This window comes from Apium graveolens, unplaced genomic scaffold (assembly GCF_009905375.1).
Source record: "Apium graveolens cultivar Ventura unplaced genomic scaffold, ASM990537v1 ctg9241, whole genome shotgun sequence".
NCBI classification, from domain to species: domain Eukaryota; kingdom Viridiplantae; phylum Streptophyta; class Magnoliopsida; order Apiales; family Apiaceae; genus Apium; species Apium graveolens.
Window position 1 is genome coordinate 5,355 of NW_027421856.1, and position 72,089 is coordinate 77,443.

At 33.5% G+C, this 72,089-nt stretch overlaps 2 protein-coding genes across 2 annotated transcripts; one reads left to right on the top strand and one right to left on the bottom strand.

Annotated features, from left to right (window-relative positions):
* Positions 1–5,952: 5,952 nt before the first annotated feature.
* Positions 5,953–6,714, bottom strand: LOC141705699 (secreted RxLR effector protein 161-like). The gene has a single exon (XM_074508585.1). The coding sequence runs from the start codon at positions 6,712–6,714 to the stop codon at positions 5,953–5,955; it is 762 nt and encodes a 253-aa protein (XP_074364686.1).
* An 8,669-nt stretch (positions 6,715–15,383) lies between these two features.
* Positions 15,384–15,953, top strand: LOC141705700 (uncharacterized). Its single transcript, XM_074508586.1, has one exon. It carries the CDS (start codon positions 15,384–15,386, stop codon positions 15,951–15,953), a length of 570 nt encoding a protein of 189 aa, XP_074364687.1.
* The last annotated feature ends 56,136 nt before the right edge of the window (positions 15,954–72,089 follow it).

A 72,089-nucleotide genomic window follows, 5' to 3' on the forward strand; every position in this document is an offset into this window, starting at 1 on the left:
TGCCATCAATCAAGTAATTCATTTTTTTTGTGATAAAAAGATTAATGAACTCAAGTTTTAGGGAACTAATTTATTACAAATAGTAATATCCAATATCAATTAATTTCATATTTATAAAATATAAAATAATAGTATTGTACTATTATGTATAATATACATCACATTCACAAAAATATTTATAATATTAGAGTACCATTATTCAAATCATACATAATAAGTAAAACTTTCTAAACATATGCTTAAGTTTATCATTTTTGGGTAGAGCTTGAATGAAAGTGATGACTTCAAGCCCCTTAATAAATTTCTCCAACTCTTCACCACTCAAGACTTCTTCTTCTGTGGATGATCCTCTTCATCTGCTACATTCAAATCCATGCTCGTTAATCACCTTGCCAAAGCTAACAATATTTTACTCTAAGTTAAGAGTCCGTAATCTCGATCCAGTTTTTTCCTGTCGGCCTGCAAGTTGTGAGCTATTCCTCTAAACAAGGCCAATATAGATAGAGATGCCTCTATCCTGATGTTGGGGTGGAATTCTTGACAAGTCATCAGCTAAGTCATTATCTAGTCTTGATACTGGTCAAGCCGGGTACTGACAATTTGAAAACGAAAACAGAAGATAAATTGTAATATTTACAGAAATAAATCAAGGTATCAATCTTCACAGAAAGGTTACAGCACACAAGAAGTTGAATCTCAAGGGATTCAACAGGCGTAATGACCTTGTCACAAAAGAACCACCTTCTCAAAGTGAAGGTTCCCACACTACTACTGGAAGGACAATTCCCTGAACACTGCTCAAGGAGGTTCTGAAAAAAATGGAATTTATATTTGTATCTCCGCACACAAAGGATAAAGAAAGCTCATCAGGAGCATATAGCTGAGTTCGATGCAATATTGAATGATTCAATATTTGCGATAAGCCAACAAGAACTCCTCATCTTAAAGGGTTATATAAGCTTCAGCCCCACAAGAATGATCAGGTCAAAGGTCTTGATGAAGGCACCACTACGCTCCAGTGATCTGCATATGCTGACACTTTCACTATTTCTTGATCTTATAGGTTGAAGTGGTTGATGCAAAGAAGAATGCTAGTGTTATTCTTGTAACTCCTCTAATGCCATTCATATGGATTCTTCTTTTGAAGGTACATATTTAATTAGTACTATTATTTTATATTCTAGTATGGCTAAAAATAGACCCTTGTGTGAGGATACCCTTATTATATGACTGTAGACCACTCTTTCCGGCCCTCTCTAATTTTTTCATTTGGTAGTGATTGAGCCTTTCAAATGTGGGAATGTGGGAAACAATTAGTGAAAAATTAAGAAACTGAGAGGCCGTCTTTTATGCTGGAAAATGAGAGGTAGACTTGAGAGAGAAGTCAGGGACTTCTAGTGCCTAAATATTGCTTTTGAAAAGTGATATATGTGTGAGAAGTGATGAGATCGCTTTTAAAATAATAAAGAGAATTAAAGGTCTTTCTGTTTCAGCTACATATTAGGATAAAGAATTTCCAAATCTAAAGTTGACTAAAAATTTAAGGGTATAGTATAAACATTTCTCTCATGATGATGATCTTGACAAGCATGCCACATCCTAGTGATATTGTGATAATATTGATGATGCTAATGATATTGCAGGTAATATAGATGAGATTCTTATTAGAAATTGTCCACATCATTTATGGGAGTGGCAGATAACTAGAATATAAGCAGCAAATAAACTCCATTAGGTATGAGGCCTTTTGGGAGGTGCCCAAAACAAATCGGTGCAGGCTCGGCCCAGAGTGAGAAATATCATACTAATATGGAGTTAGACCCTGCTCAGTAAAAGCCCAACAAGTGGTATTAGATGCCTTTGAGGTTGGTAAACGGTCCAAAACAATCTCAGACGGAATCCCAGATAGGCCTAGGGAAAGGCAGATGGGCTAACCCATATGGGCTCAAGAAAAGGCAGGTGGAACTTCCAGTATGGGCCAAAGGGGGAGGCAGAAAGCTAAAAGAATTCCAGTATGGGTCAAGGGGGATCCAGATCACACAATCAGCAGGAAAAATCCGACAGGTGCTGGGCCGATATTTGAAGGGTGAGATTGTCAGGAGTTATCCCACATCATTTGTGGGAGGGGCAGATGACTACGAATATAAGCAGCCAGATAACTGCATTAGTATGAGGCCTTTTGGGAGGTGCCCAAAAACAAATCCGTGCGGGCTCGCCTAGAGTGGACAATATCATATTAATGTGGACTTAGGCCTTCTCAGCAAAAGCCCAACAATTCTAAAATCTATGATCAAAGCCTCTAAAGCTTATATATTTCGATTCTCTCATCTTGCCTTGATGTTGAATTGAAGATATTAAGATAACATGAATGTACCAATTCTTGGAGATTATCGACAAAAAATATCTCTTATCAAGTTGCACATGTTCATGTTGTTGCTCTTAAAGCTACTACCAATATGCCATAAGTGGGATACTATAATGTCAGTGTTACAAGCAACGTTACATTAGTTAAAAAATTGTTATTCTATTGTTACCGCTCTCAATTAGTGTTACAATAGCGATAAAGCTAATGTTGAAGAAAACTGTAACACCAATACCGTGTATCACATTAGTTACTTTTTAATTTTAAAAATATTGAAATGAATATTATCATAAAAATTGTATTACAATTATATTTTATATATATTAATTAATCATGCATGAAATGTATAAGATAATACATACGATAGTATAAAATCATCATCAAATTTTCTATCGGTGTTCCTCAATAGTATTTATGATAAATTATCTAACAATATCATTCATTAATTTAATATGACCAAACACATCAAAAATGTGTCCCACAAAAAGGTTTATGTTCATGTTCGTCGTAATTTCTTTATTATTATTCCGCACAACTTCTAAATATATTTTCAATAACTTCTCGTTGCCATCAAGTCAAAATAATTCATTATTGTGATAAAAAAGTAATGAACTCAAGTTTTAGTGTAACTAATTATTAGTAACATCTAAATCAATTAATTTTAAATTTATAAAATCATAAAATACTAGTATTGTACTATTATGTATAATATACATCAGTTCACAAAAATATTTATAATATTAGAGTACCATTAATTCAAATCATACATAATTCGTAAAACATTCTAGCATATGCTTAAGTTTAACAATCTTTGGTAGAGCTTGAATAAAGTGATGACTTCAAGCCCCTTAATAACTTTCTCGAAGTTTTTACCGCGCAGACTTTTTTCTTCTTTTGTTGATCCTCTGATCTGCGGACATTCCAAATCCATGCTCGTTAAACACCTTGCTAACTATTTAACCTCTAACTCAATGTCCGGTACGTCCCGATTCAGTTTTTTCCTTCCAGCCCTGCAAGTTGTGAGTTCCCCTTCCGATTCTCAATTGCGTATGTGAAACAAGGAACCACAGCATTTCCTGGAAATTTCGAGGCTTAATCTGAAAGATGCATATGCCGCAGGATAGCCCATCTAGGAACAGTGTGTGACTGATGTGATTTGATGATAACAGTCACATCTCAGGATTCTTAGTTCGATATCAGCTTCATCTACTCCTTGCATCGCCAGATATGGTTCTGCATTGTCTATAATTTAGCGAGACATGTATGAGATTTATCCATGAATGAAAATGGAGATGTTTTTTTAAGACCTTGACATGTTGAAACTAATACATATGCCTTATTATATGAAATTTAGGGGTATAATAAATTGGAATTGACAGGATATGCTAGATTACAAAGATTCAATTTGGATTTTTGACTTTGACTTAATTTAGTAAAATCCATGGACATCATGGAAATTAAAACGTCTTTTAGAATATTAAGATATTATGATATATTGGGTCAAAAAAGAAAGATCTTAATATTTGACTAAAATTCTATATTATCCTTTAAACGTATTAAACATGTATGAAACTAATACATAATTGTGTATTTATATGAAATTTAGGGGTATAATAAAATTGAGATTGTGAGCATATATGTTTCAAAGATCGATTTTGATTTTGAATTTATTCAATGAAATCCATGGATGTTTAAAAATTAAAATGTCTTCTAAGATAGTAAGATATTAGGAGATATTAGGATATATTTAGTCAAAAAAGAATATGTGGGATTTGACTAAGATTGTAAGATACTATCTTAGGAGATATTTAGTCACAAAAGAAAGATATCCTCGATTAAAACGTCTTCTAAGATTAAAACGTCTTATAAGATTCTAACATATTAGGATATATTTATTGAGAGATATTCATATTTCAATGAGAACACTTAATTAATAAATAATAAAATTTAATTCCAGCCAGTCATACATATCTATGTATATTAATCCAATATATGATTTATATTCATTTTCCACAACTCTTTAATTCTATCCAAATTTTCATAAACCACAATCATCTCTTTTCTACTTGAACAACGATTGCCCACAACCATCCACTACCACATACAACCATGAACTTTAGCCACCAATATCATTACGTAGATAATAAATTTATTTTAAAAAATAACTACATTCAAAGTTCAAATCATTGCATGACCACTTTTTCCATCCATTTCTTTCCACTCAATATCATGCCAATACCAAAAACTATATGTAAACCACCTGATTTAAGAATATTATCACAATCATACACACTTACTAAAATCAAACTGTCACAAATTCCAAATATTTAAATATCACAGGAACGACTACTTAGCGACCACTTTTCACCACGTATCCACCATCACAATAACCAGTGGCATCACTAACTACATACCATCACCATATCTAGATAATCAAATATAAGCCGGAATGACCATAAAAATCACAAAACTAGATAGAACTTGAAAGTAAATAATGTGTGCATAAAAGAAACCAAAGACATAAAAGCAACTTCAAAGAAATAAATAATTTATCGATGAAACATGCAGTGCTGAATAACATAACATAATATATCTAAAAAATTGGTCATGCAATATTAAATTCGAATTTCCTATTTATTTAATTAATTAAGTCACACTTAATTAATAACAAATAATTCGAAATACTTACATTTTATTTAAGTCCGAATTTAAATTAAATAATCCTTCAATCATTCTTTGTGCGACCCTTTAGGTTATTGTTACGTTGGCAACAATTTTAAATCTAATTTCAAATCATAAACAATGAGCGGCATCTAGTAATACATCATTGTTACCCAAGTATTAATTATTTAATCAGTGATCAATTAAACCTTTCGTGAATAATGTACAATGTAATATAATCCCTTTAGCCTTATATTATAGATCAAACTCGAGGCATGCATTGTGTCATCCTCCGTTAACGTTCAATCCTTCTTTCCTTGATCAATGAGTAAACTATTAAACAAATCAGTATTTGAGCACGACCATGCATTTTATAGTCTTACTCAATCAAGGGCCAATAATATCACTCCTTTAATACATGAGGGCTAAATCCCATCTAGATCATTCATATTTCTCATACGATTCATAATGTACCCAATCTCTACTTTTATTATTACCCGGTCAAGGATAACTTTCAATAGTATCAAAGTATATTAATTCTCGTATAGAAATATAATGATTTCAAGTCAAAAGACCAATACATCATTATTACTGTGAGATTAACTTATGACACTATAAACATGTAGTACCTCACAACGGGTCAATCCAGCACCATATATAATATGTGTACTAAAATTAATAATAATGATATTACAAAGGAAAAATGGGTAATTTTATATCTATATCTTATATTCTTATACTTTATATCATTAAGGAATTGTGCTATTAACTAGGATAATTGATCCTAATTTATCTCTCACTTATTTTGATCCTAAACTTGCGGGACACTACTATAACCAACTACAATAATCGAGACTTTTTATTCAATAACATAAACTCAAATAAATATGTGTAGATTAAGCCCAAGCCCAACATAACTCCCCTTTAATCTAAACATTCTCCAGCTTTCTGACACCAAGCAACTGACGCATCTTCTCAAACTTGGATATTGCCAATGCCTTCGTTAGGATGTCAGTTCGTTGTTCATTCGTGCGGACATGTCTTATAATTATCAATCCTTGTTCAACACAATCACGGATGAAGTGATAGCGCAAGTCAATATGCTTGCTTCGTCCATAGAAAACTGGATTACGTGCCAAGTCCACAGCTGACCTATTATCAATGTACAATGTGACAGGAGCAACCTTGATGCCCATGATATGACTCAGTACCCGCTGCAACCAAATCGCCTGGCAGGCAGCCGCCGTAGCCGCCATAAACTCAGCCTCACACGAAGAGAGTGCAACACACCGTTGTTTTTGTGACACCCAAGTAATTAAATTCTCATCAAGATAGAAAGCCATTCCTCCCGTACTCTTTCGGTCATCCATACTCCCTCCTAAGTCACTATCCGAAAAACCCGAAAGTATATAATTTCCTTGGCCTTTTGTGTAGATTAGTCCGTACTGTAGCGTTCCCTTCAGATATCGACAAATCCTTTTAACTGCGTTCATGTGCAGCTGTGTAGGCCTTTCCATAAACCTGCTAACAATCCCTATAGAATAAGCAATATCAGGTCTTGTATTCACTAGGTATCTGAGCCCGCCTATAATGCTTTTAAACTGCGTAGGATTTACAACTTCACCCGAGCTGTCAGCATGTAATTGTATCTTGTGCTCCATAGGATATCTCACACTATTACATTCTGCCATGCCTGCCTATTCGAGCACCTTCTGCGCATAAGTCGACTGCCTGAGTTCAATAAACTCCTTGTCTTGAGTAACTTCCAACCCCAAATAGTAAGACAGCAGCCCTAAGTCAGACATGTCAAATTCACGATTCATTTCCCCCTTGAATTTGGCAATGTGTGACAGAGATGAGCCAGTAACTAATAAGTCTTCGACATAGACACCAACAACTAGAGAATGAGCTCCATCCTTCTGAGTATATACAGCATGCTCATATGGGCATTTAACAAAATCGAGTGTGAGAAGGTACTGGTTGAGACGAGCATACCACGCTCGAGGGGCTTGACGAAGCCCATACAAAGCCTTGGGAAGCCTATAGACTTGATGTTCGGAGCCGTTTTTGACATAGCCTTTGGGTTGTGTTACATAAACCTCCTCTTGTAAAACACCATTCAAGAAAGCAGATTTAATGTCAAGATGGTGAATCTCCCAATCATTTTTAGCTGCCAATGAAGGAGTAAATGGACTGTTTCAAGTCGAGTAACCGGGGCAAAGCCTTCTTCATAATCGATTCCATGACGTTGAACATATCCTTTAGCCACAAGACGGGCTTTGTGTTTAGTGATAGCTCCATTTTGATCAGTCTTCAACTTGTAAACCCATTTAAGTGCTATAGGTTTATGCCCTTTTGGAAGATCCACTAGTTGCCAAGTATTGTTTTTTTCAATAGAGGCGATTTCATTATCCATTGCTGTCTTCCAGGCATCGTCCTCAACAGCCTGCTCAAAAGAAATGGGTTCATCAATACCCATTAACATAAGTTCATCTTCAGCTAATTCCACCTCAGTCGTGTGGTCATAAATATCTGCAAGTGAGCGGAGCCTTGGGGGCGGTGTTTCTGCAGTTTCATCAGAAGATGTCGTGTCTGGAGTGGTAGGTGTTGTACTGTCAGTTTTTCTTCTTCGCTAGAATTCTCAGGTTCGGTGGGATCATTTTCCAGATTAAAGTGTGCACCGCTGTAGGCGCAGATTTAAATAGAGTCATCCCAATTCCCAGGCTTTCTGTTCGTTGAAAAACAACATCTCGCTGATGTGAATACTGCCAGTATAGGATCAAACAGTCGAAATATCTGGTTCCAGCTTCTCTGCCAAAATGAACCATTAGTCAACTTCTATCATCGAGTTTTTTGTGTGTACAGCTGGATCTTGACATAAGCAGTACAACCAAATACTTTGGCATAATGCAAGTTTGGTTTTGTTCCAAACCAGGCTTCATGAGGAGTAAGATTCGACATTGCTCGTTGTTGGCAGCTTGTTTAAAATATAAATGGCATGAGTGACTGCCTCTCCCCAATAAGTAGCTGGCACCTGTCTTGTCCTTGAGCATGCTTCATGCCATGGCAACTACTGTACGATTCCGGCGCTCTACGACACCATTTTGTTGTGGTGTGTAGGATTCCGTGTAGTGCTTAAGTATGCCATGTTCCTCACAAAAAAGGGTTGAACTCTTTGAACAAATTCGCCTCCTCGATCGGTTTCTTAAAACTTGAATACCCTGTCATTTTCATTCTCAACAAGAACTTAACTTCTTGAAATAATTCAGTGCCTCATTCTTGTGTTTAAGGATAATAAACCCACATCATACGGCTGTAGTCATCAACAAGAAGCATAAAATAATTGTTCCCCCCCGGTGGTGGAAGGGGATATAGGACCGCAATAAATCCAATATGTATCAATTCTAGCAGCAGACCTTAGCAATAAATTAGATTTATTTGAAAAGGCTTACGTGTTTGTTTTGTCATAAGGCAACTCTCACAGATTTCTTTGGGGTGAACAATGTTTGTACACCATGAAGCCCATATGATTCTTTGATAACAGTTGCATTATCCTTGAAATTACGTGTCCGAGTCTCTTATGCCACAACCATGCTTCCTCGTCACCCTTTGTTAGTAGACATAATGTTTAGCTTCCTGAATGTGATCTTATAGAGGTCGATTTGCAGACCTTTAGACTTGCATAAGCATCCTTCCACAACTATCATAAACCCACAGCTTCTCTCCGTTCATGACAACTCTATTTCCTCCCCCGAGAGCTGTCCTAAGCTGATGATGTTGCTTCACCAAAGTAGGGTATGTAGCAGACTTCGCGTAAAAGTCTGGTCTCCCCATTCTTGCACAGGAATTGATTGAACCTCTGCCCTGAATTGGACTAATGAGCCATCACCAAATTTCACTTCCCTTTCCACAGTCCTGTCAAGCTTTTCAAATTTCTCACGACGGCCAGTCATGTGATTACTAGCTTCCATTTATTCAAGATTACCTAACGTTTTCATCTCTCTCCTTGATGTTTACTATAATCTTATTCCTCGGTAATGCCAATCACATCAGGTTTGATGTTTTCGCATAATTCATCAAGAGTGCAGGTTCTTCGTCGATTATAAATGACATATTTGCTTCCCCTCTTTGTGGCCTGTTCTTCTTAGGCTTCGACACTCATAAGCGAGTGTCCATATGCAGCACAATTGTAACATTTCACCTGGCTTCTATCTCGAGCCATACGGTTATCCCCTTGTGTGATAAGCACTACCACTGCTTTGCCCAGCCTTTCCTGACTTCTTCAACCACTCTTCTCGAGTGAGAAGAAGTTTCCTGTCGTTGCCTTCTCTCTTGAGCCACTCATCCTCAGTCAAGAGTAGTTCTGCCCCTCGTTGTTCTCCGTTTGTCCACCCAAGCGTTCCTCATGGGCTTTAAGAGAACCAATGACCTCCTCCACGGACATAGTGTCTAAGGTTACCAAATTGTTCGATTGCATACGCAATTGGAGGAACTTAGTTGGGACAACCCGTAGTAGCTTTTTAACGACATACTCTTCAGCAATTGTCTCTCCTAACGCCCTGATTTTCGAAACCAAGCCGTTTAATTTCATACAAAAGTCATCCAACATTTCAGTGTCTTTCATCTTTAGAGACTCAAACTCTGATTTTAGGGTCTGAGCTTAGCCTTCTTTACTTTATCCGCACCTAGGCACATTATTTTTATAGCCCCCCAAGCCTCCTTCGATGTTTTCTTTCTGCTATCGTTAACAGCATGTCATCTGCAATCCCTTGATAGATAATGGCTAGTGCTCGCTTGTCTGTTTTTTCTTCGACTGTACCCTTTGGATCCTTGGTTCTATTGCATCCCAAACACCGTGTGCCTGCATAAAGACTTTTATCTTGATGGCCCATGTGGTGTAGTTCGTCTTAGTTAGCATAGGATAACTCAGTCCAAATGACCCCTCCTTGTTCTTGCTAGCTTCCATTTCACTGTTTAACCACGATCGTGTTTCACAGGTGACTTGAGTGCTCTGATACCAGATGTTAGAGCAAATAAGAAAGAGATAACACAGCTAATATTTGATTGATTACTTGTATGAAATTCTTACAATTGATGAGATCTTACAGAATAAACCAGCACTGCTACTTAAACAACTTGTAACAGAATTGTGCTATAAACTAGGATAATTGATCCTAATTTATCTCTCACTTATTTTAATCCTAAACTTGCGGCACACTACTATAACCAACTACAATAATCGAGACTTTTTATTCAATAACATAAACTCAAATAAATATGTTTAGATTAAGCCCAAGCCCAACAATATTGGTTGCAAAAGGATATGCTCAAGAGCACAAGATAGACTACCATGAGATTTTTGCACTAGTGAGATGTTGGAAACTGTTCGTTTGTTATTGGCTGTGTCAACCAAAAATAATTGGCAAGTTCATCATTTAGACGTGAAAACAATGATTACTGAGTCGCTGGAGGTGTGCGACTCAGCCAAAGGGATATGTAAAGGAGGTTAAGAACATTTAGTTTATAAGTTGATTAAGGTAATTTCACAGCTTACTAAAATCTTTTTATCAAAACTAAAAATATAAACAAAATATGCTTAATTTTTATGAAATATTCAAATTTTACATTAATAAAACAATATTTATTCTGCTACTTAAACTTGAAAAGTGAATATACTATAGTACATATCAATTATACACCAAACTTATATATAACATACATTCATAAAATTTCAAATTAATGTGACTATTTCAAACAAGTACGTCTGTGCATTTTTAAGAATTAAAACTGAAATGTACTCTCTTTGTCCCCACCCTAACATCATCCCACCAATTTTAACATGTATGTAAGAGTAGTTTTTTAAAATTAAGTGTAAATGTACTTAGCATCTCACCCAATTGTTAATGTGTTTGTGGGAGAGTGTTACGAAAAATATTTTAAGATTAACGTAAAGTATAATTATATTATTTTAGAAAAAAAAATAAAAGTAGAATATTTTAAATATTTATTTAAAAAATAAAAAAAATAAAAATAAATTATAGAGATATATTTTATATTTATGTTAAAGTGTGTGTCAAACACAATATCATAAACATTAACAATTGGATGGGTGAGAGGTGGGGGTGGGGGGATGGTGGTTGGGCGGTGGGTGGGGCATTTAGAGAGTAAATATTTTGACACAATTAAATATTAGTGGCCTCTTCTGCGTTTGATAAGAAAAGATAATGCATTACTACCAAATATTAAGTTACATAATTTTTAAATATTTTAAATTACTCAAATAAAGACAAAAAGAAGTTGTTGATGGTAACCTTTTATCTCTATCTTTAATCATAATGACAAAATTGAATGCTTCTGCATGTAAATTTAAAAGTTTATGCAGATAATGTCGTCATAATTTGACTTATTATGATTTTATAATTTGACTTATATATTATGATTTTATTAAGATTGTTCACGAACATATTTTTATAAGTATTTAGTAGGCTAAAACATTTCATTGCTACAGAGGTGAGTATAGGCTCCAGCAGATCGTTTGAAAGAGGTATATAGCTTTAAAATTGTGTAGCTAGTTTTGTTGTTGTGAAATTATGCTTTTTTATATTTAATCTTAAGATTTTATTTTTGTGCTTCTATAATTCTCATTATTTGATAAAATTATTATCTATTGTTGTATTGAATTCTATGTTTTGTGATTTATATATGTGCATCTTAATTCTTGTGGATCATGTTGATGGTAAACTATTTATCTCTATCTTTGATTTATATATGTTTTTAATAGTTCTTACAAAGATTATTGAGAAGGATTTACATGTTAGATCCATTAATCTACCTCTTTTGTCAATGGACCTTTTGAAAGAAATGATACTTTTCATAAACCTTTTGTTTTTTTTGCAAAATTGTTACGATCTATATCATTTAACAAATTCAAAGAAGATTAGGTGAGGAAGTGTTCTTTGAATATAAATTTTAGCTTTGTAGTGTGTAAGTATATGTTTATATTTCATTCCGCCTCAAACGGAAAATGGTTGTTTAAGTTTGTTAATTAATAGGCACTTTTCGATTGTGTACGAAATTGAAATTCGATTTGTAGTTTTCTAAGTATAAGTTGCATAATACTGTTGTAGTCCCTCTCATTTTTTTACAGTTTTTACGTATTTGACACGCATTTAAGGCGATTATAATGTATAGTTTCATAATTTATTTTTGAAATTTTCCTTTTCTGTATAAAAATATGGCCATTATATTCTTATTTAGAAGATTTTTTTTTTAAATGTTGGCAACTATACTTTTATAAGAATCTTAAACTGTGTGTAGAGTTGAATATAAAAAATTGGATGGGACTTGAGGAGTAGTATAACGGAAATTGGATGGGACTGAGGGAGTAGTATAACGGGTATTTAGAATAATTTTGATAGTTTATCATGACACTCACATTGTTCTGTTTTTTTTAAGTCACAGCTCAAGCCATTATTTTTTCTTCAACTTCTGTTTTGTGCCACTTTGATGAGTTACTTAGATTTTTAGGAAATTAAACAAATGGATAAGGGCAAGGCTGTTATGGAAGAACAAATGGACACCCAGGTAAGCCTTTTGTTATATATATGGAGATATAGCAGTAAAAAATTACTAAGCTTATACTTGAATTACTAATTACAATTTTAATATAAACTTAGTCTACATATAATTTTAGTGTAAGCTATTTATACTTGAATTACTAATCACAATCTTAATGTTTAGTCTACATATAATCTTAGTGTAAACAAATTAGTCTAACTATCTTATTGTCTTATTTATTAAGAGGTTTTCTCAACTTTTTGGTTCTTCCCTTTCTACCTATTAAATAAGTTACTTGTTTATCGCACTCCTTGTACATTAAAAAAATAATTTTATTATAATATAAATTCGATCATCCAAACTCAAAAGTTACAATTTACAATGTTTAAACAAAACATATTACAAACCTGCTAATATCTTAACTTCTCCAATATACCATCCACACCTCTTTTCATTAACCTGTAGTTGGCGAATACATAGTAACCTGAAATTTTTAATTTAAAAAAATGGATCAACCTAAATAAGTCCAATAATTGTGGAGAGTGTAAAATAATATTGGGTACTAGTTTTGAAACAATAACAAAATTACAACTAAGTACATTACAAGCAAGTAAACACTTACTCTCCTAACAATCAACTATAGACTTGGGAAGCTCCATACTAAAAACGGACCTGACAACAAGTCCTCCGTGTCAATTTCTTGTATTTTAATTTTCATTCCATAAGTGCAAAATGTTTGTTTAAGTTTGCTAACTAATGGATATTCTTCTAGCTGTGTGTACAAAATTGAAAGACCAATATTTAGGTTTTCTATGTATAAGTTGCATAATGTAATGATGTTTTGATTAGTTTTACTAGTTTAATGGTACTCACATTGGTAATTTTTTTATTTAACAATGTTACTATTTAAGTTGTAGAAAGTCATTGTTTTTTGCTTTAAAACAGATGGAGAAGGGTAAAGCTGTCGTGAAAGAACAAATGGACATGCAAGTAAGCCTTTTCGTGCAAGTATGTAAATTTATATAATGATAATATGCCAGTACTCTTGTAAAGTTAACATCCTGCAATTGCTTTGAGAGTTTAAGTGTACCTAAAACTCGAACAGTACCGGAGCTGGTATGGGAGCTACAGACTCCATTAATATTTTTAGGCTTATCCAATGCCAATATTACTGACACTCAAGTTCAGAGCATTTCACAGTTTCTGCAGCATCGATTTTTATAAGCATTCTGAGTTCTGACATTGCATTGTCTAAAAAAAGATGTACATCTACATGCATATATAGTACTTTAGTAACAGAATTACAAAGCATAGATTCAGAAGTGCATTGCATTGTCGAACAAACAAAACATTCATCATGCACTATTCACGTTGCACATACTTGGGATTTGGCTTAGTTGCCCGTTGAGACAATCTAAGTTGCAATATTATAATTGCAGATAATATTTATAATTATAATTTTAATCTAAGTTGCAATTGCAGGATGTTTCCACTTTAGATGGAAATTTATATAATGATAATATGCAGTACTCTTGTAAAGCATACATTTATAATTGACAATTATTTACTAACTTTATGCTTGAACTAATTACTAATCAATTTTGGCAATTATGGTATCACTCCAGGTTTTCAATTACAAATTTATGTTTCAATTATTAGTTATCTAAGTTACAGCAGCTATGATATCACTCAAGATTTTCTCTCCTTTTCTCTCTCTTTTCTACCTATATATTAATTGATATGTATATCTCTTCCAATTACTTTTTTAGATATTAAAAGAAAAACAAAACAATGCTCTATCATATGAAGTTGTACTGTAACATTTTCATGCTTTTATATGTGGTAGGAGTGATTACCTACACTGTACTAAGATACCTATAGAGTTACAACCTTAAATAACTTAATATCTTTATTAGAGTTGAACATGTATTGTAATGTCAGGAGGGTGATATGTCGCGAGCCGCTCTTTCCACCAACATTGATCGTTCTCTCCTCGGATACCCAAAGGTTTGTTACCCTTAGGCCTTCATATGATTCCAAATTTTTATCTGAAGAAAAATGTAAGGGAATATCCAAATTAGTTCTGTCATTCTTTTTTATAATTAGTGTTACAAATTAGTTTGTAGGCCGAAAGAAATGACAATAGCAGAAGTGCTATTTTTTTGCTAAATTAAGAGATGTATTAGAAAAGAGAATATACAAGGGAGATCTCCCATGCTCTATAACCAATTCTCGAGATAGAAAGCAAAACTATAAGCTGATTACATCAAAATAAGATGAGGCCTATTATATACTACTCTAGAGAACCAAGTTGAGCTGTTAAGCCTGGTTTAACATCAACTAGAATACAATCTATAGGCTTCATTGGGCCAAAAATTCCTTTGTCATGGGCTCGGCATGTTAAAAATAAATAATATATTTTGACTATTAATATAATAGAATTGTGTGGAAGTCTCTGAAATAATCTTGATACATGTATTAGTATCTTGGTATATGTATTAGTATTTTTCTATGTTCAATGTATTGGTGTAGGTACATATAATCTCTGGATACATGTATCTTGGTCAGTGATGTCTATTGGAGTCTAAGAGTTATCTAGATCTTTCTATGGAGTCCTATATAAAGCCTTGTACCAAGTCATTTGTAATCAAGTAATTTTTCAAGTAATACATTTCTTCTCCTAAATTGTCTTGAGTGAGTTTGAGTGAGATCCTTTCTTCCAACAAAGTGGTATCAAGAGCCAAAAATTCTACTTCTACTTGTCTTCAAAGAATGCTTGTGTGGTGTAAAGAAGAAGAAGATCATGGAAAATGGAATGTCTCAATGGCAAATGCCAAAGTTCACCAAAGATAATTATGAGAATTGGTGCATTCGTATGAAGGCGATCATTGGAGCAAATGATGTGTGGGAAATTATGGAGAAAGGATTGGAGGTGCCCGAAAATGAAGCAAATTTGAATCAAGTTCAAAAAGATCAACTTCAAGCCCAAAGAAAGAATGATCAAAAGGCGATCATGATCATTCATCAATGTTTGGATGATTCAATGTTACAAAAAGTGACTTCCGCAATAACGTCAAAGAAAGTTTGGGATACTCTCAAATCTTCTTTTAGTGGCGATATTAAAGTAAAGAGAGTTCGGCTACAAACACTTCGTGGCGAGTTTGAGGCTTTGCGAATGAAGGAATCCGAATCAATCTCATATTATTTTTCAAGGGTCTTGACCGTTGTCAATCAAATGAAAAGCAATGGAGAAGAGGTAAGTGATGTTCGTGTTATTGAAAAAGTTCTTCGTTCACTTGACTCTAAATTTGATTACAAAGTTGTGGCAATTGAGGAGGCTAAAGATAACAAGCCCATGAAGAAAAAATGTTAAAGAAGGAGCCAATTGAACAAGCCTTACAATCAAAGTTATCTTTTAAAGATAATGATGGAAGGTATATGAGGAACCAAAGAGGTCTTGGACAAGGACGTGGAAGAGGATTTCTATATGGACAAAGAAGAGGTCGTGGCCAACAAAGGGAGGAAAGTCAAAAGTATGAAAGATTGTACGAGACAGAAATTCAAGAGGCCGTGGAAGAGGAAGAGTTACACCAAGGTATGGCAAGTCAAATGTTAAATGCTATAATTATCAAAAATTTGGTCACTATGCTTCCGAGTGTCACACTTCAAAAAATCAAGTGGAGGAGAAAGCTATTTTGTTGAAGATAAAGGCAATGTTGATGAACCCACTTTATTTCTAGCGCATAAAGGAGAAGTAAATTGTGAAGATAATTTGTGGTATCTTGATAGCGGCGCAAGTTATCATATGTGTGGCAGTAAAAATTTGTTCGTGGATCTTGATGAGAAAGTGAATGGAAAAGTTACTTTTGAGACTCTTCGGGAGTGCCCATCAAAGGCAAAGGTAACATCTTAATTCGCTTGAAAAATGGAGATCATAATTTATTTCAAGTATTTATTATGTGCCTAGCATGAAAAATAATATCTTGAGTTTGGGGCAACTAATGGAGAAAGGCTATACCATCACCATGAAAGATGGATTTCTCAATTTGAGAGATTCTAATGATAATTTAATTGCAAAGGTGCATATGACGAAGAATCGTATGTTTATTCTCAAAATTCAAAATGATGTTGCAAAATGTCTTAAGGCTTGTGTTGGAGATTCTTCTTGGCTTTGGCATCTTAGGTTTGGGAACTTGAACTTTGATGGACTAAATTCACTATCAAAGAAGCATATGGTGAATGGATTGCCTCACATCAACCATCCAAACCAAATTTGTGAAGGATGTCTTTCGGAAAACAATCAAGAAAGAGCTTTCCAAAGGAATCTATGTCAAGAGCAAAGGAGCCACTTGAACTCATTCACTCCGATGTATGTGGGCCTTTTAATCCTCCATCTTTTAGTAAGAATTGCTATTTCTTGTTATTCATTGATGATTTTAGCCGCAAGACATGGGTGTACTTTCTCAAAGAGAAGTCTCAAGTTTTTGAATGCTTCAAAAAGTTCAAAGCCCAAGTTGAAAAAGAGACCAAGTATCAAATAAAAGCCATTCGTTCGGATCGAGGAGGTGAATTCAATTCAAAGGAGTTCTTGCAATTTTGTGAAGCTCATGGTATTAGACGACCCGCAACGGTTCCAAGATCACCGCAACAAAATGGAGTCGCCGAAAGAAAAAATAGGAGCATTCTTAACATGGCTCGAAGCATGCTAAAGAGCAAGAATATGCCTAAGGAATTTTGGGCCGAAGCGGTAGATTGTGCCGTCTACTTGTCAAATAGATGTCCCACGAGAAGTGTTAAAGACATAACATCGCAACAAGCATGGAAAGGAAAGAGACCATCTATTGCTCACTTAAGAGTTTTTGGAAGCATAGCTTATGCACACGTCGATGATGAGCTAAGAACAAAGTTAGATTATAAGAGTGAAAAGTATGTGTTTGTTGGCTATGATGCAAGAGCAAAGGGGTAGAAACTTTACAACCCCATCAATGGAAAGATTGTTATTAGTCGAGATGTTGTATTTGACGAAGAGAGCTCATGGGATTAGAGCAACACATAAGAAGATTATAATTTCTTCCCATTTATTGATGAAGAAAGTGAAGAAAATATCACTCCTCCCACATCACCACGAGCAACAAGTAATGGACAAACTCCTTTATCTTTTTCAAGTGATGATGAGGAGACACCACCAAGACGTTATAGAAGTCTTGGAGAAATATACGATGAAACGGAAGAGGTTCCCGCTATTTCCAAATTAACACTTCTTTGTCTTCTAGCGGAAACCGAACCAACAAGCTTCAAAGAAGCCGTGCAAGATGAAAGGTGGAAGAAAGCAATGGACGACGAGATTGAGTCTATAAAGAAGAATGACACATGGGAGTTAGCAACACTTCCAAAAGGACAAAAAGCTATTGGTGTAAAGTGGATTTATAAGGTGAAGAAGAATGCCCAAGGTAAGGTGGAAAAATATAAGGCAAGATTGGTGGCCAAAGGCTACAATCAAAGACATGGAGTTGATTATGACGAAGTTTTTTCCCCGGTTGCAAGAATGGAGACTATAAGGCTAATCATCTCATTAGCGGCTCAAAAAGGATGGAAAATTCATCAAATGGATGTGAAGTCCGCTTTCTTGAATGGTGTTCTTGAAGAAACCGTGTATGTGGAGCAACCATTGGGATACATCGTAAAAGGACAAGAAGGAAAAGTCTTAAAGTTAAAGAAGGCCTTGTACGGATTGAAACAAGCGCCGAGGGCTTGGAATAATAGACTTGACAAATACTTTCAAGCTCAAGGATTTTACAAGTGTCCTCATGAACATGCTCTATATGCCAAGGTTGCTAAAAATGGAGAATTTCTTCTTGCGTGCTTGTATGTGGATGATTTAATATTCACGGAAAATAGTCCAAGTATGTTTGAGAAATTTAAGCAAGACATGACAAGAGAATTTGAGATGACCGATATTGGGCTTATGTCATATTATCTTGGCATTGAAGTAAAGCAAATGGATGATGGAATACTAATATCACAAGGAAGCTATACAAGGGAGATTTTGAAGAAATTCAAGATGGAAAATTGTCAAGCCGTAAGCACCCCCATTGAATGTGGAAACGAAGTTGTCGAAATTTGAAGAATGTGAGAAGGTTGATCCTACATATTCAAAAGTCTTGTGGGAAGTTTGAGATATTTGACATGCACGAGGCCCAACATACTCAATAGTGTTGGACTTATTAGTTGCTATATGGAGGCTCCAACAACAACACACATGAAGGCGGCCAAGAGAATTCTTCGTTATCTCAAGGCACAATGGATTATGGATTGTTGTATCATTACTCAAATGAGTTCAAACTTGTTGGTTATTGTGATAGTGATTGAGCCGGTGACATTGATGATCGAAAGAGTACCACCGGATATGTATTCTTTATTGGTGACACATCTTTTCATGGAGTTCAAAGAAATAACCCATTGTTACCCTGTCCACTTGTGAGGCGGAGTATGTGGCGGCGTGTTCTTTTGTTTGTCAAGCTATATGGCTAAGGAGAGTTTTGGAAGAGCTCCACATGCCACAAAATGAGTCCACGGAAGTATTGGTTGATAACAAGTCGACAATAGCTTCGGCCAAAAATCCGGTCTTTCATGAACGGTGCAAGCACATTGATACAAAATATCACTTTATTCGGGAATGTATCGAAATGCGTGAATTGGAGTTGAATTATGTGAAGTTCCAAGATCAAATTAGTAACATATTTACAAAGCCTCTCAAAAGTGACGCCTTCAACAAATTCCGAAGTCTACTTGGGATAGTCAAAATTAAGGAGGGGTGTTAAAAATAAATAATATATTTTTGACTATTAAAATAATAGAATTGTGTGGAAGTCTCTGGAATAATCTTGGTACATGTATTACTATCTTGGTACATGTATTAGTATTTTCTATGTTCAATGTATTGGTGTAGGTATATATAATCTCTACATACATGTATCTTGGTCAAGTGATGTCTATTGGAGTATAAGAGTTATCTAGATCTTTCTATGGAGTCCTATATAAAGCCTTGTACCAAGTCATTTGTAATCAAGTAATTTTTTTTTCAAGTAATACATTTCTTCTCCTAAATTGTCTTGAGTAGGTTTGAGTGAGATCCTTTCTTCCAACATTTCTTTCTTGCCATAGCTGGAAAAAAAAAACCTGGATGAAACCAAGAGCTACACTACTCTTGGCTCTGTCCTGAATATGCAGCATGTGGTTGAGAACTTCCAACCAGGTGTCGCCAACAATTGATAGATCTAACTTATACAACAAGTCAGGGGGAACAAAACGACTATAGTGGCAGAGCAGAAATAAGTGATTATCAGTCTCATTTACTGCATAAAACAATGATAATTTCATTACGTATCAAGATATGATAATCAAGCAGGAAGATATAATCATCAACTGCATCATGAAACTTCATTCACTTTATTTTACAACAATCAACTGAATCCAAATTTGACAACAACGAACCAAAGCCTCTACCAAAAAATCAAAAACCAACTTCACTAAAACCCAAAGTAACTAAAGAATATGCATCACAGCCTTTGTGCTGATATGGGCAGCTTGTAGTTGAAAAATTACGACCCCTTTATTTTTCTTATAATAAAGTTTCCATTTGTTTTATAGGCTCAACACTCTCTTCATGAAACTGTCTTTTATTATTGCTAAACTGATCTAATTGATTCTGCATAGCGAACAAGATCCAAAAGAGATGAAAAGAGAGAAAAGAAAAATCGCATCTCGTGAATACAGAAAAAAGAAAAAAGGTATGCCTAATACATGTTCTACTGTATGTTTTTAACGTCTACTACTATAAGATTCATAACCATATTTTATACCAGAACCATGTCGAGGAACTTAAAGAACGTTGTCATTCTCTTAATCTTGAAAACAAGTCTCTTACAATAGAGAATCAGCAACTAAAAGAAAAGCTCAACAAAATTGAAACTGATTTGGCTCTCGTCAAGGTATTTCTTTAGTTTGTTTATCTTCCTTCAGGTCACTTGCTTACATATAATATTAGGCCGTCTGAGAAAACTAACCATTATTGTTGTAGGAGGTGTAGAATTTTAACTGATTATTATATATAAGTATATATCTGTATACTTCTCACTAGTAAAACACAAATCACACACCACAGATTTGCACACCAAAAGATCTACTTTTCTTTAATCAATGATACAATATATATAGAAATGAACTAAGGTAGTGGTAGCTATAAATCAGGAAAACTAGTAATGGGCCTAACACTCCTACTAATCCCTTACCACTTATTATGAGTCCTACAATTTCTCCACTAACAGCATGACCAAGTCATCAACTCAACAAATCAAATAAGAAAACATTATTAATTTACTACAAATAAAAATAAGTTTAAGATAATTTTTCAACAATCTCCCCTGTAATCTTAAACTTACCTGAACAAAATTTATGAAGCACTTCTCTTCATTTTCTTCATTTTATGATGCACTTCTCACCACCATCTCTTCATTTTGTGATGTACTTCTCACCACTATCAAGTTTGATGCACTTCTCAACAAAATAATTTTTTTGTTGATGCACTTCTCATCAACGTCATTTTTGTTTGCTGAAGCACTTCTCTCCTGGTGCACATAATCACCCACACTTCTAAAACAAAATTTCTTTCATAACCACTTGTGCCATGTTATCTTTCTCATTATTTTCACTGCTAAATTTTCTCCTTAATTTTTTTATCATGCTTCTCTTTCTTCTGCCCATGCTTCTCTCGAGTAGACTTTTTTCTTGATACCTCATTAAATATAAATTGATAAATTTTTTGATGCCATTAAATATGATAAATAAATACTTAACATATGTATATATAGGTGTATATTTTAAAATATCTCACAAAGCCCTAGATCATGACGCTCGGATACTAAGTGTAGAATTTTAATGATTATTTATACATAAGTATATATCTGTATACTTCTCACTAGTAAAACACAAATCACACACACAGATTTGCACACCAAAAAATCTACTTTTCTTTAATCAATGATACAATATATATAGAAAGGAACTAAGGTACTGGTAGCTATAAATCAGGAAAACTAGTAATGGGCCTAACAACTCCTACTAATCCCCTGCCACTTATTATGAGTCCTACAATTTTTTCACTAACAGCATGACTAAGTCATCAACTGAACAAATCAAATAAGAAAACATTATTAATTTACTACAAATAAAATAAGTTTAAGATTATTTTTCAACAGGAGGACCATCATTACAATTCTAAAAATTTGAGATGAAAATGTTATTAACTTGTTACATGGTCTAGATCATGATGACTACAGATAATGTAATGATAACTATATATATATATATAGTATCACATTTGATTTTGTAAATGAGAAGATGACCTTTTATTAGTTGTTGTGGCACAACTTTGCCCATCCACACAACTTCATCCGTCCATGAGACCATGATTATATAAAGTTTGATGCCTTAAATGATTAGTGTCAAATTAGGGTACACTTCTGCAATATAAAATTTTATTTCTGCCCCAGCTAATATTATTACATAATTAAGATAAATTCATAGAACAAACATGCGTGTGCACGTTCTCCTGCTTGTCATACTGAATCTCACATGAATTACTAACAATGCATGGCAGGATAAGCAAATTCAGGCCATGAAGATTTTGACTAGTGGTTTGCGCAAGTTGGGGGACTAGTGCAGGATAAGCTAAATTTATTGTAGCTTTCAAGTGTTGCTTTATGTAATTGACCGTGTCTTACAATTAAATGTGTTTTAAGTTTTTGTTGGATCATTATGACATATACCCAGAGTTTGGTCTGGTGAAATACTCTTAACTAGAGAATTAATTGATTAAGAGAATTATTATTAGTCATTCAAAATTTTCTGCATTAGTAGGAGGGTGATTGTCAGTCCACACTTCCATTGTTTAATATCTTTTTATATATGCTTTGTTCAGAACCAAGCTTAGGAAATGCAGAATTTCTATTTTGACAGTATTATTAGATGCTTTGTCAGCAATGTATTTAACTTTGATACTCTTCTAGTTGTGTCTCTGCAAATTGGTTATTCATACCGTTGATGATGAATGGCTACTTATGTTCAAAATTACTAATAATGACATTCAAGATAATGAGAGTAGGGACGAGAAAAATAAATTACATGAAAGGTTGTGATTCTTGTGGAGGTCAAGCATTTTTTCCAAAGAAAACTTTACTCAGTATGTGGCAACAAATCTTGACGCTTCTCTTGTCACTTCTTTCCAACCATGTTCCTGACACAAGAAGCTTATTTTGTAAAATAGAAGAAAATAACGGCATTGAGAATGACTGTTAAGTCAGATTCTGATGAAGATGACACTACAACTCTAAATTCAAAGCTAAATATTAATAAAGTTGCAGATAATGACGCAAGTAAGGAGGTCACTGCATCTGGACTTTTGTCAAAGAGGAAAAGGATATTGCTCAAGGTGCAAATGACTATACATTACTCTCCTACACAGTCTACTTTTATATAGAACATGAATCATCAGGAGCTATTCCTCTAAAGGAGGCCAATACAGATAAAGATGCTTCTATTCCTGATGTTGGTGGAATTCTTGACAAGTCAATATCTAGTCTTGATGCTGGTCAACCTGGTACTGACAATTTGAAAAGGAAGACAAAAGATAAAGTTGTATATTACAGAAAGAAATCAAGATATCAATCTCCACAGAAAGGTTACAACACACAAGAAGTTGAATCTCAAAGGGATTCAACGGGTGCTAATGACCTTATCACATAAGACCCACCTTCTCAAAGTGAAGGTTCACACACTGCTATTGGAAGGACAATTCCATGACACTGCTGAAGGAGGTTCTGAATAAGTGGAATTTGATATTATACCACACACAAAGGATAAAGAAGCTCATCACGATCATAGAGCTGAGTTTGATACTTTATTGAATGATTCAATATTTACGATAACCCAAAAAGAACCCTTAGTTCAAAGGGTTGAAGAAGCTTCAAAGCGTCATGCCCTACAAGAACGATCAAGTCAAAGTCTTGATGAATGCACCACTACGACTCCCGATGATGCTGCATATGCTAACACTTCAATATTTCTTGATCCTAAGGTTGAAATGGTTGCTGCAAAGAAGAATACTATTGTTATTCTTGTAACTCCTCTAATATCCATTCATATGGATTCTTCTGTTGAAGGTACATATCTAATTAGTACTATTATTTTATCTGCTATTATGACTAAAAATAGACCCTTGTGTGAGGATACCCCTATTTATATAACTGTAGACCACTCTTTCTGGCCCTATCTTATTTCTTCATTTGGGAGTGATTTGAGCCTTTAAAGTGGGAGTTTGGGAAAATAATTAGTGAAAAATTAAGAAACTGAGAGATCGTCTTTTATGGTGGAAAAATGAGAGGTAGACTTGAGAGCGAAGTCTGGGACTTTTAGTGCCTTAAATATTGCTATTGAAAAGTGATATATGTGTGAGAAATGATGAGATTGTTTTAAAATAATAAATAGATTTAAGGGTCTTTCTATTTCATCTACACATCAGGATAAGAAAATTATCAAATCTAAAGTTGACCTAAAACTTAAGGGTGTAGTAGAACAGTTCTCTCATAATGATGATCCTGACATGCATGCCACATCCTAGTGATGTTGCTGATAATAATGGTGATGATAATGATGTTGCAGGTAATATAGATGAGATTCTTATTAGAAGTTGTCCCACATCATTTGTGGGAGGGGAAGATGACTAGAATATAAGCATCCAGATAACTCTATTATTATGAGATCTTTTGGGAGGTACCCAAAAACAAATAAGTGCGGGCGCGGCCTAGAGCAGACAATATCATACCAATATGGAGTTAGGCCTGCTCAGCAAAAGCCCAACAAGTGGTATCAGAGCTTCAAGTTGTAACGGTCCATAACAATCTCAGAAGGGCTCCCAAATAGGCCTAGGGAAAGACAGATGGGCTAACCCAATATAGGCTTAAGGAAAAGGCAGGTGGACCTTCCAGTATGGGCCAATTGGGAGGCAGAAGGCCAGAAGGCAGGTGTCGGGCCCGATATGTGAAGGGGGAGATTATTGGGAGTTGTACCATATTGTTTGTGGGAGGGGCAGATGACTAGAATATAAGTAGTTAGATAAATCTATTAGTATGAGCCCTTTTGGGAGGTGCCCAGATATGCAAACTATTCTAGATGCTACTACCACTATGCTATAAATGGGCTACTATAATGCAAGTGTTAAAAGCTTAACATTAGTTAACAAATTATTGTTCTATAGTAACACCTCTCAATTAGTGTTACAATAGCGATAAAGCTAATATTGCAGAAAAATGTAACACCAATACCGTGTATCACATTAGTTACTTTTAATTTTGAAAAATTGAAGTGAATATATTTTCATAAAACTTGTATTAAAATTATATTTTGTATAATTAATTAATCATGCATGAAAAGTATAATATAATACATATATATTATTAATTTATCATTCAAAATTTTCTATTTGTGTTCCTCAATATAGTATATATGATAAATTATCTAACAATATCATTCATTAATTTTATATGACCAAACACATCAAAAATGTGTCCCACAAAAAGTTTATGTTCATGTTCGCAATAATTTCTCATTTTTATTTACACAACTTCTAAATATATTTATCACTAACTTCTCGTTGCCATCAATCAAGTAATTCATTTTTTTTGTGATAAAAAGATTAATGAACTCAAGTTTTAGGGAAACTAATTATTACAAATAGTAATATCCAATATCAATTAATTTCATATTTATAAAATTATAAAATAATAGTATTGTACTATTATGTATAATATACATCACATTCACAGAAATATTTATAATATTAGAGTACCATTTATTCAAATCATACATAATAAGTAAAACTTTCTAGCATATGCTTAACTTTATGATTTTTGGTAGAGCTTGAATGAAGTGATGACTTCAAGCCCCTTAATAAATTTCTCCAACTCTTCACCACTCAAGACTTCTTCTTCTGTGGATGATCCTCTCATCTGCTACATTCAAATCCATGCTCGTTAATCACCTTGCCAAAGCTAACAATATTTTACTCTAAGTTAAGAGTCCGTACATCTCGATCCAGTTTTTCCTGTCGGCCTGCAAGTTCTGAGCTATTCCTCTAAACAAGGCCAATATAGATAGAGATGCCTCTATTCCTGATGTTGGTGGAATTCTTGACAAGTCATCAGCTAAGTCATTATCTAGTCTTGATACTGGTCAAGCTGGTACTGACAATTTGAAAACGAAAACAGAAGATAAAATTGTATATTACAGAAATAAATCAAGGTATCAATCTTCACAGAAAGGTTACAGCACACAAGAAGTTGAATCTCAAAGGGATTCAACAGGCGTTAATGACCTTGTCACAAAAGAACCACCTTCTCAAAGTGAAGGTTCACACACTACTACTGGAAGGACAATTCCCTGACACTGCACAAGGAGGTTCTGAAAAAATGAAATTTAATATTGTACCGCACACAAAGGATAAAGAAGCTCATCAGGAGCATATAGCTGAGTTCGATGCAATATTGAATGATTCAATATTTGCGATAAGCCAACAAGAACTCTCAGCTTAAAGGGTTATATAAGCTTCATTCCCCACAAGAACGATCAGGTCAAAGTCTTGATGAAGGCACCACTACGACTCCCGATGATGCTGCATATGCTGACACTTCAATATTTCTTGATCTGAAGGTTGAAGTGGTTGATGCAAAGAAGAATGCTAGTGTTATTCTTGTAACTCCTCTAATATCCATTCATATGGATTCTTCTTTTGAAGGTACATATTTATTTGTACTATTATTTTATATTCTAGTATGGCTAAAAATAGACCCTTGTGTGAGGATACCCTTATTTATATGACTGTAGACCACTCTTTCCGGCCCTCTCTAATTTTTTCATTTGGGAGTGATTTGAGCCTTTCAAGTGGGAATGTGGGAAACAATTAGTGAAAAATTAAGAAACTGAGAGGCCGTCTTTTATGCTGGAAAAATGAGAGGTAGATTTGAGAGAGAAGTCAGGGACTTCTAGTGCCTTAAATATTGCTTTTGAAAAGTGATATATGTGTGAGAAGTGATGAGATCGCTTTAAAATAATAAAGAGATTTAAGGGTCTTTCTGTTTCAGCTACACATTAGGATAAAGAATTTCCAAATCTAAAGTTGACTAAAAATTTAAGGGTGTAGTATAACATTTCTCTCATGATGATGATCCTGACAAGCATGCCACATCCTAGTGATATTGATGATAATATTGATGATGATAATGATATTGCAGGTAATATAGATGAGATTCTTATTAGAAATTGTCCCACATCATTTATGGGAGTGGCAGATAACAAGAATATAAGCAGCCAAATAACTCCATTAGTATGAGGCCTTTTGGGAGGTGCCCAAAAACAAATCCGTGCAGGCTCGGCCCAGAGTGGAAAATATCATACTAATGTGGAGTTAGGCCTGCTCAGTAAAAGCCCAACAAGTGGTATTAGAGCTTGAGATTGTAACGGTCCAAAACAATCTCAGACGGAATCCCAGATAGGCCTAGGGAAAGGCAGATGGGCTAACCCCATATGGGCTCAAGGAAAAGGCAGGTGGACCTTCCAGTATGGGCCAAGGGGGAGGCAGAAAGCTAAAAGAATTCCAGTATGGGTCAAGGGGGATCCAGATCACACAATCAGCAGGAAAAATCGACAGGTGCTGGGCTCGATATTTGAAGGGTGAGATTGTCAGGAGTTATCCCACATCATTTGTGGGAGGGGCAGATGACTAGAATATAAGCAGCCAGATAACTGCATTAGTATGAGGCCTTTTGGGAGGTGCCCAAAAACAAATCCGTGCGGGCTCGGCCTAGAGCGGACAATATCATATTAATGTGGAGTTAGGCCTTCTAAGAAAAAGCCCAACAATTCTAAAATCTATGATCAAAGCCTCTAAAGCTTATATATTTCGATTCTCTCATCTTGCCTTGATGTTGAATTGAAGATATTAAGACAACATGAATGTACCAATTCTTGAAGATTATTGAGAAAAAATATCTCTTATCAAGTTGCACATGTTCATGTTGTTGCTCTTAAAGCTACTACCAATATGCCATAAGTGGGATACTATAATGTCAGTGTTACAAGCAATGTTACATTAGTTAAAAAATTATTATTCTATTGTAACCCCTCTTAATTAGTGTTACAATAGCGATAAAGCTAATGTTGAAGAAAACTGTAACACCAATACCGTGTATCACATTAGTTACTTTTTAATTTTAAAAATATTGAAATGAATATATTATCATAAAAATTGTATTACAATTATATTTTGTATTATTAATTAATCATGCATGAAATGTATAATATAATATAATGTACTCTCTTTGTCCCCACCCTAACATCATCCCACCAATTTTTAACATGTATGTAAGAGTAGTTTTTTAAAAATTAAAGTGTAAATGTACTTAGCATCTCACCCAATTGTTAATGTGTTTGTGGGAGAGTGTTACGAAAAATATTTTAAGATTAACGTAAAGTATAATTATATTATTTTAGAAAAAAAATAAAAGTAGAATATTTTAAATATTTATTTAAAAAATAAAAAAATAAAAATAAATTATAGAGATATATTTTATATTTATGTTAAAGTGTGTGTCAAACACAATATCATAAACATTAACAATTGGATGGGTGAGAGGTGGGGGTGGGGGGATGGTGGTTGGGCGGTGGGTGGGGCATTTAGAGAGTAAATATTTTGACACAATTAAATATTAGTGGCCTCTTCTGCGTTTGATAAGAAAAGATAAATGCATTACTACCAAATATTAAGTTACATAATTTTTAAATATTTTAAATTACTCAAATAAAGACAAAAAGAAGTTGTTGATGGTAACCTTTTTATCTCTATCTTTAATCATAATGACAAAATTGAATGCTTCTGCATGTAAATTTAAAAGTTTATGCAGATAATGTCGTCATAATTTGACTTATTATGATTTTATAATTTGACTTATATATTATGATTTTATTAAAGATTGTTCACGAACATATTTTTATAAGTATTTAGTAGGCTAAAACATTTCATTGCTACAGAGGTGAGTATAGGCTCCAGCAGATCGTTTGAAAGAGGTATATAGCTTTTAAAATTGTGTAGCTAGTTTGTTGTTGTGAAATTATGCTTTTTTATATTTAATCTTAAGATTTTATTTTTGTGCTTCTATAATTCTCATTATTTGATAAAATTATTATCTATTGTTGTATTGAATTCTATGTTTTGTGATTTATATATGTGCATCTTAATTCTTGTGGATCATGTTGATGGTAAACTATTTATCTCTATCTTTGATTTATATATGTTTTTTAATAGTTCTTACAAAGATTATTGAGAAGGATTTACATGTTAGATCCATTAATCTACCTCTTTTGTCAATGGACCTTTTGAAAGAAATGATACTTTTCATAAACCTTTTGTTTTTTTTGCAAAATTGTTACGATCTATATCATTTAACAAATTCAAAGAAGATTAGGTGAGGAAGTGTTCTTTGAATATAAATTTTAGCTTTGTAGTGTGTAAGTATATGTTTATATTTCATTCCGCCTCAAACGGAAAATGGTTGTTTAAGTTTGTTAATTAATAGGCACTTTTCGATTGTGTACGAAATTGAAATTCGATTTGTAGTTTTCTAAGTATAAGTTGCATAATACTGTTGTAGTCCCTCTCATTTTTTTACAGTTTTTACGTATTTGACACGCATTTTAAGGCGATTATAATGTATAGTTTCATAATTTATTTTTGAAATTTTCCTTTTCTGTATAAAAATATGGCCATTATATTCTTATTTAGAAGATTTTTTTTTTTAAATGTTGGCAACTATACTTTTATAAGAATCTTAAACTGTGTGTAGAGTTGAATATAAAAAATTGGATGGGACTTGAGGAGTAGTATAACGGAAATTGGATGGGACTGAGGGAGTAGTATAACGGTATTTAGAATAATTTTGATAGTTTATCATGACACTCACATTGTTCTGTTTTTTTAAGTCACAGCTCAAGCCATTATTTTTTCTTCAACTTCTGTTTTGTGCCACTTTGATGAGTTACTTAGATTTTTAGGAAATTAAACAAATGGATAAGGGCAAGGCTGTTATGGAAGAACAAATGGACACCCAGGTAAGCCTTTTGTTATATATATGGAGATATAGCAGTAAAAAATTACTAAGCTTATACTTGAATTACTAATTACAATTTTAATATAAACTTAGTCTACATATAATTTTAGTGTAAGCTATTTATACTTGAATTACTAATCACAATCTTAATGTTTAGTCTACATATAATCTTAGTGTAAACAAATTAGTCTAACTATCTTATTGTCTTATTTATTAAGAGGTTTTCTCAACTTTTTGGTTCTTCCCTTTCTACCTATTAAATAAGTTACTTGTTTATCGCACTCCTTGTACATTAAAAAATAATTTTATTATAATATAAATTCGATCATCCAAACTCAAAAGTTACAATTTACAATGTTTAAACAAAACATATTACAAACCTGCTAATATCTTAACTTCTCCAATATACCATCCACACCTCTTTTCATTAACCTGTAGTTGGCGAATACATAGTAACCTGAAATTTTTAATTTAAAAAAATGGATCAACCTAAATAAGTCCAATAATTGTGGAGAGTGTAAAATAATATTGGGTACTAGTTTTGAAACAATAACAAAATTACAACTAAGTACATTACAAGCAAGTAAACACTTACTCTCCTAACAATCAACTATAGACTTGGGAAGCTCCATACTAAAAACGGACCTGACAACAAGTCCTCCGTGTCAATTTCTTGTATTTTAATTTTCATTCCATAAGTGCAAAATGTTTGTTTAAGTTTGCTAACTAATGGATATTCTTCTAGCTGTGTGTACAAAATTGAAAGACCAATATTTAGGTTTTCTATGTATAAGTTGCATAATGTAATGATGTTTTGATTAGTTTTACTAGTTTAATGGTACTCACATTGGTAATTTTTTTATTTAACAATGTTACTATTTAAGTTGTAGAAAGTCATTGTTTTTGCTTTAAACAGATGGAGAAGGGTAAAGCTGTCGTGAAAGAACAAATGGACATGCAAGTAAGCCTTTTCGTGCAAGTATGTAAATTTATATAATGATAATATGCAGTACTCTTGTAAAGTTAACATCCTGCAATTGCTTTGAGAGTTTAAGTGTACCTAAAACTCGAACAGTACCGGAGCTGGTATGGGAGCTACAGACTCCATTAATATTTTTAGGCTTATCCAATGCCAATATTACTGACACTCAAGTTCAGAGCATTTCACAGTTTCTGCAGCATCGATTTTTATAAGCATTCTGAGTTCTGACATTGCATTGTCTAAAAAAAGATGTACATCTACATGCATATATAGTACTTTAGTAACAGAATTACAAAGCATAGATTCAGAAGTGCATTGCATTGTCGAACAAACAAAACATTCATCATGCACTATTCACGTTGCACATACTTGGGATTTGGCTTAGTTGCCCGTTGAGACAATCTAAGTTGCAATATTATAATTGCAGATAATATTTATAATTATAATTTTAATCTAAGTTGCAATTGCAGGATGTTTCCACTTTAGATGGAAATTTATATAATGATAATATGCAGTACTCTTGTAAAGCATACATTTATAATTGACAATTATTTACTAACTTTATGCTTGAACTAATTACTAATCAATTTTGGCAATTATGGTATCACTCCAGGTTTTCAAATTACAAATTTATGTTTCAATTATTAGTTATCTAAGTTACAGCAGCTATGATATCACTCAAGATTTTCTCTCCTTTTTCTCTCTCTTTTCTACCTATATATTAATTGATATGTATATCTCTTCCAATTACTTTTTTAGATATTAAAAGAAAAACAAAACAATGCTCTATCATATGAAGTTGTACTGTAACATTTTCATGCTTTTATATGTGGTAGGAGTGATTACCTACACTGTACTAAGATACCTATAGAGTTACAACCTTAAATAACTTAATATCTTTATTAGAGTTGAACATGTATTGTAATGTCAGGAGGGTGATATGTCGCGAGCCTCTCTTCCACCAACATTGATCGTTCTCTCCTCGGATACCCAAAGGTTTGTTACCCTTAGGCCTTCATATGATTCCAAATTTTTATCTGAAGAAAAATGTAAGGGAATATCCAAATTAGTTCTGTCATTCTTTTTTATAATTAGTGTTACAAATTAGTTGTAGGCCGAAAGAAATGACAATAGCAGAAGTGCTATTTTTTTGCTAAATTAAGAGATGTATTAGAAAAGAGAATATACAAGGGAGATCTCCCATGCTCTATAACCAATTCTCGAGATAGAAAGCAAAACTATAAGCTGATTACATCAAAATAAGATGAGGCCTATTATATACTACTCTAGAGAACCAAGTTGAGCTGTTAAGCCTGGTTTAACATCAACTAGAATACAATCTATAGGCTTCATTGGGCCAAAAATTCCTTTGTCATGGGCTCGGCATGTTAAAAATAAATAATATATTTTTGACTATTAATATAATAGAATTGTGTGGAAGTCTCTGAAATAATCTTGATACATGTATTAGTATCTTGGTATATGTATTAGTATTTTTCTATGTTCAATGTATTGGTGTAGGTACATATAATCTCTGGATACATGTATCTTGGTCAAGTGATGTCTATTGGAGTCTAAGAGTTATCTAGATCTTTCTATGGAGTCCTATATAAAGCCTTGTACCAAGTCATTTGTAATCAAGTAATTTTTCAAGTAATACATTTCTTCTCCTAAATTGTCTTGAGTGAGTTTGAGTGAGATCCTTTCTTCCAACAAAGTGGTATCAAGAGCCAAAAATTCTACTTCTACTTGTCTTCAAAGAATGCTTGTGTGGTGTAAAGAAGAAGAAGATCATGGAAAATGGAATGTCTCAATGGCAAATGCCAAAGTTCACCAAAGATAATTATGAGAATTGGTGCATTCGTATGAAGGCGATCATTGGAGCAAATGATGTGTGGGAAATTATGGAGAAAGGATTGGAGGTGCCCGAAAATGAAGCAAATTTGAATCAAGTTCAAAAAGATCAACTTCAAGCCCAAAGAAAGAATGATCAAAAGGCGATCATGATCATTCATCAATGTTTGGATGATTCAATGTTACAAAAAGTGACTTCCGCAATAACGTCAAAGAAAGTTTGGGATACTCTCAAATCTTCTTTTAGTGGCGATATTAAAGTAAAGAGAGTTCGGCTACAAACACTTCGTGGCGAGTTTGAGGCTTTGCGAATGAAGGAATCCGAATCAATCTCATATTATTTTTCAAGGGTCTTGACCGTTGTCAATCAAATGAAAAGCAATGGAGAAGAGGTAAGTGATGTTCGTGTTATTGAAAAAGTTCTTCGTTCACTTGACTCTAAATTTGATTACAAAGTTGTGGCAATTGAGGAGGCTAAAGATAACAAGCCCATGAAGAAAAAATGTTAAAGAAGGAGCCAATTGAACAAGCCTTACAATCAAAGTTATCTTTTAAAGATAATGATGGAAGGTATATGAGGAACCAAAGAGGTCTTGGACAAGGACGTGGAAGAGGATTTCTATATGGACAAAGAAGAGGTCGTGGCCAACAAAGGGAGGAAAGTCAAAAGTATGAAAGATTGTACGAGACAAGAAATTCAAGAGGCCGTGGAAGAGGAAGAGTTACACCAAGGTATGGCAAGTCAAATGTTAAATGCTATAATTATCAAAAATTTGGTCACTATGCTTCCGAGTGTCACACTTCAAAAAATCAAGTGGAGGAGAAAGCTAATTTTGTTGAAGATAAAGGCAATGTTGATGAACCCACTTTATTTCTAGCGCATAAAGGAGAAGTAAATTGTGAAGATAATTTGTGGTATCTTGATAGCGGCGCAAGTTATCATATGTGTGGCAGTAAAAATTTGTTCGTGGATCTTGATGAGAAAGTGAATGGAAAAGTTACTTTTGGAGACTCTTCGGGAGTGCCCATCAAAGGCAAAGGTAACATCTTAATTCGCTTGAAAAATGGAGATCATAATTTTATTTCAAGTATTTATTATGTGCCTAGCATGAAAAATAATATCTTGAGTTTGGGGCAACTAATGGAGAAAGGCTATACCATCACCATGAAAGATGGATTTCTCAATTTGAGAGATTCTAATGATAATTTAATTGCAAAGGTGCATATGACGAAGAATCGTATGTTTATTCTCAAAATTCAAAATGATGTTGCAAAATGTCTTAAGGCTTGTGTTGGAGATTCTTCTTGGCTTTGGCATCTTAGGTTTGGGAACTTGAACTTTGATGGACTAAATTCACTATCAAAGAAGCATATGGTGAATGGATTGCCTCACATCAACCATCCAAACCAAATTTGTGAAGGATGTCTTTTCGGAAAACAATCAAGAAAGAGCTTTCCAAAGGAATCTATGTCAAGAGCAAAGGAGCCACTTGAACTCATTCACTCCGATGTATGTGGGCCTTTTAATCCTCCATCTTTTAGTAAGAATTGCTATTTCTTGTTATTCATTGATGATTTTAGCCGCAAGACATGGGTGTACTTTCTCAAAGAGAAGTCTCAAGTTTTTGAATGCTTCAAAAAGTTCAAAGCCCAAGTTGAAAAAGAGACCAAGTATCAAATAAAAGCCATTCGTTCGGATCGAGGAGGTGAATTCAATTCAAAGGAGTTCTTGCAATTTTGTGAAGCTCATGGTATTAGACGACCCGCAACGGTTCCAAGATCACCGCAACAAAATGGAGTCGCCGAAAGAAAAAATAGGAGCATTCTTAACATGGCTCAAAGCATGCTAAAGAGCAAGAATATGCCTAAGGAATTTTGGGCCGAAGCGGTAGATTGTGCCGTCTACTTGTCAAATAGATGTCCCACGAGAAGTGTTAAAGACATAACATCGCAACAAGCATGGAAAGGAAAGAGACCATCTATTGCTCACTTAAGAGTTTTTGGAAGCATAGCTTATGCACACGTCGATGATGAGCTAAGAACAAAGTTAGATTATAAGAGTGAAAAGTATGTGTTTGTTGGCTATGATGCAAGAGCAAAGGGGTAGAAACTTTACAACCCCATCAATGGAAAGATTGTTATTAGTCGAGATGTTGTATTTGACGAAGAGAGCTCATGGGATTAGAGCAACACATAAGAAGATTATAATTTCTTCCCATTTATTGATGAAGAAAGTGAAGAAAATATCACTCCTCCCACATCACCACGAGCAACAAGTAATGGACAAACTCCTTTATCTTTTTCAAGTGATGATGAGGAGACACCACCAAGACGTTATAGAAGTCTTGGAGAAATATACGATGAAACGGAAGAGGTTCCCGCTATTTCCAAATTAACACTTCTTTGTCTTCTAGCGGAAACCGAACCAACAAGCTTCAAAGAAGCCGTGCAAGATGAAAGGTGGAAGAAAGCAATGGACGACGAGATTGAGTCTATAAAGAAGAATGACACATGGGAGTTAGCAACACTTCCAAAAGGACAAAAAGCTATTGGTGTAAAGTGGATTTATAAGGTGAAGAAGAATGCCCAAGGTAAGGTGGAAAAATATAAGGCAAGATTGGTGGCCAAAGGCTACAATCAAAGACATGGAGTTGATTATGACGAAGTTTTTTCCCCGGTTGCAAGAATGGAGACTATAAGGCTAATCATCTCATTAGCGGCTCAAAATGGATGGAAAATTCATCAAATGGATGTGAAGTCCGCTTTCTTGAATGGTGTTCTTGAAGAAACCGTGTATGTGGAGCAACCATTGGGATACATCGTAAAAGGACAAGAAGGAAAAGTCTTAAAGTTAAAGAAGGCCTTGTACGGATTGAAACAAGCGCCGAGGGCTTGGAATAATAGACTTGACAAATACTTTCAAGCTCAAGGATTTTACAAGTGTCCTCATGAACATGCTCTATATGCCAAGGTTGCTAAAAATGGAGAATTTCTTCTTGCGTGCTTGTATGTGGATGATTTAATATTCACGGAAAATAGTCCAAGTATGTTTGAGAAATTTAAGCAAGACATGACAAGAGAATTTGAGATGACCGATATTGGGCTTATGTCATATTATCTTGGCATTGAAGTAAAGCAAATGGATGATGGAATACTAATATCACAAGGAAGCTATACAAGGGAGATTTTGAAGAAATTCAAGATGGAAAATTGTCAAGCCGTAAGCACCCCCATTGAATGTGGAACGAAGTTGTCGAAATTTGAAGAATGTGAGAAGGTTGATCCTACATATTTCAAAAGTCTTGTGGGAAGTTTGAGATATTTGACATGCACGAGGCCCAACATACTCAATAGTGTTGGACTTATTAGTTGCTATATGGAGGCTCCAACAACAACACACATGAAGGCGGCCAAGAGAATTCTTCGTTATCTCAAAGGCACAATGGATTATGGATTGTTGTATCATTACTCAAATGAGTTCAAACTTGTTGGTTATTGTGATAGTGATTGAGCCGGTGACATTGATGATCGAAAGAGTACCACCGGATATGTATTCTTTATTGGTGACACATCTTTTTCATGGAGTTCAAAGAAATAACCCATTGTTACCCTGTCCACTTGTGAGGCGGAGTATGTGGCGGCGTGTTCTTTTGTTTGTCAAGCTATATGGCTAAGGAGAGTTTTGGAAGAGCTCCACATGCCACAAAATGAGTCCACGGAAGTATTGGTTGATAACAAGTCGACAATAGCTTCGGCCAAAAATCCGGTCTTTCATGAACGGTGCAAGCACATTGATACAAAATATCACTTTATTCGGGAATGTATCGAAATGCGTGAATTGGAGTTGAATTATGTGAAGTTCCAAGATCAAATTAGTAACATATTTACAAAGCCTCTCAAAAGTGACGCCTTCAACAAATTCCGAAGTCTACTTGGGATAGTCAAAATTAAGGAGGGGTGTTAAAAATAAATAATATATTTTTGACTATTAAAATAATAGAATTGTGTGGAAGTCTCTGGAATAATCTTGGTACATGTATTACTATCTTGGTACATGTATTAGTATTTTTCTATGTTCAATGTATTGGTGTAGGTATATATAATCTCTACATACATGTATCTTGGTCAAGTGATGTCTATTGGAGTATAAGAGTTATCTAGATCTTTCTATGGAGTCCTATATAAAGCCTTGTACCAAGTCATTTGTAATCAAGTAATTTTTTTTTCAAGTAATACATTTCTTCTCCTAAATTGTCTTGAGTAGGTTTGAGTGAGATCCTTTCTTCCAACATTTCTTTCTTGCCATAGCTGGCAAAAAAAAAACCTGGATGAAACCAAGAGCTACACTACTCTTGGCTCTGTCCTGAATATGCAGCATGTGGTTGAGAACTTCCAACCAGGTGTCGCCAACAATTGATAGATCTAACTTATACAACAAGTCAGGGGGAACAAAACGACTATAGTGGCAGAGCAGAAATAAGTGATTATCAGTCTCATTTACTGCATAAAACAATGATAATTTCATTACGTATCAAGATATGATAATCAAGCAGGAAGATATAATCATCAACTGCATCATGAAACTTCATTCACTTTATTTTACAACAATCAACTGAATCCAAATTTGACAACAACGAACCAAAGCCTCTACCAAAAAATCAAAAACCAACTTCACTAAAACCCAAAGTAACTAAAGAATATGCATCACAGCCTTTGTGCTGATATGGGCAGCTTGTAGTTGAAAAATTACGACCCCTTTATTTTTCTTATAATAAAGTTTCCATTTGTTTTATAGGCTCAACACTCTCTTCATGAAACTGTCTTTTATTATTGCTAAACTGATCTAATTGATTCTGCATAGCGAACAAGATCCAGAAGAGATGAAAAGAGAGAAAAGAAAAATCGCATCTCGTGAATACAGAAAAAGAAAAAAGGTATGCCTAATACATGTTCTACTGTATGTTTTTAACGTCTACTACTATAAGATTCATAACCATATTTTATACCAGAACCATGTCGAGGAACTTAAAGAACGTTGTCATTCTCTTAATCTTGAAAACAAGTCTCTTACAATAGAGAATCAGCAACTAAAAGAAAAGCTCAACAAAATTGAAACTGATTTGGCTCTCGTCAAGGTATTTCTTTAGTTTGTTTATCTTCCTTCAGGTCACTTGCTTACATATAATATTTAGGCCGTCTGAGAAAACTAACCATTATTGTTGTAGGAGGTGTAGAATTTTAACTGATTATTTATATATAAGTATATATCTGTATACTTCTCACTAGTAAAACACAAATCACACACACAGATTTGCACACCAAAAGATCTACTTTTCTTTAATCAATGATACAATATATATAGAAATGAACTAAGGTAGTGGTAGCTATAAATCAGGAAAACTAGTAATGGGCCTAACAACTCCTACTAATCCCTTACCACTTATTATGAGTCCTACAATTTCTCCACTAACAGCATGACCAAGTCATCAACTCAACAAATCAAATAAGAAAACATTATTAATTTACTACAAATAAAAATAAGTTTAAGATAATTTTTCAACAATCTCCCCTGTAATCTTAAACTTACCTGAACAAAATTTATGAAGCACTTCTCTTCATTTTCTTCATTTTATGATGCACTTCTCACCACCATCTCTTCATTTTGTGATGTACTTCTCACCACTATCAAGTTTGATGCACTTCTCAACAAAAATAATTTTTTTGTTGATGCACTTCTCATCAACGTCATTTTTGTTTGCTGAAGCACTTCTCTCCTGGTGCACATAATCACCCACACTTCTAAAACAAAATTTCTTTCATAACCACTTGTGCCATGTAATCTTTCTCATTATTTTCACTGCTAAATTTTCTCCTTAATTTTTTTATCATGCTTCTCTTTCTTCTGCCCATGCTTCTCTCGAGTAGACTTTTTTCTTGATACCTCATTAAATATAAATTGATAAATTTTTTGATGCCATTAAATATGATAAATAAATACTTAACATATGTATATATAGGTGTATATTTTAAAATATCTCACAAAGCCCTAGATCATGACGCTCGGATACTAAGTGTAGAATTTTAATGATTATTTATACATAAGTATATATCTGTATACTTCTCACTAGTAAAACACAAATCACACACACAGATTTGCACACCAAAAAATCTACTTTTCTTTAATCAATGATACAATATATATAGAAAGGAACTAAGGTACTGGTAGCTATAAATCAGGAAAACTAGTAATGGGCCTAACAACTCCTACTAATCCCCTGCCACTTATTATGAGTCCTACAATTTTTTCACTAACAGCATGACTAAGTCATCAACTGAACAAATCAAATAAGAAAACATTATTAATTTACTACAAATAAAATAAGTTTAAGATTATTTTTCAACAGGAGGACCATCATTACAATTCTAAAAATTTGAGATGAAAATGTTATTAACTTGTTACATGGTCTAGATCATGATGACTACAGATAATGTAATGATAACTATATATATATATATAGTATCACATTTGATTTTGTAAATGAGAAGATGACCTTTTATTAGTTGTTGTGGCACAACTTTGCCCATCCACACAACTTCATCCGTCCATGAGACCATGATTATATAAAGTTTGATGCCTTAAATGATTAGTGTCAAAATTAGGGTACACTTCTGCAATATAAAATTTTATTTCTGCCCCAGCTAATATTATTACATAATTAAGATAAATTCATAGAACAAACATGCGTGTGCACGTTCTCCTGCTTGTCATACTGAATCTCACATGAATTACTAACAATGCATGGCAGGATAAGCAAATTCAGGCCATGAAGATTTTGACTAGTGGTTTGCGCAAGTTGGGGGACTAGTGCAGGATAAGCTAAATTTATTGTAGCTTTCAAGTGTTGCTTTATGTAATTGACCGTGTCTTACAATTAAATGTGTTTTAAGTTTTTGTTGGATCATTATGACATATACCCAGAGTTTGGTCTGGTGAAATACTCTTAACTAGAGAATTAATTGATTAAGAGAATTATTATTAGTCATTCAAAATTTTCTGCATTAGTAGGAGGGTGATTGTCAGTCCACACTTCCATTGTTTAATATCTTTTTATATATGCTTTGTTCAGAACCAAGCTTAGGAAATGCAGAATTTCTATTTTGACAGTATTATTAGATGCTTTGTCAGCAATGTATTTAACTTTGATACTCTTCTAGTTGTGTCTCTGCAAATTGGTTATTCATACCGTTGATGATGAATGGCTACTTATGTTCAAAATTACTAATAATGACATTCAAGATAATGAGAGTAGGGACGAGAAAAATAAATTACATGAAAGGTTGTGATTCTTGTGGAGGTCAAGCATTTTTTCCAAAGAAAACTTTACTCAGTATGTGGCAACAAATCTTGACGCTTCTCTTGTCACTTCTTTCCAACCATGTTCCTGACACAAGAAGCTTATTTTGTAAAATAGAAGAAAATAACGGCATTGAGAATGACTGTTAAGTCAGATTCTGATGAAGATGACACTACAACTCTAAATTCAAAGCTAAATATTAATAAAGTTGCAGATAATGACGCAAGTAAGGAGGTCACTGCATCTGGACTTTTGTCAAAGAGGAAAAGGATATTGCTCAAGGTGCAAATGACTATACATTACTCTCCTACACAGTCTACTTTTATATAGAACATGAATCATCAGGAGCTATTCCTCTAAAGGAGGCCAATACAGATAAAGATGCTTCTATTCCTGATGTTGGTGGAATTCTTGACAAGTCAATATCTAGTCTTGATGCTGGTCAACCTGGTACTGACAATTTGAAAAGGAAGACAAAAGATAAAGTTGTATATTACAGAAAGAAATCAAGATATCAATCTCCACAGAAAGGTTACAACACACAAGAAGTTGAATCTCAAAGGGATTCAACGGGTGCTAATGACCTTATCACATAAGACCCACCTTCTCAAAGTGAAGGTTCACACACTGCTATTGGAAGGACAATTCCATGACACTGCTGAAGGAGGTTCTGAATAAGTGGAATTTGATATTATACCACACACAAAGGATAAAGAAGCTCATCACGATCATAGAGCTGAGTTTGATACTTTATTGAATGATTCAATATTTACGATAACCCAAAAAGAACCCTTAGTTCAAAGGGTTGAAGAAGCTTCAAAGCGTCATGCCCTACAAGAACGATCAAGTCAAAGTCTTGATGAATGCACCACTACGACTCCCGATGATGCTGCATATGCTAACACTTCAATATTTCTTGATCCTAAGGTTGAAATGGTTGCTGCAAAGAAGAATACTATTGTTATTCTTGTAACTCCTCTAATATCCATTCATATGGATTCTTCTGTTGAAGGTACATATCTAATTAGTACTATTATTTTATCTGCTATTATGACTAAAAATAGACCCTTGTGTGAGGATACCCCTATTTATATAACTGTAGACCACTCTTTCTGGCCCTATCTTATTTCTTCATTTGGGAGTGATTTGAGCCTTTAAAGTGGGAGTTTGGGAAAATAATTAGTGAAAAATTAAGAAACTGAGAGATCGTCTTTTATGGTGGAAAAATGAGAGGTAGACTTGAGAGCGAAGTCTGGGACTTTTAGTGCCTTAAATATTGCTATTGAAAAGTGATATATGTGTGAGAAATGATGAGATTGTTTTAAAATAATAAATAGATTTAAGGGTCTTTCTATTTCATCTACACATCAGGATAAGAAAATTATCAAATCTAAAGTTGACCTAAAACTTAAGGGTGTAGTAGAACAGTTCTCTCATAATGATGATCCTGACATGCATGCCACATCCTAGTGATGTTGCTGATAATAATGGTGATGATAATGATGTTGCAGGTAATATAGATGAGATTCTTATTAGAAGTTGTCCCACATCATTTGTGGGAGGGGAAGATGACTAGAATATAAGCATCCAGATAACTCTATTATTATGAGATCTTTTGGGAGGTACCCAAAAACAAATAAGTGCGGGCGCGGCCTAGAGCAGACAATATCATACCAATATGGAGTTAGGCCTGCTCAGCAAAAGCCCAACAAGTGGTATCAGAGCTTCAAGTTGTAACGGTCCATAACAATCTCAGAAGGGCTCCCAAATAGGCCTAGGGAAAGACAGATGGGCTAACCCAATATAGGCTTAAGGAAAAGGCAGGTGGACCTTCCAGTATGGGCCAATTGGGAGGCAGAAGGCCAGAAGGCAGGTGTCGGGCCCGATATGTGAAGGGGGAGATTATTGGGAGTTGTACCATATTGTTTGTGGGAGGGGCAGATGACTAGAATATAAGTAGTTAGATAAATCTATTAGTATGAGCCCTTTTGGGAGGTGCCCAGATATGCAAACTATTCTAGATGCTACTACCACTATGCTATAAATGGGCTACTATAATGCAAGTGTTAAAAGCTTAACATTAGTTAACAAATTATTGTTCTATAGTAACACCTCTCAATTAGTGTTACAATAGCGATAAAGCTAATATTGCAGAAAAATGTAACACCAATACCGTGTATCACATTAGTTACTTTTTAATTTTGAAAAATTGAAGTGAATATATTTTCATAAAACTTGTATTAAAATTATATTTTGTATAATTAATTAATCATGCATGAAAAGTATAATATAATACATATATATTATTAATTTATCATTCAAAATTTTCTATTTGTGTTCCTCAATATAGTATATATGATAAATTATCTAACAATATCATTCATTAATTTTATATGACCAAACACATCAAAAATGTGTCCCACAAAAAGTTTATGTTCATGTTCGCAATAATTTCTCATTTTTATTTACACAACTTCTAAATATATTTATCACTAACTTCTCGTTGCCATCAATCAAGTAATTCATTTTTTTTGTGATAAAAAGATTAATGAACTCAAGTTTTAGGGAAACTAATTATTACAAATAGTAATATCCAATATCAATTAATTTCATATTTATAAAATTATAAAATAATAGTATTGTACTATTATGTATAATATACATCACATTCACAGAAATATTTATAATATTAGAGTACCATTTATTCAAATCATACATAATAAGTAAAACTTTCTAGCATATGCTTAACTTTATGATTTTTGGTAGAGCTTGAATGAAGTGATGACTTCAAGCCCCTTAATAAATTTCTCCAACTCTTCACCACTCAAGACTTCTTCTTCTGTGGATGATCCTCTCATCTGCTACATTCAAATCCATGCTCGTTAATCACCTTGCCAAAGCTAACAATATTTTACTCTAAGTTAAGAGTCCGTACATCTCGATCCAGTTTTTCCTGTCGGCCTGCAAGTTCTGAGCTATTCCTCTAAACAAGGCCAATATAGATAGAGATGCCTCTATTCCTGATGTTGGTGGAATTCTTGACAAGTCATCAGCTAAGTCATTATCTAGTCTTGATACTGGTCAAGCTGGTACTGACAATTTGAAAACGAAAACAGAAGATAAAATTGTATATTACAGAAATAAATCAAGGTATCAATCTTCACAGAAAGGTTACAGCACACAAGAAGTTGAATCTCAAAGGGATTCAACAGGCGTTAATGACCTTGTCACAAAAGAACCACCTTCTCAAAGTGAAGGTTCACACACTACTACTGGAAGGACAATTCCCTGACACTGCACAAGGAGGTTCTGAAAAAATGAAATTTAATATTGTACCGCACACAAAGGATAAAGAAGCTCATCAGGAGCATATAGCTGAGTTCGATGCAATATTGAATGATTCAATATTTGCGATAAGCCAACAAGAACTCTCAGCTTAAAGGGTTATATAAGCTTCATTCCCCACAAGAACGATCAGGTCAAAGTCTTGATGAAGGCACCACTACGACTCCCGATGATGCTGCATATGCTGACACTTCAATATTTCTTGATCTGAAGGTTGAAGTGGTTGATGCAAAGAAGAATGCTAGTGTTATTCTTGTAACTCCTCTAATATCCATTCATATGGATTCTTCTTTTGAAGGTACATATTTATTTGTACTATTATTTTATATTCTAGTATGGCTAAAAATAGACCCTTGTGTGAGGATACCCTTATTTATATGACTGTAGACCACTCTTTCCGGCCCTCTCTAATTTTTTCATTTGGGAGTGATTTGAGCCTTTCAAGTGGGAATGTGGGAAACAATTAGTGAAAAATTAAGAAACTGAGAGGCCGTCTTTTATGCTGGAAAAATGAGAGGTAGATTTGAGAGAGAAGTCAGGGACTTCTAGTGCCTTAAATATTGCTTTTGAAAAGTGATATATGTGTGAGAAGTGATGAGATCGCTTTAAAATAATAAAGAGATTTAAGGGTCTTTCTGTTTCAGCTACACATTAGGATAAAGAATTTCCAAATCTAAAGTTGACTAAAAATTTAAGGGTGTAGTATAACATTTCTCTCATGATGATGATCCTGACAAGCATGCCACATCCTAGTGATATTGATGATAATATTGATGATGATAATGATATTGCAGGTAATATAGATGAGATTCTTATTAGAAATTGTCCCACATCATTTATGGGAGTGGCAGATAACAAGAATATAAGCAGCCAAATAACTCCATTAGTATGAGGCCTTTTGGGAGGTGCCCAAAAACAAATCCGTGCAGGCTCGGCCCAGAGTGGAAAATATCATACTAATGTGGAGTTAGGCCTGCTCAGTAAAAGCCCAACAAGTGGTATTAGAGCTTGAGATTGTAACGGTCCAAAACAATCTCAGACGGAATCCCAGATAGGCCTAGGGAAAGGCAGATGGGCTAACCCCATATGGGCTCAAGGAAAAGGCAGGTGGACCTTCCAGTATGGGCCAAGGGGGAGGCAGAAAGCTAAAAGAATTCCAGTATGGGTCAAGGGGGATCCAGATCACACAATCAGCAGGAAAAATCGACAGGTGCTGGGCTCGATATTTGAAGGGTGAGATTGTCAGGAGTTATCCCACATCATTTGTGGGAGGGGCAGATGACTAGAATATAAGCAGCCAGATAACTGCATTAGTATGAGGCCTTTTGGGAGGTGCCCAAAAACAAATCCGTGCGGGCTCGGCCTAGAGCGGACAATATCATATTAATGTGGAGTTAGGCCTTCTAAGAAAAAGCCCAACAATTCTAAAATCTATGATCAAAGCCTCTAAAGCTTATATATTTCGATTCTCTCATCTTGCCTTGATGTTGAATTGAAGATATTAAGACAACATGAATGTACCAATTCTTGAAGATTATTGAGAAAAAATATCTCTTATCAAGTTGCACATGTTCATGTTGTTGCTCTTAAAGCTACTACCAATATGCCATAAGTGGGATACTATAATGTCAGTGTTACAAGCAATGTTACATTAGTTAAAAAATTATTATTCTATTGTAACCCCTCTTAATTAGTGTTACAATAGCGATAAAGCTAATGTTGAAGAAAACTGTAACACCAATACCGTGTATCACATTAGTTACTTTTTAATTTTAAAAATATTGAAATGAATATATTATCATAAAAATTGTATTACAATTATATTTTGTATTATTAATTAATCATGCATGAAATGTATAATATAATATAATGTACTCTCTTTGTCCCCACCCTAACATCATCCCACCAATTTTTAACATGTATGTAAGAGTAGTTTTTTAAAAATTAAAGTGTAAATGTACTTAGCATCTCACCCAATTGTTAATGTGTTTGTGGGAGAGTGTTACGAAAAATATTTTAAGATTAACGTAAAGTATAATTATATTATTTTAGAAAAAAAATAAAAGTAGAATATTTTAAATATTTATTTAAAAATAAAAAAATAAAAATAAATTATAGAGATATATTTTATATTTATGTTAAAGTGTGTGTCAAACACAATATCATAAACATTAACAATTGGATGGGTGAGAGGTGGGGGTGGGGGGATGGTGGTTGGGCGGTGGGTGGGGCATTTAGAGAGTAAATATTTTGACACAATTAAATATTAGTGGCCTCTTCTGCGTTTGATAAGAAAAGATAAATGCATTACTACCAAATATTAAGTTACATAATTTTTAAATATTTTAAATTACTCAAATAAAGACAAAAAGAAGTTGTTGATGGTAACCTTTTTATCTCTATCTTTAATCATAATGACAAAATTGAATGCTTCTGCATGTAAATTTAAAAGTTTATGCAGATAATGTCGTCATAATTTGACTTATTATGATTTTATAATTTGACTTATATATTATGATTTTATTAAAGATTGTTCACGAACATATTTTTATAAGTATTTAGTAGGCTAAAACATTTCATTGCTACAGAGGTGAGTATAGGCTCCAGCAGATCGTTTGAAAGAGGTATATAGCTTTTAAAATTGTGTAGCTAGTTTTGTTGTTGTGAAATTATGCTTTTTTATATTTAATCTTAAGATTTTATTTTTGTGCTTCTATAATTCTCATTATTTGATAAAATTATTATCTATTGTTGTATTGAATTCTATGTTTTGTGATTTATATATGTGCATCTTAATTCTTGTGGATCATGTTGATGGTAAACTATTTATCTCTATCTTTGATTTATATATGTTTTTTAATAGTTCTTACAAAGATTATTGAGAAGGATTTACATGTTAGATCCATTAATCTACCTCTTTTGTCAATGGACCTTTTGAAAGAAATGATACTTTTCATAAACCATTTGTTTTTTTTTGCAAAATTGTTACGATCTATATCATTTAACAAATTCAAAGAAGATTAGGTGAGGAAGTGTTCTTTGAATATAAATTTTAGCTTTGTAGTGTGTAAGTATATGTTTATATTTCATTCCGCCTCAAACGGAAAATGGTTGTTTAAGTTTGTTAATTAATAGGCACTTTTCGATTGTGTACGAAATTGAAATTCGATTTGTAGTTTTCTAAGTATAAGTTGCATAATACTGTTGTAGTCCCTCTCATTTTTTTACAGTTTTTACGTATTTGACACGCATTTTAAGGCGATTATAATGTATAGTTTCATAATTTATTTTTGAAATTTTCCTTTTCTGTATAAAAATATGGCCATTATATTCTTATTTAGAAGATTTTTTTTTTTTTAAATGTTGGCAACTATACTTTTATAAGAATCTTAAACTGTGTGTAGAGTTGAATATAAAAAATTGGATGGGACTTGAGGAGTAGTATAACGGAAATTGGATGGGACTGAGGGAGTAGTATAACGGTATTTAGAATAATTTTGATAGTTTATCATGACACTCACATTGTTCTGTTTTTTTTAAGTCACAGCTCAAGCCATTATTTTTTCTTCAACTTCTGTTTTGTGCCACTTTGATGAGTTACTTAGATTTTTAGGAAATTAAACAAATGGATAAGGGCAAGGCTGTTATGGAAGAACAAATGGACACCCAGGTAAGCCTTTTGTTATATATATGGAGATATAGCAGTAAAAAATTACTAAGCTTATACTTGAATTACTAATTACAATTTTAATATAAACTTAGTCTACATATAATTTTAGTGTAAGCTATTTATACTTGAATTACTAATCACAATCTTAATGTTTAGTCTACATATAATCTTAGTGTAAACAAATTAGTCTAACTATCTTATTGTCTTATTTATTAAGAGGTTTTCTCAACTTTTTGGTTCTTCCCTTTCTACCTATTAAATAAGTTACTTGTTTATCGCACTCCTTGTACATTAAAAAATAATTTTATTATAATATAAATTCGATCATCCAAACTCAAAAGTTACAATTTACAATGTTTAAACAAAACATATTACAAACCTGCTAATATCTTAACTTCTCCAATATACCATCCACACCTCTTTTCATTAACCTGTAGTTGGCGAATACATAGTAACCTGAAATTTTTAATTTAAAAAAATGGATCAACCTAAATAAGTCCAATAATTGTGGAGAGTGTAAAATAATATTGGGTACTAGTTTTGAAACAATAACAAAATTACAACTAAGTACATTACAAGCAAGTAAACACTTACTCTCCTAACAATCAACTATAGACTTGGGAAGCTCCATACTAAAAACGGACCTGACAACAAGTCCTCCGTGTCAATTTCTTGTATTTTAATTTTCATTCCATAAGTGCAAAATGTTTGTTTAAGTTTGCTAACTAATGGATATTCTTCTAGCTGTGTGTACAAAATTGAAAGACCAATATTTAGGTTTTCTATGTATAAGTTGCATAATGTAATGATGTTTTGATTAGTTTTACTAGTTTAATGGTACTCACATTGGTAATTTTTTTATTTAACAATGTTACTATTTAAGTTGTAGAAAGTCATTGTTTTTGCTTTAAACAGATGGAGAAGGGTAAAGCTGTCGTGAAAGAACAAATGGACATGCAAGTAAGCCTTTTCGTGCAAGTATGTAAATTTATATAATGATAATATGCAGTACTCTTGTAAAGTTAACATCCTGCAATTGCTTTGAGAGTTTAAGTGTACCTAAAACTCGAACAGTACCGGAGCTGGTATGGGAGCTACAGACTCCATTAATATTTTTAGGCTTATCCAATGCCAATATTACTGACACTCAAGTTCAGAGCATTTCACAGTTTCTGCAGCATCGATTTTTATAAGCATTCTGAGTTCTGACATTGCATTGTCTAAAAAAAGATGTACATCTACATGCATATATAGTACTTTAGTAACAGAATTACAAAGCATAGATTCAGAAGTGCATTGCATTGTCGAACAAACAAAACATTCATCATGCACTATTCACGTTGCACATACTTGGGATTTGGCTTAGTTGCCCGTTGAGACAATCTAAGTTGCAATATTATAATTGCAGATAATATTTATAATTATAATTTTAATCTAAGTTGCAATTGCAGGATGTTTCCACTTTAGATGGAAATTTATATAATGATAATATGCAGTACTCTTGTAAAGCATACATTTATAATTGACAATTATTTACTAACTTTATGCTTGAACTAATTACTAATCAATTTTGGCAATTATGGTATCACTCCAGGTTTTCAAATTACAAATTTATGTTTCAATTATTAGTTATCTAAGTTACAGCAGCTATGATATCACTCAAGATTTTCTCTCCTTTTTCTCTCTCTTTTCTACCTATATATTAATTGATATGTATATCTCTTCCAATTACTTTTTTAGATATTAAAAGAAAAACAAAACAATGCTCTATCATATGAAGTTGTACTGTAACATTTTCATGCTTTTATATGTGGTAGGAGTGATTACCTACACTGTACTAAGATACCTATAGAGTTACAACCTTAAATAACTTAATATCTTTATTAGAGTTGAACATGTATTGTAATGTCAGGAGGGTGATATGTCGCGAGCCTCTCTTCCACCAACATTGATCGTTCTCTCCTCGGATACCCAAAGGTTTGTTACCCTTAGGCCTTCATATGATTCCAAATTTTTATCTGAAGAAAAATGTAAGGGAATATCCAAATTAGTTCTGTCATTCTTTTTTATAATTAGTGTTACAAATTAGTTGTAGGCCGAAAGAAATGACAATAGCAGAAGTGCTATTTTTTTGCTAAATTAAGAGATGTATTAGAAAAGAGAATATACAAGGGAGATCTCCCATGCTCTATAACCAATTCTCGAGATAGAAAGCAAAACTATAAGCTGATTACATCAAAATAAGATGAGGCCTATTATATACTACTCTAGAGAACCAAGTTGAGCTGTTAAGCCTGGTTTAACATCAACTAGAATACAATCTATAGGCTTCATTGGGCCAAAAATTCCTTTGTCATGGGCTCGGCATGTTAAAAATAAATAATATATTTTTGACTATTAATATAATAGAATTGTGTGGAAGTCTCTGAAATAATCTTGATACATGTATTAGTATCTTGGTATATGTATTAGTATTTTTCTATGTTCAATGTATTGGTGTAGGTACATATAATCTCTGGATACATGTATCTTGGTCAAGTGATGTCTATTGGAGTCTAAGAGTTATCTAGATCTTTCTATGGAGTCCTATATAAAGCCTTGTACCAAGTCATTTGTAATCAAGTAATTTTTCAAGTAATACATTTCTTCTCCTAAATTGTCTTGAGTGAGTTTGAGTGAGATCCTTTCTTCCAACAAAGTGGTATCAAGAGCCAAAAATTCTACTTCTACTTGTCTTCAAAGAATGCTTGTGTGGTGTAAAGAAGAAGAAGATCATGGAAAATGGAATGTCTCAATGGCAAATGCCAAAGTTCACCAAAGATAATTATGAGAATTGGTGCATTCGTATGAAGGCGATCATTGGAGCAAATGATGTGTGGGAAATTATGGAGAAAGGATTGGAGGTGCCCGAAAATGAAGCAAATTTGAATCAAGTTCAAAAAGATCAACTTCAAGCCCAAAGAAAGAATGATCAAAAGGCGATCATGATCATTCATCAATGTTTGGATGATTCAATGTTACAAAAAGTGACTTCCGCAATAACGTCAAAGAAAGTTTGGGATACTCTCAAATCTTCTTTTAGTGGCGATATTAAAGTAAAGAGAGTTCGGCTACAAACACTTCGTGGCGAGTTTGAGGCTTTGCGAATGAAGGAATCCGAATCAATCTCATATTATTTTTCAAGGGTCTTGACCGTTGTCAATCAAATGAAAAGCAATGGAGAAGAGGTAAGTGATGTTCGTGTTATTGAAAAAGTTCTTCGTTCACTTGACTCTAAATTTGATTACAAAGTTGTGGCAATTGAGGAGGCTAAAGATAACAAGCCCATGAAGAAAAAATGTTAAAGAAGGAGCCAATTGAACAAGCCTTACAATCAAAGTTATCTTTTAAAGATAATGATGGAAGGTATATGAGGAACCAAAGAGGTCTTGGACAAGGACGTGGAAGAGGATTTCTATATGGACAAAGAAGAGGTCGTGGCCAACAAAGGGAGGAAAGTCAAAAGTATGAAAGATTGTACGAGACAAGAAATTCAAGAGGCCGTGGAAGAGGAAGAGTTACACCAAGGTATGGCAAGTCAAATGTTAAATGCTATAATTATCAAAAATTTGGTCACTATGCTTCCGAGTGTCACACTTCAAAAAATCAAGTGGAGGAGAAAGCTAATTTTGTTGAAGATAAAGGCAATGTTGATGAACCCACTTTATTTCTAGCGCATAAAGGAGAAGTAAATTGTGAAGATAATTTGTGGTATCTTGATAGCGGCGCAAGTTATCATATGTGTGGCAGTAAAAATTTGTTCGTGGATCTTGATGAGAAAGTGAATGGAAAAGTTACTTTTGGAGACTCTTCGGGAGTGCCCATCAAAGGCAAAGGTAACATCTTAATTCGCTTGAAAAATGGAGATCATAATTTTATTTCAAGTATTTATTATGTGCCTAGCATGAAAAATAATATCTTGAGTTTGGGGCAACTAATGGAGAAAGGCTATACCATCACCATGAAAGATGGATTTCTCAATTTGAGAGATTCTAATGATAATTTAATTGCAAAGGTGCATATGACGAAGAATCGTATGTTTATTCTCAAAATTCAAAATGATGTTGCAAAATGTCTTAAGGCTTGTGTTGGAGATTCTTCTTGGCTTTGGCATCTTAGGTTTGGGAACTTGAACTTTGATGGACTAAATTCACTATCAAAGAAGCATATGGTGAATGGATTGCCTCACATCAACCATCCAAACCAAATTTGTGAAGGATGTCTTTTCGGAAAACAATCAAGAAAGAGCTTTCCAAAGGAATCTATGTCAAGAGCAAAGGAGCCACTTGAACTCATTCACTCCGATGTATGTGGGCCTTTTAATCCTCCATCTTTTAGTAAGAATTGCTATTTCTTGTTATTCATTGATGATTTTAGCCGCAAGACATGGGTGTACTTTCTCAAAGAGAAGTCTCAAGTTTTTGAATGCTTCAAAAAGTTCAAAGCCCAAGTTGAAAAAGAGACCAAGTATCAAATAAAAGCCATTCGTTCGGATCGAGGAGGTGAATTCAATTCAAAGGAGTTCTTGCAATTTTGTGAAGCTCATGGTATTAGACGACCCGCAACGGTTCCAAGATCACCGCAACAAAATGGAGTCGCCGAAAGAAAAAATAGGAGCATTCTTAACATGGCTCAAAGCATGCTAAAGAGCAAGAATATGCCTAAGGAATTTTGGGCCGAAGCGGTAGATTGTGCCGTCTACTTGTCAAATAGATGTCCCACGAGAAGTGTTAAAGACATAACATCGCAACAAGCATGGAAAGGAAAGAGACCATCTATTGCTCACTTAAGAGTTTTTGGAAGCATAGCTTATGCACACGTCGATGATGAGCTAAGAACAAAGTTAGATTATAAGAGTGAAAAGTATGTGTTTGTTGGCTATGATGCAAGAGCAAAGGGGTAGAAACTTTACAACCCCATCAATGGAAAGATTGTTATTAGTCGAGATGTTGTATTTGACGAAGAGAGCTCATGGGATTAGAGCAACACATAAGAAGATTATAATTTCTTCCCATTTATTGATGAAGAAAGTGAAGAAAATATCACTCCTCCCACATCACCACGAGCAACAAGTAATGGACAAACTCCTTTATCTTTTTCAAGTGATGATGAGGAGACACCACCAAGACGTTATAGAAGTCTTGGAGAAATATACGATGAAACGGAAGAGGTTCCCGCTATTTCCAAATTAACACTTCTTTGTCTTCTAGCGGAAACCGAACCAACAAGCTTCAAAGAAGCCGTGCAAGATGAAAGGTGGAAGAAAGCAATGGACGACGAGATTGAGTCTATAAAGAAGAATGACACATGGGAGTTAGCAACACTTCCAAAAGGACAAAAAGCTATTGGTGTAAAGTGGATTTATAAGGTGAAGAAGAATGCCCAAGGTAAGGTGGAAAAATATAAGGCAAGATTGGTGGCCAAAGGCTACAATCAAAGACATGGAGTTGATTATGACGAAGTTTTTTCCCCGGTTGCAAGAATGGAGACTATAAGGCTAATCATCTCATTAGCGGCTCAAAATGGATGGAAAATTCATCAAATGGATGTGAAGTCCGCTTTCTTGAATGGTGTTCTTGAAGAAACCGTGTATGTGGAGCAACCATTGGGATACATCGTAAAAGGACAAGAAGGAAAAGTCTTAAAGTTAAAGAAGGCCTTGTACGGATTGAAACAAGCGCCGAGGGCTTGGAATAATAGACTTGACAAATACTTTCAAGCTCAAGGATTTTACAAGTGTCCTCATGAACATGCTCTATATGCCAAGGTTGCTAAAAATGGAGAATTTCTTCTTGCGTGCTTGTATGTGGATGATTTAATATTCACGGAAAATAGTCCAAGTATGTTTGAGAAATTTAAGCAAGACATGACAAGAGAATTTGAGATGACCGATATTGGGCTTATGTCATATTATCTTGGCATTGAAGTAAAGCAAATGGATGATGGAATACTAATATCACAAGGAAGCTATACAAGGGAGATTTTGAAGAAATTCAAGATGGAAAATTGTCAAGCCGTAAGCACCCCCATTGAATGTGGAACGAAGTTGTCGAAATTTGAAGAATGTGAGAAGGTTGATCCTACATATTTCAAAAGTCTTGTGGGAAGTTTGAGATATTTGACATGCACGAGGCCCAACATACTCAATAGTGTTGGACTTATTAGTTGCTATATGGAGGCTCCAACAACAACACACATGAAGGCGGCCAAGAGAATTCTTCGTTATCTCAAAGGCACAATGGATTATGGATTGTTGTATCATTACTCAAATGAGTTCAAACTTGTTGGTTATTGTGATAGTGATTGAGCCGGTGACATTGATGATCGAAAGAGTACCACCGGATATGTATTCTTTATTGGTGACACATCTTTTTCATGGAGTTCAAAGAAATAACCCATTGTTACCCTGTCCACTTGTGAGGCGGAGTATGTGGCGGCGTGTTCTTTTGTTTGTCAAGCTATATGGCTAAGGAGAGTTTTGGAAGAGCTCCACATGCCACAAAATGAGTCCACGGAAGTATTGGTTGATAACAAGTCGACAATAGCTTCGGCCAAAAATCCGGTCTTTCATGAACGGTGCAAGCACATTGATACAAAATATCACTTTATTCGGGAATGTATCGAAATGCGTGAATTGGAGTTGAATTATGTGAAGTTCCAAGATCAAATTAGTAACATATTTACAAAGCCTCTCAAAAGTGACGCCTTCAACAAATTCCGAAGTCTACTTGGGATAGTCAAAATTAAGGAGGGGTGTTAAAAATAAATAATATATTTTGACTATTAAAATAATAGAATTGTGTGGAAGTCTCTGGAATAATCTTGGTACATGTATTACTATCTTGGTACATGTATTAGTATTTTTCTATGTTCAATGTATTGGTGTAGGTATATATAATCTCTACATACATGTATCTTGGTCAAGTGATGTCTATTGGAGTATAAGAGTTATCTAGATCTTTCTATGGAGTCCTATATAAAGCCTTGTACCAAGTCATTTGTAATCAAGTAATTTTTTTTTCAAGTAATACATTTCTTCTCCTAAATTGTCTTGAGTAGGTTTGAGTGAGATCCTTTCTTCCAACATTTCTTTCTTGCCATAGCTGGCAAAAAAAAACCTGGATGAAACCAAGAGCTACACTACTCTTGGCTCTGTCCTGAATATGCAGCATGTGGTTGAGAACTTCCAACCAGGTGTCGCCAACAATTGATAGATCTAACTTATACAACAAGTCAGGGGGAACAAAACGACTATAGTGGCAGAGCAGAAATAAGTGATTATCAGTCTCATTTACTGCATAAAACAATGATAATTTCATTACGTATCAAGATATGATAATCAAGCAGGAAGATATAATCATCAACTGCATCATGAAACTTCATTCACTTTATTTTACAACAATCAACTGAATCCAAATTTGACAACAACGAACCAAAGCCTCTACCAAAAAATCAAAAACCAACTTCAATAAAACCCAAAGTAACTAAAGAATATGCATCACAGCCTTTGTGCTGATATGGGCAGCTTGTAGTTGAAAAATTACGACCCCTTTATTTTTCTTATAATAAAGTTTCCATTTGTTTTATAGGCTCAACACTCTCTTCATGAAACTGTCTTTTATTATTGCTAAACTGATCTAATTGATTCTGCATAGCGAACAAGATCCAGAAGAGATGAAAAGAGAGAAAAGAAAAATCGCATCTCGTGAATACAGAAAAAGAAAAAAGGTATGCCTAATACATGTTCTACTGTATGTTTTTAACGTCTACTACTATAAGATTCATAACCATATTTTATACCAGAACCATGTCGAGGAACTTAAAGAACGTTGTCATTCTCTTAATCTTGAAAACAAGTCTCTTACAATAGAGAATCAGCAACTAAAAGAAAAGCTCAACAAAATTGAAACTGATTTGGCTCTCGTCAAGGTATTTCTTTAGTTTGTTTATCTTCCTTCAGGTCACTTGCTTACATATAATATTTAGGCCGTCTGAGAAAACTAACCATTATTGTTGTAGGAGGTGTAGAATTTTAACTGATTATTTATATATAAGTATATATCTGTATACTTCTCACTAGTAAAACACAAATCACACACACAGATTTGCACACCAAAAGATCTACTTTTCTTTAATCAATGATACAATATATATAGAAATGAACTAAGGTAGTGGTAGCTATAAATCAGGAAAACTAGTAATGGGCCTAACAACTCCTACTAATCCCTTACCACTTATTATGAGTCCTACAATTTCTCCACTAACAGCATGACCAAGTCATCAACTCAACAAATCAAATAAGAAAACATTATTAATTTACTACAAATAAAAATAAGTTTAAGATAATTTTTCAACAATCTCCCCTGTAATCTTAAACTTACCTGAACAAAATTTATGAAGCACTTCTCTTCATTTCTTCATTTTATGATGCACTTCTCACCACCATCTCTTCATTTTGTGATGTACTTCTCACCACTATCAAGTTTGATGCACTTCTCAACAAAAATAATTTTTTTGTTGATGCACTTCTCATCAACGTCATTTTTGTTTGCTGAAGCACTTCTCTCCTGGTGCACATAATCACCCACACTTCTAAAACAAAATTTCTTTCATAACCACTTGTGCCATGTAATCTTTCTCATTATTTTCACTGCTAAATTTTCTCCTTAATTTTTTTATCATGCTTCTCTTTCTTCTGCCCATGCTTCTCTCGAGTAGACTTTTTTCTTGATACCTCATTAAATATAAATTGATAAATTTTTTGATGCCATTAAATATGATAAATAAATACTTAACATATGTATATATAGGTGTATATTTTAAAATATCTCACAAAGCCCTAGATCATGACGCTCGGATACTAAGTGTAGAATTTTAATGATTATTTATACATAAGTATATATCTGTATACTTCTCACTAGTAAAACACAAATCACACACACAGATTTGCACACCAAAAAATCTACTTTTCTTTAATCAATGATACAATATATATAGAAAGGAACTAAGGTACTGGTAGCTATAAATCAGGAAAACTAGTAATGGGCCTAACAACTCCTACTAATCCCCTGCCACTTATTATGAGTCCTACAATTTTTTCACTAACAGCATGACTAAGTCATCAACTGAACAAATCAAATAAGAAAACATTATTAATTTACTACAAATAAAATAAGTTTAAGATTATTTTTCAACAGGAGGACCATCATTACAATTCTAAAAATTTGAGATGAAAATGTTATTAACTTGTTACATGGTCTAGATCATGATGACTACAGATAATGTAATGATAACTATATATATATATATAGTATCACATTTGATTTTGTAAATGAGAAGATGACCTTTTATTAGTTGTTGTGGCACAACTTTGCCCATCCACACAACTTCATCCGTCCATGAGACCATGATTATATAAAGTTTGATGCCTTAAATGATTAGTGTCAAAATTAGGGTACACTTCTGCAATATAAAATTTTATTTCTGCCCCAGCTAATATTATTACATAATTAAGATAAATTCATAGAACAAACATGCGTGTGCACGTTCTCCTGCTTGTCATACTGAATCTCACATGAATTACTAACAATGCATGGCAGGATAAGCAAATTCAGGCCATGAAGATTTTGACTAGTGGTTTGCGCAAGTTGGGGGACTAGTGCAGGATAAGCTAAATTTATTGTAGCTTTCAAGTGTTGCTTTATGTAATTGACCGTGTCTTACAATTAAATGTGTTTTAAGTTTTTGTTGGATCATTATGACATATACCCAGAGTTTGGTCTGGTGAAATACTCTTAACTAGAGAATTAATTGATTAAGAGAATTATTATTAGTCATTCAAAATTTTCTGCATTAGTAGGAGGGTGATTGTCAGTCCACACTTCCATTGTTTAATATCTTTTTATATATGCTTTGTTCAGAACCAAGCTTAGGAAATGCAGAATTTCTATTTTGACAGTATTATTAGATGCTTTGTCAGCAATGTATTTAACTTTGATACTCTTCTAGTTGTGTCTCTGCAAATTGGTTATTCATACCGTTGATGATGAATGGCTACTTATGTTCAAAATTACTAATAATGACATTCAAGATAATGAGAGTAGGGACGAGAAAAATAAATTACATGAAAGGTTGTGATTCTTGTGGAGGTCAAGCATTTTTTCCAAAGAAAACTTTACTCAGTATGTGGCAACAAATCTTGACGCTTCTCTTGTCACTTCTTTCCAACCATGTTCCTGACACAAGAAGCTTATTTTGTAAAATAGAAGAAAATAACGGCATTGAGAATGACTGTTAAGTCAGATTCTGATGAAGATGACACTACAACTCTAAATTCAAAGCTAAATATTAATAAAGTTGCAGATAATGACGCAAGTAAGGAGGTCACTGCATCTGGACTTTTGTCAAAGAGGAAAAGGATATTGCTCAAGGTGCAAATGACTATACATTACTCTCCTACACAGTCTACTTTTATATAGAACATGAATCATCAGGAGCTATTCCTCTAAAGGAGGCCAATACAGATAAAGATGCTTCTATTCCTGATGTTGGTGGAATTCTTGACAAGTCAATATCTAGTCTTGATGCTGGTCAACCTGGTACTGACAATTTGAAAAGGAAGACAAAAGATAAAGTTGTATATTACAGAAAGAAATCAAGATATCAATCTCCACAGAAAGGTTACAACACACAAGAAGTTGAATCTCAAAGGGATTCAACGGGTGCTAATGACCTTATCACATAAGACCCACCTTCTCAAAGTGAAGGTTCACACACTGCTATTGGAAGGACAATTCCATGACACTGCTGAAGGAGGTTCTGAATAAGTGGAATTTGATATTATACCACACACAAAGGATAAAGAAGCTCATCACGATCATAGAGCTGAGTTTGATACTTTATTGAATGATTCAATATTTACGATAACCCAAAAAGAACCCTTAGTTCAAAGGGTTGAAGAAGCTTCAAAGCGTCATGCCCTACAAGAACGATCAAGTCAAAGTCTTGATGAATGCACCACTACGACTCCCGATGATGCTGCATATGCTAACACTTCAATATTTCTTGATCCTAAGGTTGAAATGGTTGCTGCAAAGAAGAATACTATTGTTATTCTTGTAACTCCTCTAATATCCATTCATATGGATTCTTCTGTTGAAGGTACATATCTAATTAGTACTATTATTTTATCTGCTATTATGACTAAAATAGACCCTTGTGTGAGGATACCCCTATTTATATAACTGTAGACCACTCTTTCTGGCCCTATCTTATTTCTTCATTTGGGAGTGATTTGAGCCTTTAAAGTGGGAGTTTGGGAAAATAATTAGTGAAAAATTAAGAAACTGAGAGATCGTCTTTTATGGTGGAAAAATGAGAGGTAGACTTGAGAGCGAAGTCTGGGACTTTTAGTGCCTTAAATATTGCTATTGAAAAGTGATATATGTGTGAGAAATGATGAGATTGTTTTAAAATAATAAATAGATTTAAGGGTCTTTCTATTTCATCTACACATCAGGATAAGAAAATTATCAAATCTAAAGTTGACCTAAAACTTAAGGGTGTAGTAGAACAGTTCTCTCATAATGATGATCCTGACATGCATGCCACATCCTAGTGATGTTGCTGATAATAATGGTGATGATAATGATGTTGCAGGTAATATAGATGAGATTCTTATTAGAAGTTGTCCCACATCATTTGTGGGAGGGGAAGATGACTAGAATATAAGCATCCAGATAACTCTATTATTATGAGATCTTTTGGGAGGTACCCAAAAACAAATAAGTGCGGGCGCGGCCCAGAGCAGACAATATCATACCAATATGGAGTTAGGCCTGCTCAGCAAAAGCCCAACAAGTGGTATCAGAGCTTCAAGTTGTAACGGTCCATAACAATCTCACAAGGGCTCCCAAATAGGCCTAGGGAAAGACAGATGGGCTAACCCAATATAGGCTTAAGGAAAAGGCAGGTGGACCTTCCAGTATGGGCCAATTGGGAGGCAGAAGGCCAGAAGGCAGGTGTCGGGCCCGATATGTGAAGGGGGAGATTATTGGGAGTTGTACCATATTGTTTGTGGGAGGGGCAGATGACTAGAATATAAGTAGTTAGATAAATCTATTAGTATGAGCCCTTTTGGGAGGTGCCCAGATATGCAAACTATTCTAGATGCTACTACCACTATGCTATAAATGGGCTACTATAATGCAAGTGTTAAAAGCTTAACATTAGTTAACAAATTATTGTTCTATAGTAACACCTCTCAATTAGTGTTACAATAGCGATAAAGCTAATGTTGCAGAAAAATGTAACACCAATACCGTGTATCACATTAGTTACTTTTTAATTTTGAAAAATTGAAGTGAATATATTTTCATAAAACTTGTATTAAAATTATATTTTGTATAATTAATTAATCATGCATGAAAAGTATAATATAATACATATATATTATTAATTTATCATTCAAAATTTTCTATTTGTGTTCCTCAATATAGTATATATGATAAATTATCTAACAATATCATTCATTAATTTTATATGACCAAACACATCAAAAATGTGTCCCACAAAAAGTTTATGTTCATGTTCGCAATAATTTCTCATTTTTATTTACACAACTTCTAAATATATTTATCACTAACTTCTCGTTGCCATCAATCAAGTAATTCATTTTTTTTGTGATAAAAAGATTAATGAACTCAAGTTTTAGGGAAACTAATTATTACAAATAGTAATATCCAATATCAATTAATTTCATATTTATAAAATTATAAAATAATAGTATTGTACTATTATGTATAATATACATCACATTCACAGAAATATTTATAATATTAGAGTACCATTATTCAAATCATACATAATAAGTAAAACTTTCTAGCATATGCTTAACTTTATGATTTTTGGTAGAGCTTGAATGAAGTGATGACTTCAAGCCCCTTAATAAATTTCTCCAACTCTTCACCACTCAAGACTTCTTCTTCTGTGGATGATCCTCTCATCTGCTACATTCAAATCCATGCTCGTTAATCACCTTGCCAAAGCTAACAATATTTTACTCTAAGTTAAGAGTCCGTACATCTCGATCCAGTTTTTCCTGTCGGCCTGCAAGTTCTGAGCTATTCCTCTAAACAAGGCCAATATAGATAGAGATGCCTCTATTCCTGATGTTGGTGGAATTCTTGACAAGTCATCAGCTAAGTCATTATCTAGTCTTGATACTGGTCAAGCTGGTACTGACAATTTGAAAACGAAAACAGAAGATAAAATTGTATATTACAGAAATAAATCAAGGTATCAATCTTCACAGAAAGGTTACAGCACACAAGAAGTTGAATCTCAAAGGGATTCAACAGGCGTTAATGACCTTGTCACAAAAGAACCACCTTCTCAAAGTGAAGGTTCACACACTACTACTGGAAGGACAATTCCCTGACACTGCACAAGGAGGTTCTGAAAAAATGAAATTTAATATTGTACCGCACACAAAGGATAAAGAAGCTCATCAGGAGCATATAGCTGAGTTCGATGCAATATTGAATGATTCAAAATTTGCGATAAGCCAACAAGAACTCTCAGCTTAAAGGGTTATATAAGCTTCATTCCCCACAAGAACGATCAGGTCAAAGTCTTGATGAAGGCACCACTACGACTCCCGATGATGCTGCATATGCTGACACTTCAATATTTCTTGATCTTAAGGTTGAAGTGGTTGATGCAAAGAAGAATGCTAGTGTTATTCTTGTAACTCCTCTAATATCCATTCATATGGATTCTTCTTTTGAAGGTACATATTTATTTGTACTATTATTTTATATTCTAGTATGGCTAAAAATAGACCCTTGTGTGAGGATACCCTTATTTATATGACTGTAGACCACTCTTTCCGGCCCTCTCTAATTTTTTCATTTGGGAGTGATTTGAGCCTTTCAAGTGGGAATGTGGGAAACAATTAGTGAAAAATTAAGAAACTGAGAGGCCGTCTTTTATGCTGGAAAAATGAGAGGTAGATTTGAGAGAGAAGTCAGGGACTTCTAGTGCCTTAAATATTGCTTTTGAAAAGTGATATATGTGTGAGAAGTGATGAGATCGCTTTAAAATAATAAAGAGATTTAAGGGTCTTTCTGTTTCAGCTACACATTAGGATAAAGAATTTCCAAATCTAAAGTTGACTAAAAATTTAAGGGTGTAGTATAACATTTCTCTCATGATGATGATCCTGACAAGCATGCCACATCCTAGTGATATTGATGATAATATTGATGATGATAATGATATTGCAGGTAATATAGATGAGATTCTTATTAGAAATTGTCCCACATCATTTATGGGAGTGGCAGATAACAAGAATATAAGCAGCCAAATAACTCCATTAGTATGAGGCCTTTTGGGAGGTGCCCAAAAACAAATCCGTGCAGGCTCGGCCCAGAGTGGAAAATATCATACTAATGTGGAGTTAGGCCTGCTCAGTAAAAGCCCAACAAGTGGTATTAGAGCTTGAGATTGTAACGGTCCAAAACAATCTCAGACGGAATCCCAGATAGGCCTAGGGAAAGGCAGATGGGCTAACCCCATATGGGCTCAAGGAAAAGGCAGGTGGACCTTCCAGTATGGGCCAAGGGGGAGGCAGAAAGCTAAAAGAATTCCAGTATGGGTCAAGGGGGATCCAGATCACACAATCAGCAGGAAAAATCGACAGGTGCTGGGCTCGATATTTGAAGGGTGAGATTGTCAGGAGTTATCCCACATCATTTGTGGGAGGGGCAGATGACTAGAATATAAGCAGCCAGATAACTGCATTAGTATGAGGCCTTTTGGGAGGTGCCCAAAAACAAATCCGTGCGGGCTCGGCCTAGAGCGGACAATATCATATTAATGTGGAGTTAGGCCTTCTAAGAAAAAGCCCAACAATTCTAAAATCTATGATCAAAGCCTCTAAAGCTTATATATTTCGATTCTCTCATCTTGCCTTGATGTTGAATTGAAGATATTAAGACAACATGAATGTACCAATTCTTGAAGATTATTGAGAAAAAATATCTCTTATCAAGTTGCACATGTTCATGTTGTTGCTCTTAAAGCTACTACCAATATGCCATAAGTGGGATACTATAATGTCAGTGTTACAAGCAATGTTACATTAGTTAAAAAATTATTATTCTATTGTAACCCCTCTTAATTAGTGTTACAATAGCGATAAAGCTAATGTTGAAGAAAACTGTAACACCAATACCGTGTATCACATTAGTTACTTTTTAATTTTAAAAATATTGAAATGAATATATTATCATAAAAATTGTATTACAATTATATTTTGTATTATTAATTAATCATGCATGAAATGTATAATATAATACATAGATATTATAAATCATCATTCAAATTTTTCTATCGGTGTTCCTCAATATAATATTTATGATAAATTATCTAACAATATCATTCATTAATTTAATATGACAAACACATCAAAAATGTGTCCCACAAAAAATTTATGTTCATGTTCGTCGTAATTTCTCATTATTATTCGCACAACTTCTAAATATATTTATCAGTAACTTCTCGTTGCCATCAATCAAATAATTCATTATTGTGATAAAAAAAGTAATGAACTCAAGTTTTAGTGTAACTAATTATTAGTAACATCCAATATCAATTAATTTTAAATTTATAAAATCATAAAATACTAGTATTGTACTATTATGTATAATATACATCAGTTCACAAAAATATTTATAATAATTAGAGTACCATTAATTCAAATCATACATAATTCGTAAAACATTCTAGCATATGCTTAAGTTTAGCATCTTTGGTAGAGCTTGAATAAAGTGATGACTTCAAGCCCCTTAATAACTTTCTCGAAGTCTTTACCGCTCAAGACTTTTTCTTCTTTTGTTGATCCTCTGATCTGCGGACATTCAAATCCATGCTCGTTAAACACCTTGCTAAATATATTTAACTCTAACTCAATAGTCCGTACGTCCCGATTCAGTTTTTCCTTCCAGCCTGCAAGTTGTGAGTTCCCCTTCCGATTCTCCAATTGCGTATGTGAAACAATAACCACAGCATTTCCTGGAAAATTTCGAGGCTTAATCTTGAAAGATGCATATGCCGCAGGATAGCCCATCCTAGGAACAGTGTGTGACTGATGTGATTTGATGATAACATCACATCTCAGGATTCTTAGTTCGATATCAGCTTCATCTACTCCTTGCATCGCCACATATGGGTTCTGCATTGTCTATAATTTAGCGGAGACATGTATGAGATTTATCCATGAATGAAAATGGAGATGTTTTTTTAAGACATTGACATGTTGAAACTAATACATATGCCTTATTTATATGAAATTTAGGGGTACAATAAATTGGAATTAACAGGATATGCTAGATTACAAAGATTCAATTTGGATTTTTGACTTTGACTTAATTTAGTAAAATCCATGGACGTCATGGAAATTAAAACGTCTTTTAGAATATTAAGATATTATGATATATTGGGTCAAAAAAGAAAGATCTTAATATTTGACTAAAATTCTATATTATCCTTTAAACGTATTAAACATGTATGAAACTAATACATAATTGTCGATTTATATGAAATTTAGGGGTATAATAAAATTGAGATTGTGAGCATATATGTTTCAAAGATCGATTTTGATTTTGAATTTATTCAATGAAATCCATGGATGTTTAAAAATTAAAATGTCTTCTAAGATAGTAAGATATTAGGAGATATTAGGATATATTTAGTCAAAAAAGAAATATGGCGGGATTTGACTAAGATTGTAAGATACTATCCTAGGAGATATTTAGTCACAAAAGAAAGATATCCTCGATTAAAACGTCTTCTAAGATTAAAACGTCTTATAAGATTCTAACATATTAGGATATATTTATTGAGAGATATTCATATTTCAATGAGAACACTTAATTAATAAATAATAAAATTTAATTCTAGCCAGTCATACATATCTATGTATATTAATCCAATATATGATTTATATTCATTTTCCACAACTCTTTAATTCTATCCAAATTTTCATAAACCACAATCATCTCTTTTCTTTTTTTTTTTTTTGCCAAGCAATCATCTCTTTTCTACTTGAACAACGATTGCCCACAACCATCCACTACCACATACAACCATGAACTTTAGCCACCAATATCATTACGTAGATAATAAATTTATTTTAAAAAATAACTACATTCAAAGTTCAAATCATTGCATGACCACTTTTTCCATCCATTTCTTTCCACTCAATATCATATGCCAACACCAAAAACTATATGTAAACCACCTGATTTAAGAAAATTATCACAATCATACACACTTACTAAAATCAAACTGTCACAAATTCCATATATTTAAATATCACAGGAACGACTACTTAGCTACCACTTTTCACCACGTATCCACCATCACAATAACCAGTGGCATCACTAACTACATACCATCACCATATCTAGATAATCAAATATAAGCCGGAATGACCATAAAAATCACAAAACTAGATAGAACTTGAAAGTAAATAATGTGTGCATAAAAGAAACCAAAGACATAAAAGCAACTTCAAAGAAATAAATAATTTATCGATGAAACATGCAGTGGTGAATAACATAACATAATATATCTAAAAAATTTGTCATGCAATATTAAATTCGAATTTCCTATTTATTAAATTAATTAAGTCACACTTAATTAATAACAAATAATTCGAATTACTTACATTTTATTTAAGTCCGAATTTAAATTAAATAATCCTTCAATCATTCTTTGTGCGACCCTTTAGGTTATTGTTACGTTGGCAACAATTTTAAATCTAATTTCAAATCATAAACAATGAGCGGCATCTAGTTATACATCATTGTTACCCAAGTATTAATAATTAAATCGGTGATCAATTAAACCTTTCGTGAATAATGTACAATGTAATATAATCCCTTTAGCCTTATATTATAGATCAAACTCGAGGCATGCATTGTGTCATCCTCTGTTAACGTTCAATCCTTCTTTCCTTGATCAATGAGTAAACTATTAAACAAATCAGTATTTGAGCACGACCATGCATTTTATAGTCTTATTCAATCAAGAGGCCAATAATATCACTCCTTTAATACATGAGCGCTAAATCCCATCTAGATCATTCATATTTCTCATACGATTCATAATGTACCCAATCTCTACTTTTATTATTACCCAGTCAAGGATAACTTTCAATAGTATCAAAGTATATTAATTCTCGTATAGAAATATAATGATTTCAAGTCAAAGGACCAATACATCATTATCACTGTGAGATTAACTTATGACACTATAAACATGTAGTATCTCACAACGGGTCAATCCAGCACCATATATAATATGTGTACTAAAATTAATAATAATGATATTACAAAGGAAAAATGGGTAATTTTATATCTATATCTTATATTCTTATACTTTATATCATTAAGATTAATAATTATGGGTAGGTGGTTCTGTGCACGAGTAAAACGCCAGTGAAAATAATACTACTTGTTTATATCTATCTCATTAGGTATGTTTTACTAGTGTATAATATTAATACTCAGGTGCAATATTTTTTTACATTATAGTAACAAAATATTTTGTTAAAATTAAACAAATAGAGAAGGCTTACCGTCAAAAGGTATCTCACAAAATTAAGGTGGATAAACAAATTATGAATGAGGTTAGCTTTTTTCCAAACGTATGTATCTTTTATACAGAGAATTTTTAAAGTATGTCTCAACTATATTTTTTAGTTTTCCTAATAATAAATATTAAAAGTATTATCTCATTATAACTAGGCAAGTTTACATACATGATTTAATGACAAACAACAATATATCACCTCCACCTGACGGTAAAATAAATATTAAAACTTGATCACTTATGAACAATTGGCTGGGTTAGTGTATTACTATCCAGAGCAACTGTTGGTTAAGTCACTTTTGGTTTTCAAAATTCTCATGATATATATAGGGGCTATTCTAATAGAAACCATTTTAGAATAGAAACTAGAAACCAAATAATTTTTCTTAAAAAAATTACTTCGAAACATAACACAAATGGTATGTAAATCGATCATTGGAGAGATGAAGAAAAATACAATGAAGTAGAATTTTAAAAAAAAAACTTACCGTTTGATAGAAAAAATCAAATTAAAAATGGAGGGAAAAAGTTGAGATTGGGTGTGGCAGGGTGTAGATTAGTTGGGTGTTGTGCTTTTAGAGGGACATAGATTAGATTGATCTAATGGCTTAGATTAGTTTCTAGTCTTTATTTTAATTTTGGTTTCCATTTGATCATTCCCCTATATATATAAATAGGGGCTACTCCAATAGAAACTAATTTAAAATAGAAACTAGAAAACAAATAAATTTTTTTTAAAACTAATTTGAAATATAACACATATGGTATGCAAATCGATCGTTGAGATATATAGAAAAATATAGTGAAATCGGATTTAAAAAAAAACTTACGGTTTGACGGGAAAATCAAATTAAAAATGGAGGGGAAAAGTTGAAATAGGGTGTGGGAGGGTGCAGAGTAGTTGGGTGGGGTGATTTAGGGGGACCATTAGATTAGATAGATCTAATGGCTTAGATTAGTTTCTAGTTTCTATTTTAATTTTAGTTTGTATTTCATCATTTCCCTATATAGATATATATCATCGTAAACTAAAGATTACAATTGCTTAATTGATGGAATCTATTCTTTATAGTGAGCATGAACACAAGGAGGAGAAACGGCAGAGGGACATCCTCGCAAACCGTGAAGCTGGAGGAATGTTTATCAAATCTCTGGAAAAAAGTTGTCAAGGGAAGGCTCTTCTAAAAGCATCTCCTATATTTGAGAATAATCGGTTGCAAGAGGAAAACAAGAACATTAAAAGTACCATGTGTTGGTTTTTAATTTAAACTAACTATTTTTTATGCAGTCCAGAATATCAGTTGATTGATTTAGTTAGAGTATTAGTTGGATTATTTTTAGGATCGTAATTTAATAACAATAGTAGTGGAGATTGTTCATAAGAGTATGTGTAGTAATTTCCTAGTTTTTAACCACTTTGTAGAGCTATTGCCATTACATATGTATTGCTTGAAGTCATTGAAGAATAGAGCTTTTGGGTAAATGTACTTATGTTCTCTATTTTTTTTTCAAAACAGCTTATACATATATTTTTATATGTAGTTACCTATTTAAACGTTTCTAATATTTGGTATCAGAGCTCTTGGTGATCTATATTTACAAAGTACATGTTTAACGAGACCATGATGGATTTGAGAAGAGCAAGGGAGGAACGATGGGCTTGAGTTATTCGATGTTAACCAAAACTAATTACACAACATGGGCCTTGAAGATGAGACTATTTATGCAGGCTCACACAGTTTGGGGGCTATCAAACCAAACAATCCAAAAGGCGGGGCAGAAGAAAGGACAAATAAAATGCTCTTGCCATGATTTATTAGGGGATACCTGAGAAGAAGAAATATAAGGATGCCTGGGAAGTGATTAAGACTTTATGTCAAGGTGCTGAAAATCTTAAGGTTCAAATGCTTAAGACAATATTTGGGTCGTTGAGTATGAAAGATATAAAACAGATAGATCCCTTTTGGTCGCGACCGTATTGAAAGAAGAAGAAGAAGTAGGGAGAGGGGCATCAGATGGAGCAGCCTTTTTCGGGTATGGCTCGACCGTCTTTCCCTATTTGTGGCCTCGATGCCTTTTCAGCCGTGGAGAAGGCCCTGAGCCCTTGAGATGCTCAGAAAGAGTAGTCATGCGAGCTGGAGGGAGGACCTGAGAATGAGTCCCTGTGGTCACAGCCGTGGGCTGAACTTGGCCCGAGGTCGCAGCTTGCTCAGCCTCTTCCATGAAGGGAATATGGGAGATGGCCTCTTCTGAAAAGAAGACAATATATTGATACATTAGTCACAGTGGAGAGAAGAAACGCAAGTAGATAATAAATATAAGAAATTAAAATGCAATGTAAAGTGAGATGCGTGCAGGAAATGTAAAATATGCGAGCACACGGGCTCGCACGTACGGGCCCGATGTTCTTACCCTTTCTAGCTCTTTTCTTTGGCTTCTTCTTTTGGGGAGTCAACCTCACTCCTTCTTTCAAAAACACACACGCGACTAGGTTTGATGTCGTTATGAGTTTTCTAGTATCCCTGTCTGCCTTAGGGGGTCCCAGAAGGCTATCCGCATTTATTATTTCCTGTCCAACAAGGATAGTGCGAGGTGGGTTGGCTGGAGATGAGTAAAAAATATTTTTTGTTTATTTTTTCTATCGTTGAGTATGAAAGATATGAAACAAGAAGTACATATGGTGCAAAGGGAAGATGATGAACCTACACTTTTACTGGCAAAATATGAACAAGAATATAACAATGTGTTTTTGTTAATAAGACGGATGTCGTACCAAAGTTGATGACTGATGGGAACGAAACAATAGTAGAATAAAATTTGTGGTATCTTGACAACGACAATAGTAACCATATGAGAGGTGAAAAGACTAAAAATTTAAGAAACTCGATGAGGGAATTAAATATCGACGAGGGAAAGAGTTCCATAGTCTTCAAGTGCAAGAACGGGAAAGAACGTGTACTATAATAAGTTTAGGACAACTATTAGAAGAAGGAAACAAAGTGGTGTCAATGGGAATTACTTGTGGGTTTTTGAAAAAAGTGGGAGAATATATATGAAGGTTAAGAGATCTCACAACAGATTATATAGAGTTATTATTGAAAATGTTAAACCTGATTTTATACATCAGAGAAATTAATGATTACTGAGGAGGTGTGCGACTCAGCCAAAGGGATATGTAAAGGAGGTCAAGAACATTTAGTTTATAAGTTGATTAAGGTAATTTCACAGCTTACTAAATTTTTTTTTATCAAAACTAAAAATATAAACAAAACATGCTTATTTTTATGAAATATTAAAATTTTACATTAATAAAAAAATATTTATTTTGCTACTTTAACTTGAAAGTTAATATACTATAGTACATATCAATTATACACCAAACTCATATATAACATACATTCATAAAATTTCAAATTTATGTGACTATTTCAAACAAGTATGTCTCTGCATTTTTAAGAATTAAAACTGAAATGTACTCTCTTTGTCCACACCCAATTGCTAACGTCGTCCCACCAATTTTTAACATGTATGTAAGAGTAGTTTTTGAAAAATTAAAGTGTAAATGTAGTCAGCATCCCACCGAATTATTAATGAATTTTTGGGAGAGTGTTGGGAAAATATTTTAAGATGAATGTAAATTATAATTATATTATTTTAAAAGAAAAATTATAAATAAAAGTTGAATATATAAATATTTATTCAAAAAAATAAAAATAAATTATAGAGATATATTTTATATTTATGTTCAAGTTTGTGTCAAACACAATATCACCAATATTAACAATTGAACGGGTGAGGGGTTGGTGGGTGGGGCATTTAGAGAGTAAATATTTTTGACACAATTAAATATTAGGGGCCTCTTCTGCAATATGAAGTTCGTTTAGCAAGAAAAGATAAATGCATTACTACCCAATATTAAGTTACATAATTTTTAAACATTTTAAATTACTCAAATAAAGACAAAAAGAAGTTGTTGATGGTAACCTCTTTCTCTCTATCTTTAATCATAATGATAAAATTGAATGCTTCTCCATGTAAACTTAAAAGTTTATGCAGATAGTGTCACCATAATTTGACTTATTATGGTTTTATAATTTGACTTATTATGGTTTTATTAAAGATTGTTCACGAATATATTTTTTTAAGTATTTACAAGGCTAAAACATTCCATTGCTTCAGAGGTGAGTATAGGCTCCAGCAGATTGTTTGAAAGAGGTGTATAGCTTTTAAAATTGTGTAGCTAGTTTTGTGGTTGTGAAATTATGCTATTTTTATATTTAATCTTAAGATTTTATTTTAGTGCTTCTATAATTCTTCTATTGTTGTATTGAATTCTATGTTTTGTGATTTATATATGTGCATCTTAATTCTTATCGATCATGTTGATGGTAACCTCTTTATCTCTATCTTTGATTTATATATGTTTTGTAATAGTTTTGATCTGCTTACAAAGATTCTTGAGAAGGCTGTACATGTTAGATCCATTAATCTACCTCTTTTGTCAATGGACCTTTTGAAAGAAATGATACTTTTCATAGACCTTTTGTTTTTTGCGAAATTGTTAGGATCTATATCATTTAACAAATTCAAAGAAGATTAGGTGAGGAAGTGTTCCTTGAATATAAATTTTAGCTTTGTAGTGTGCAAGTATATGTTTAAATTTCATTCTGCCTTGTTTAAGTTTGTTAATTAATAGGCACTTTTCGATTGTGTACGAAATTGAAATTCGATTTGTAGTTTTCTAAGTATAAGTTGCATAATACTATTTTTGTCCCTATCATTTTTTACAGTTTTTACGTATTTGACACACATTTTAAGACGATTATAAAGTATATTTTTGTAATTTATTTTTGAAATTTTCTTTTTCTGTATAAAAATATGTTAGAAGATTTTTTTTAAAAATGTTGGCAACTACATTTTTATAAGACTCTTAAACTGCGTGCAGAGTTGAATATTACAAATTGGATGGGACTGAGGGACTAGTATAACGTATTTTGAATAGTTTTGGTAGTTTATCATGACACTCACATTGTTCTGTTTTTTTAAGTAACAGCTCAAGGCATTATTTTTTTAACTTGTGTTTTGTGCCACTTTGATCAGTTACTTAGATTTTTAGGAAATTAAACAAATGGATAAGGGCAGGGCTGTTATGGAAGAACAAATGGACACCCAGGTAAGCCTTTTGTTATATATATATGCAGATATAGATATAGTAGGGCAATATATAGTTCATTTGTCAAGCACATGCATCATTTATCACATGCAGTAAAAAATTACTAAGTTTATACTTGAATTAATAATTACAATTTTAATATAAACTTTGTCCACATATAATCTTAGTGTAAGCTATTTATACTTGAATTACTAATCACAATCTTAATGCTTTGTCTACATATATAATCTTAGTGTAAACTAATTAGTCTAACTATCTTATTGTCTTATTTATTACCAGGTTTTCTCAACTTTTTTGTTCTTCCCTTTCTACCTATTAAATATGTATATCTATAACCCCAACCCCAATTACCAACCCATAATAAAGAAAAGTTACTAATATAACTACTTTAAGCTTGTTGCACTCCTTATATATTAAAAAATAATTTTATTACAATAAAAATCCGATCATCCAAACTCAAAAGTTATAATTTACAAAGTTTAAACAATACATATTACAAACTTGCTAATATCTTAGCTTCTCCAATATACAATCTACACCTCCGTATCATTAACCTGTGGTTGGCAAATACATAGTAACCTGAAATTTTTAATTTTAAAAAATGGATCAACTTAAATAAGTCCAATAATCGTGGAGAGTGTAAAATAATATATAGGTACTAGGTACTAGTTTCGAAACAATAACAAAATTATAACCAAGTACATTACAAGCAAGTAAACACTCACTCTCTTAACAATCAACTATAGACTTGGGAAGCTCCATAGTAAAAACCGACCTGACAACAAGTCCTACGTGTCAATTTCTTGTATTTTAATTTTCATTCCAAAAGTGCAAAATGTTTGTTTAAGTATGCTAATAAATGGATATTCTTCTAGCTGTGTGTACAAAATTGAAAGTTTAATTTTTAGGTTTTCTATGTATAAGTTGCATAAAGTAACGATGTTTTGATTAGTTTTACTAGTTTAATGATACTCACATTCATAATTTTTTTTTATTTAACAATGTTACTATTTAAGTTGTAGGAAGTCATTGTTTTTGCTTTAACATGGATTTTGGGCCCCTTTGATCAGTTATTTACATGTTTGGAAATTAAACAGATGGAGAAGGGTAAAGTTGTCGTGGAGGAACAAATGGACATGAAAGTAAGCCTTTTCGTGCAAGTATGTACATATATATAATGATAATATGCAGTACTCTTGTAAAGCATACAGTTATAAT

What these genes read in the sequence shown, in the direction of transcription:
- LOC141705699 (XM_074508585.1), bottom strand. Translation starts at nt 6,714, where the DNA reads ATGGCAGAATGTAATAGTGTGAGATATCCTATGGAGCACAAGATACAA.
- LOC141705700 (XM_074508586.1), top strand. Translation starts at nt 15,384, where the DNA reads ATGGAAAATGGAATGTCTCAATGGCAAATGCCAAAGTTCACCAAAGAT.